Source organism: Nuphar pumila, chromosome 5, assembly GCF_984573655.1.
Source record: "Nuphar pumila chromosome 5, dmNupPumi1.hap1.1, whole genome shotgun sequence".
NCBI lineage: Eukaryota > Viridiplantae > Streptophyta > Magnoliopsida > Nymphaeales > Nymphaeaceae > Nuphar > Nuphar pumila.
Window position 1 is genome coordinate 38097255 of NC_143253.1, and position 59588 is coordinate 38156842.

Consider the following 59588-nt stretch of genomic DNA (forward strand, 5'->3'; position numbering starts at 1 on the left):
CCAATTTTAGCAATAGGTAGCAAGTAGGACGTTATGTTGGTAAAACACAACTTGGGCAGTCCATATGTGGTAACTTTTGTCTCAAATTTGTTACCCTTCCTTTTCATTCAGCCATATAAAGATGCAGCATGGCAATTTAGAGGCCAACCACTGAACGCCGGCCCCACCGAGGGCACAATTTTAAATTAAACCATATCAACATATATTAAGTTGACTAATTGGTCAATCCTCCATAATTTGAGAGTGGGCTGGGCTTAAGTATTGGGTCAATATGGAATGAGATAAGGGTCAAGTCAGGTTTTTGGCAAGTTAGAATTGGGTTTGGGCCTGTCATGCCCAAATGGTCACCCGGTTTGTGTTGGGCTATCCAGATGTCCACCTCTAGGAAAAATTTATTAGATTGGCCTTAGATTTGATCTTGACATGATTGTTAGAAAGACCAGGTCCGAGTATGTTGTTTGGCAGGCCAGATAAGGTCAGGCTTGACTATACACTAGATCCTTTTTGCCGAGTGGGTTTGTTGCAGATTCGGATGTAATGGGGTCACACGATTGAGTTCCAGAATTGGTTGTGAGGGAACCTCTGTGGTATCGGATCTACTGAAGATGGGTAAAATCCATTGAATTTCTAGTGAATAATATACAAAACAAGAGAGTATAATAGACTCGATTCATACCTAGATTTGTTTATATTTGCCTGTTTGGTTTTGACCCTAATCTGAAACCATATTTGTTTCAGATCCAACAATATGGTTCAAATCCAATCCCATCTGATTGAGACCTATGATCCAACAATAAGGTGCATTTTATTGCATGTTTCGCGTGTTGTGACAAACTGGACTCATGAAATGCACATCCGCCGCATCCGAGGAATGTTGTTTCAGTGTTTGACCCCCTTGGAACAGTGGGAACGGAACAACGTTCCCACCCTTAACAAAAAAAAAATGTCGCGGCAGTGTGTGCGGTGTATCCCCTGACTCCTTCCTCATTCCCCTCTCTCTCACCCCTATGCGGGGACAGTTGGGTGGTGACACCACGGCAATGACTCTCTCTCTCTCCCTTTTATTCTTTCTTTTCTCTCTCCCTCTTATTCTCCCCCCCCTCCCCTCTTATTCTTTTCTTCTCCCTCACAGTAGGGATTTTCTAATCAGGGTTTTCGTTTTTAATTAGGGATTTTCGTCGATTTTAAATTTATGGTTTGAAATAAAAATAAAAATAAAATAAAAATAAAAATAAAAATAAAAATAAAAATAAAAATAAAAATAAAAATAAAAATAAAAATTTAATTTTATTAAGGTTTGAATCATTTTTTTTAGTTAAATATTGTTATATTTGATTTTATTAGGGCTTTCTTATTTGATTAGGGTCTGAATTAGTGTTTTTTATATTTAATTTTATGATTTATTTATAATTTATTTGATTTTACAATTTATTTTGATTGCAATTTACTTATTTCAAAAAAAAAATATGATTCTCTATTTGAGTCAAAACAAATATTGGACGATGAACAATTGTTACATAATAAACAAAACATGAACAATCAATTAAACACACCATTAATACACGAACAACGAGACCACAACCATTGAGCTCACAACAAAAAATATGATCCACAAGAAAACATTAGCAAGAAAAAAGTATGCAATATTTTTGAGAATCTTGTTTTTTTGAGAAAATTTTGAGAAAATATGGTTATACATGAAAATATAAAATATGTAGATAAATAAATAAATAAATAATTAAATAATATAAAAGCAAACCACGAACTGAAAATATGAGAACTAATGTGTGGACCATAATTTTCATGATCTACATAGTTTTATAATAACCCACTCTTGAATCATCCAATTTTGATGTATAAACAAGATTTTAAGGCTTTAAAATCAAAGGCTCATAATCTTCATAAATATTAAACCATACAAAAATCACATTTTTTCATCAAAAGTATACTATCCAATGGTTGATTCATAGCAAATTCATCATGCCAAGCACATCCATACGGTTGGATTTAGAGAAAAGTATTGGAAATGCCCCATATTTTTAGTTCTCATATTCTAGCGACACCTATAAAGGCTATATAATTATGACGATAAGAACACAAGTTTCCCAAATATGCAACTATCGTGTTTTTTTGTGCAACATAAACCTTTTAAAAATATCGCTATAAGATCAGATATCTTCAAACCATCGGCGATATTTTTTAAGGCTACTATAGACCCAAAAAACTGGGTGCATACGAAGGCGGACCCTGTGACCATGAGCCAAGTAAAAACCGACCGAGGCTAAAGTCAAAATGGAGCGATCGATTATTGAAAAAAAACCAAAAAGCAAAATAAAGAAAGAAATAAAAAAAAGGAAGAAACTATGTTGGCCCTCCCTCTTCTTTCCCAACCTTGTAGAGATCATCCCTTCTTGTTCCCCACCTCTCGGAGGCACCTCCTTGATTTCCCAATAAATAAAACCCATCAAAACTATGTTTTGGAAGATTTCTGAACCTTCTCCGTAGAAAAAAAGGAGGAATTTCGAGGTATGCGTATTCATTATTCTCCCATCCCCTCTTGCATATTTTTCTTCTTCTGTTTTTTTAAATATTTTTTTGTTCTTTATATTTCTGATTCTTTTAGTTTGGATTCCTGGCGGCGTGTAGATACCGGAATTCTATTGATATACATCTACCTTTTTTGTTTGTCCTTTTTTTTTTCTGCTCTGGTGGGAGGGTTGAATTGGTGACGATGAATGGGCTTTTGAGATTGCTTTGCGACACTGGAGTTGACGATTTCTGAGGAGACATTGGGGCATCTTGGTTAGTTTTTTTGGCTTGTGGGTGTTTTTCCTTTCGAAAGATTACCCGAGTGGTTGGTTGGAAGTAAACGTATTTTTCTGAGACAAGAAAAGTTGGCGATGTTAGATATCAGTTGGACATGGTGAGCGATTGTTCTGAATCATGAATTGCAGTTTATGGGAGGAAACCAGCTAATTTGATGCTGGGTAACGCTGAGTTGGGTATTTTGTTTGGTGAATAATTAGTGGATTGAAAAACACTAGTTGATTTCGTATATAGGTAATTTCCTGTCTTAACCAAGAAACCGAGAAGAAGTCATATAAAGGGTTAACAGAGAAGGAAGTCCAAATTAATTATTTGGTTCGTTGCTCTATCGTCTGGATGGTTGGCTACATGAAACATGAGAAGCTTATGTGTGTGTGGCTAACGGAAAAGAGGGTTGGCAGAAAGGAGTTTTCAATAAGTTAACACTTGGTTGATTAGTTTATCTTCCAGATGTGAGCTCTCGAGAAGAGAAGATATAAGAACACCAAGCTATCAATTTTCAGTCATATGCTTAGTAAGTGTACATGGAGCTAAATACTTTTTAGAACACCATGAACAATTAGAGGCTACATGCAATAAAGGGTGAGATGGGTGTTAGGCCTACCAACAATGTAACCAAGTTCTTCTTTATTAGTGGTACTTATAGAATCCATTATTTATGTGCTACTTGCATGGTTGCTTGGAAACCTATAGTATCCAACTTGACTTTGAATCTTGCTTATTACCAAACTTTTCAAAGTGCTAACTTGACCTAGACCCAACCTGTACGAAACCCTATAAGGTATGGGTCTGATGATAAATAAGAAGGTTCGGTTAGAATCTGTGTCAAACTCAAAGGGTCTAATTAATATATGGAACTGGGTATGGTTTGTGAAATAATTTCATACCAGCTTGACCCGAGTTCTGACTAAGATTCACAAATTTTCAATGAAAGAAAGATAAAAAATATTATTTTACTGGGTATGGTCTGGGTTTGGTTCATGTAATCCTTATAGGATTCGAGTATAGTTTCTATTATGATAGGTCCAATTGGACTTAGGTTCGGACCTCCTACCAGTGTGAGAATTCTAGATGACGGTCATGGGAGACCGTGATGATACTAAAACTTCGTGTGCGATTGTGCCCCAGAACCCGATATGGTGGTTCACCTCTTGACCAAAGTTTTAGGGAGATTCAAACACTTTGCCTGGAGGTGTTGTTGTTGACTTAGGTGTAGTTATTGGTATACCAAGAAAGTGGCATTAGTGGATGTTGGTTTTCTTGATGTCTAGGCATTAGATGTTGATTTTTAATGTTCCGATTGATGGTGTTGATTCTTGATATCGGTTGAGGAACAAGTGTGGAACCCAGTAATAAAATACAAATTGTGTGTTAAGCTACGATTGACAACCTAACTTGAACTTTGAAAATTGTACCCGTTTTGAGTATCCGCGGATTTAAAAAATGTGAAAATTAAACTTATGTGCATTTAATAGGGACATGCATGCAAAAACAATTCTGATAAATAACTTAATAACTTATTCATGCATGTGCATTGAATCATGCATATTTTATTGTTCAACATTAGTTCATGCATCTATGCATATTTGGCTTTGCATGATATTTGGTTAAATGCTTGAATGATAAAATGATTGTGGTAAGTTGTTGCTTGTGACATTCCTTTGAAATTTATTCATGAATCTGTTTATGTTATTTCCTCTAAAGTTTGGATTTTTAGAGTAATTCGTACGAGAACTTCGGTTCTTACCCGTTTTTTTAAAACTGTTTTACAGGTACAAATGCTCAGTGATGTCTTGGACTGGCTAGCTGGAGACTGCGAGACTTGTGATTGGTGTCTCAATTCTGACAGGATGTTTCGATTTTGATGTTCTTAAACATTTTGACTTGATTAAATTAATAAAGTTTGATTTATCACTTCAGCTTGATTCAATGCATGAATTGGTTTATGGTTTCATATATTAAATCTGAGATGTGCTCCGGATCCTTGGGAGTGTTTTCTGCAAATGTTAAAAAAAAAAGTTTCACTATTTTTATGAGGGTCAGTTGGGGTCATTACACTTGTAGAGAGGTGTAAATAGGCCTTCTAAGGCCTATATATGGGCTATGCCATTCTCTTTGAAAAAGCAATCAAGAAATGATGAATTGAAGTCTTGAACCCTTCTCTCTCTCAAAATCTTCTCTCTCTCTCTTTCTTCTATCTTTAGTGACCCTAGTCACATTCTCTCTCTCTCTTTCTTTCTCCACCCCTCTTCTAGTTTTCTAAGGCAGTGTAGGACTGACCTCTCGGAGGTCATGAACTCCATTGGACCTTGGTTGCTGCCTATGCACCAAAGGTTGCTCGTGTGGCCTTATCCAAGCATGAATCAATTGCCAACCCTTCTGAACCGGCATCCAGTGGTATTGACCTCATCCATCCCTGCAAACCTGCTGTAGACATCTTCCCTCAAGGCCCCTTGACCCCAGTAAGTTAGCCTGTCCGTTAGCTTAGCCCAAACCCACGTTGGAACCCACTTGTCCCAAGTAGCTTACAAGCTTGGCCAGAATCTGCTTGTCGTTAAGAGCAGATTTCTGGCAGAATTGCTTTAGTCATAACTCCCAAACCATAGGGAATCTAGGGCTAAAATTTTAACCCTAGGCTCTCCCATGTGTCCTTTGCCTACCCTAAAAAAATCAGAGTTTCCGCCAACCCAGTTGTGTGATCCCGATTTTATACCCAAGCCTATCAGAGTCAAAATCAGAGTTACCGGGAGCTTCTTAGGTAGGTGGGAAGCTCGCTTCTCGAAAACTCGCTTCGGAAGCGCGATACTCCTCGCTTCCGAAACTTCATGGGAAGCTCGATTCCCCAAGCTTCTCATACACATGGTCTATGCATACTATATGTTTTTCTCACGTTTCTTTTCATCTTTTTCATGTATTTTCTCTCACGCTTTCACTCACTTTCCATGTACTTTCTTTAAATTGGTAACCATCATTGTTAGATTTTAACAAAAATTTAACTCTTTTACAGAAAAATTATGAAATATAAGAATGATCAATTTTATTTTAGTTTTTATTTGTTTCTTGTTTTATTCCATATTACTTTATTTTTTATTCATATTTCACTTTTAAATTGAAACTTCGCTTCCCGCTTCGTATAAATTTTAAAATGCCTCGCTTCCCGCTTCCGCTTCCCGTATCGTTTCCCGCTTCCGCTTCCCGTATCGTTTCCCGCTTCCGCTTCTTAGTTTGGCAACCTTGGTCAAAACTGAGTCCTGACCCTGAAAAACCCGTGTCTTGTTCTAGTTGTATCTCTCAGAATGCTAATCCTCTGACGCTAAAATTTTACTCGAACTGAGTCCTGACCCTGAAAAACCAGTGTCTTGTCCTAGCTGTATCTCTCAAAATGCTAATCCTTTGATGCTAAAATTTTACCTAAACTTAGTCCAAGGTGTCTGGAAACTTCCCCTAAAATTTGGGAATTTTCTGTGGCACCATTTGGGCGCAGTAAATTTTCCACCGAAGTCTGTCAGTCAGCTTGCACCCTGTTTACCTGGTTTGACTTGTTGACTTAGCCCTAGACCTAATCGAGCCTACCTCTGCCCAAAAGTTCCTATACTGGGCCTAAACCAGCTTGCTGTTCACCCAATAGGTCCATCTAAGTTGGTTGGATCGAGTTGGCTAGTTGGACAATTGCAATTCTTGAAACCTGACATGACTTCTTTAGGGGAATTTTGTTTATAATATGTATCAGTAACATCCTTTAAAAAGTTACTCTGCTTGTATTTTACATCCATTAACTTAAAGTGAAATATCTAATTTCCAACCCGTGTTTCTTCACTAGATGATTCAAAGCCAGTTTTAATTGCAAATTTGACTATTGAAGTGTTAAAAGATGAACTCCAGATTTACCTGCGCAAGGAGGAAAACAAATGATAGAGAAAAGGGGCTGCAGAAGGTCACGACTGTATTTGTTCATACGTGACTGATCTATTCAGTAATACGTATATGAAGTGATTACAAAAAATTAGGATACTAAAATACCCTTTAATGAACATTTAAAACTACAACATAACATGACTTCTATATGGAACGTAACACGGCTTCTATATGGATACAGGTCTGAATTGAATCCAGATCCGTAAACGACTTCTTTTTACCCTCCCTCAAGTTGTACATGAGCTTGGATCATGAACAACTTGCCTTTTAACATCCAAAACCTGCCTTTTGTTAATCCTTTTGTGAATATGTCTGCAACTTGCTCTTATGTTCGGACAAAATTGGGCTCAATCTCTTTTTCTTCGACCTTTTGCCTTACAAAATGTTGGTCTATCTCAATGTATTTTGCCCGACTATGATAAATAGGATTGAAGGACATATTGATAGCACTTTGGTTGCCACATAGTAAGAGTGATCGAGCAATTAATTCTCCTATCTCTGTGAGGAGATGTCTTATCCATGTAGCCTCTGCAGTCGCGACAACCATCGATCTGTATTCGGCCTCTGCACTCCAATCATCCGGACCCAATTTGACCGGGTTTGCTTTGACCCAAGTTTGAACCTAGAAACAAGCCAGATTTAGGTCTACTTCGTAACACTTGGCCTCCCAAGTGTTACAAATATGTGTCAGAGAGGGAGAGAGAAAGTAATGAAATAAAGAACTTTCCACACACCTCAAACAAGATGCAAATACAAACCCACACAAAGGGGCAAAAAGCACAATGGCCACTTAGGGGCTTAGAGAAGTAAACACAAACACAATAGCCACTTAGGGGCTTAGAGAATTACAACATAAAAAATAAGGTCTTTATTGAGAACTAAATGCACACAAAATGCATTAAATTACAAGGGGCTCAAGGTCCATATTTATAGACAAAAGGGAGTGAGAGGCTCCCAAGATATGACTGTTAGCGGCTCCGCAATGGCTAGAAATCTAACTGTTGGGAGCTCCTAACAGCTATAAATATGTTATATTGTCAAGGACAAAAATGCCTTTGACAAATATAACAATGTACAAAATTAAATAAAAAAGGCCCCCTAATGGGCGATACCTATTATAATGGTCAAATGACCAAAATACCCCTTGACTGTAATTACAAGACAAAAATATCCTAGACTGTAATACACACACACACACACACACATATATATATATATATAAATATAATAAGAACCCATATTCTAATGGTGGGGAGGGGAAGGGTGGGAGAAGGAGGATGTGGTAGAGGAGACAAAGAGGAGGAGGAAGGATGTAGTGGAAGAGGGGATGGGAGGAGAGAGAGAGAGAGAGAGAGAGAGAGAGAGAGAGAGAGAGAGAGTAGTTAGTGGTTCTGCTAGTGTTAGATGAGGTTTGATTCTGTACCTATTAAAAATGTATGAAAATAGAAAAACAAATGAATTATAACAAAATAAATGAACATCAAAGTAATTAAACTGTTTGCATATCTAAATAGTTGAATGAAAATACACCATGTTTTACAATGGTTTTTCAGAAAGATTTGTTCATGTTCTTTTGTTTTGCCATATCCATGTGATATAGGTCCGTAGTGCATGATTCAACACCAAATGAGGAAAAATAATTTTCTAAATAAATGTAAAATTGGTTCACCATTTATTTTTTCAAGGATTTGCTACTCAGAAGGCATCACTTTTGATTCTGCATAGGAAAAAACTTCAGCATTTCGAACATTTTCTTTTTATCTTCACTAGTTTGTTTCCTTATACTTTTGTACAGTGATTTTTATACATCTGGAACTAAGCACCATTGATGTAGATAATGTAGTTTAACTATGTTTACCCAGTTTGTTGGCAAGATCATGTTAAGGAATTGTTCTAAAAGAGAAGTTTTTTTTTTTATTATCTTTAATTGGTATAATCTGGGCGTGTTTACCTCCTCATTTCCCATGAGAATGTTCGCTAAAAAAAGCAACCTATCGACAATGCAATGATTGCTGTCTACTGATTGATTAAACCTGCTGTATGTGGGACAGGCCTGAAGAATATCCATTTATTTCATCTATTTCTGGTCCCACAGAATAAAAAGGAAATGGCAGGAGTTGGTAGTACACAACAGAACTTGAGAAAAGCTCTAGGAGCATTGAAGGATTCCACAAAGGTTGGATTGGCAAAAGTGAACAGTGATTACAAGGTACTCTTTTGTCTTCTACTGAGAGTTCAATTAGCCTTTTGTAAATTAAAGAACGTCTACTGATGCCATATTATGTTGAAATTAAATTGTATTTCAAGGAGCTGGATGTTGCAATTGTCAAGGCCACAAACCATGTGGAGCTCTTAGCCAAAGAAAAACATATCCGCAGTATGTTTTGACATTTATTTGGTTTTTGCTTTTCATGTTTCATGCTGCTTCAACTGCAGTTATTGGGCTCCATATTCCATAATTTGTTGATGTGCATTTGTTCTTTAATTGCTTTCATAGAATAAAGATGTACTCTTAATCGCAGCTTTTTGCTAAATGCAATTATTTGGGGCCCTTGGGCAGCTATTTTTGATGCTGTTTCTGCTGCAAGACCTCGGACTGATGTTGCATACTGCATACATTCTCTTGCTAGACGTCTGGCCAAGACACACAACTGGGCAGTATGTGTCAGTCACATTGCTTGCTTTTTTTATTCATTTTATCTTTCTCTCTTTTTCCTTCATTTGGCACTGTTTTTATTAGGGAAGTATGGGCTCTGAACCCTAGAGTACTTGGATAAGATGCCATGACCCTATCTGTTTTGTCATAGTGATCAAATCCTGTTTCTGAAGAGAGAACTAATATTTAATCTTCAACTACCGTGCTTGCCTGCATTTGAAATTCTGTATGCTAGTGTGATTTCCCTTGAGAGACCCAAAACAAACTTAAGGGATTCAACAGCTTAATTTTGTTCTGGTCCAAGTGGCAATCATCACTGTTTTTGAAGAGTCAAGTTTATGGAGAATATTTTGTTCCAAGTCAAAATGCCAAAGTTTGTGCTTGCTTACATATGAACTCTGTATAATAGTGCTTTATACGTTCTTCTCACTGATGTTTCCTGTAATGAAACAAGAGCCTTCAAAAGTTCACCAAGGATCCAAGTGGGCAAGTACAACAAGTGTCCACTAAGGACACACCAACAAAGCCCACAAAAGGGCATACATAAGAAGGCTCAAGAATGTAAAAATACTATTTTATTCAATCCATAAAATGCTAAAAAGCCTAGCAAAAATTCTAAAAAAATCATATCACATGAAACAATGATGAATTACACAAAATACAACAACAACAACAACAACAACAACAACACCTTCATCCCAAACAATTGGGGTCAGCGATATGAACCAAAAAGAAAATCATTTTGGGTCCTCCACATGAATCCTTCTCCTCCAATCATTTTTATCCAATGTCATGTCCTCGGTGAGGTTCAAAGCATTCATATCCTTTCTTATCATCTCCATCCAAGTCTTCTTAGGCCTACCCCGACCTCTTTTAGCTAATAGATTTTCCCATTTCTCCATCCTTCTAACCGGAGCATCATTAGGCCTTCGTCGAATATGCCCAAACCATCGTAAACGTTTCCACACATCCATCGAAACATACGCATCTCAGTTACACTCATTTTTTGAAAATGATGTCTCTTGGCAGCCCAACATTCCGTACCATATAGTAAAACGGGTCTAATTATCGTCCTATAAAACTTTCCCTTCAACCGCAATGGCATTCTACGATCGCACAACACTCCAGTTGTACTTTTCCATTTCATCCACCCAACCTTAATCCTATGATTTACATCTCCATCAATTTCTCCATTCTTTTGAATGATAGATCCCAAATATTTGAAGCAGTCATCCACCGTTATTTATTGCACAAAATACGACCATAAAATCACATATGAAGCATTTATGTCTCCATGAGCTGCTATGAATGATGCGTATATCTCATAAGAAAAATATAAATTGTGAAATAATAAACACTAAGCTAACAAGTCATAAGTTCCATGACAATGCATGTTTAATAAAAACAAAATCCCCAAGTGTTTCTCTGCTGATTCTTGTCATTAGATGCCTTCATATCCTCAACAAACGTTCCTCCACTGATGACTGTCGCTGTGGCTCCTAAGAAGGTGCGGCAGGTGCAAACGGAGACTGAGACTGGGAAAAAGACTGACGCTAATAAGACTGCTGCTGAGGCTGGACCTGGTGTGTGCGCGGTCCGGCTGGCTGCCTCCAAGAGAAATTCGGATGATTCTGCCACCCTAGATTGTATGTGGCGGAATAAGGATTATTTTGAGGGCGAGTATAACCCTCCGCTGCCTGCACTTGCTTTGTCACAAATTCGGGGTATTGAGATGCAGAAGGGCACTCAGTGACCTCATGAGATGGACTGTGACACAAAGCACACAATGATGATTGACACATCAAAGTCGTTGGAGCTAGTCCAACGACTCTATTTGTAGTCGTTAGACCAGCTCCAACGGCTATCGAACTAGTCAACAATGTGTTGATTAGTTTGAATCTAGTTCAAAATGAACTAGACAAAAAGAAAAATAAAAGAAAGGAAAAAAAAATATATAAATATACATTTATACTATATATACATATGTATATATGTATATAGCATATGTACATACATTGGTGTATATATATACACACTTTTAACAACTCCTACGAGTTGGAGAACTTGGACAAACTTAAGAGATTCAAAATCTACAAACAATGATGATCGGGCGTCTTTCGTTCTCTAACAATCGAGTTTTTTATCGATCGGGCTCTACATATTGCATTTTTATCATTCATTTAGTTAGTGACATATTTTGGCTTATGAATTTTCGATATTTAGGTGCATTTTTTAAAGCGCTAAAAATCAACAGCTCACAATACTTTGTATTGTAAAATTGTGAGCCATCAATTTTTCATGTTTCGAAACACATGTCTAGATGTAAAATCTGTTAAATTGTATATATACACATATTGTAGATACATATATATGTATTATGTACATATATACATGTGTACATATGTATTATATATATATTGTAATTATAGTTTTAGGTTAGTTTTTTTTTTCTTTCTTTTCTCTTATTGAACTAGTCAACTCAATGTTGAGTAGTCTATAGAGACATTGGAGCAGGTCCAACGACTATATTTAGAGCCGTTAGACGAGTTTCCATGATGTTTATAAATAAGGGTGAACACCCTCTCATAATGTAATGCTTCTTGCATATGTCAAACATCAATAAAATATTATTTTTATATTTTGTGAGCCACTTTTGTATGCCCCTTTGTGGGTTTTGTGAGTGAGCCATTTTGTGGTTCTTTGTGTGTTCACTTTGGTGATTTGGTGGACCTTGTTGTGGCTCTTTTGTGTGTCCACTTTGGTGATTTGGTGGACTTTGTTGAAGGCTCTCATTTCCTTTCATGGTATCTGAGCTTGGTGATTCTAAACTTCGTGTTGATGTTTGTGGGTTCGTGGTTGCGCACTTGAAGATTCAAATCCAAGACTTGGTGTGATTCATTGGTGGTGCTAGATCGGTGTTGCCTCTACAAATATTTTTTTTTGAGGATTGATTATGCTTGCTTCTTTTTGTTTTTCCTCTCTATATCTTTTATCTCTCTCTATTTCTTTCTTTCTCTCACCCTTATAAAATGGATGACAAATAAAATGTCACCATTATGCCCGTGGAACTTAATGATTCTAACTATATAATATGGTCTTCAATCACGAAGTACCATATTTGGGGGAAAGGGTTGTAGAGGCTAGTGGATTGGTCCGATCCAGAGCCTAAATTAGTTTACATTAAGGTAGAGAATGAAAAGGAAGTTCTTCTTTCGAAGGGTGAAAAATCTAAAGCCTTTGCTACTTATGAGAAAAAATGAAAGGAATAGAGGAGACATGTCAAGATCATGTATTGGCTCATTAGTAGTGTTGATATCAAGAAATGTTCAAGTCTTGCAAAATTTGAGCATGCAAATAAAACTTGAGAATACCTCAAGAAAATGTATTCCCTTAAGGATATTGCAGATGTATGCAATCTATAAGATAAAATTCGAACTATTACTCAAGGGAATAGGAGCATTAGAGAATTTTATAGTGAATTGTCCGATCTTAAGGAAGAGTTGACCCTTCTTGAGCCAAGATGACATTGCCTCGAGGATATAGAACTCTGTAAAAAAATAAATGGATGCGGAGCATTTCTATTAATTTATGAATGGTCTAAGACCAGAGTTCGAGTCCACAAAATAAGCCCTTCTTCATAGAGGAAAAGTTCTTTCTATTGAGGACACAATTGAGGGGTAAGCATGGAAATGACTCAGTACTAGCCGTATCTAGGCTGAAAAATTATGTTCGTACCTACAAACAACCTCACTATGGAAAGCAAAACAATGAGTATTATGGAAAACAAGATAGTGAGTATGAGAAAAAAAATTATTTGTCATTATTGCAATGAACTAGAACACATCAAAACATACTGTCCTAAGTTAAAAAGGACATAAGAGAAGAAGGTTGTAACACTTGAGATTTTTCATAGTTTTCTGACAAATAAAGATGAAATTTATGTCTCAAATTTAATTTGAATTTCACTTTGAGATATAATTTTAATTTGGATTTGAATATCAATTTGGTTTGAATTTTAATTTGGGTTTGGAATTCCAATTTGAATTTGGAAATGGGACCCATAGGGTGGGACACCCCTTTGGTGGGCCTTCTTGGATCTTGGAGTCCAATATGGGAAGGATGTAATGAAATATGCGGAAAAGAAATGTATGTCCTACAATGGACATTCACACATAGAAATCAAAGAACAAGTCCAAAAGAGGACATACACAAAAGCCAAAAATGGCTAGAAAGCATAAAATCTTATAAATGCACTAAAGGGCTTGTAGAAGCCACACATTACAAAGGGGGAGACCCCACTTATTTATAGGCAAGAGAGGAGTGAGGGAGAGTTAGAGAAAAGCAAGAGAGAGGGACCATTGGGAGTCTCAACAAGGAGTCGTTGGGCTCCCAACGGTCACAATTGTGACCGTTGGGGGCCCAACGACTCTTTGTTGGCCCCCCCAATGGCTGTGCATTAAATGCACAAAAAGAAAAATAAAAAAGACAAAAAAGAAATGGAAAAAATAGAAAAGGAAAAAGGAAAAAAGTAGGAAAAGAAAAAGACTAAAATGCCCCTATTGGGCGAGTTACAGAATTACCCCTTATCGGGCAGAATATATTTATATATATATATATAAATATATATTACATATATATTTTAACACCCTCCCTCAAGCTTTACGGGGATACAACGAAAAGCTTGTTGAGAAGAAACATGAAACGAGGAGCAACAAGAGCTTTGGTGAAGAAGTCTGCCAACTGGTACTCGGATGTGACATAGGGCAGTGTAATGGTTCCTTTTAGGTATTCATCTCGAACATAGTGGCAATCCATCTCAATATGTTTAGTACGCTCATGGAAGGTGTGGTTGCTTGCAATATAGATAGCACTCTTGTTATCGCAACACATCTTCGAAGGAATTGAGATGATGATGCCCATATCACAGAGGAGACTTCTAAGCCATACAAGCTCCATGGTTGTAGTGGCCATTGCACGATATTCCGCTTCAGTTGAGGACAATGATACTTTATGCTGCTTCTTGCATCTCCAAGAAATCATAGTCACCTAAGAAAACACAAAAACCAGTGGTTGAGACTCTATCATTGGGATTTCCTCCCCAATCAGCATCTGTATAAGCAATTAAATCAAGTGATGATGAAGAGGAAAGAAAAACTCCCTTAGTTATGGTGTTTTTAATATATCTGACAATCCTTAAGACTGCACTCATGTGCACAGTTGTAGGTGCATGTTGAAATTGACTGACAGAATGAACTGCATGAGCTATGTCTGGCCGAGTGATGGATAAGTATGTCAGAGACCCAACGAGTTGACGGTAGGGAGTAGGATTCTCGAGAAGTGTCCCATCTTCCAGCCTTAGCTTTGCATTGATAACCTCAGGGGTTTCTGTCTTTTTATCATCCGAAATTCCAGACTTGGCACAAATGTCAGCAGCAAGTTTCATCTGAGAGAGAATATACCCTCGGGGTGAATATGCAACTTCAATACCTAGAAAATATCTTAAGAAACCAAGGTCAGACATGTCAAAATTTTCTTTTAAAATTTTCTTAATATCATGGATTCCTTGCTCATCATTTCCAATGATGATCATATCATCAACATATAGTAGTAAAATAACTACAGAGGACCCTGCATTTTTCACAAATAACGCAGTGTCAGTATAACATGAACGGAAATTTAAGCTAGTCATTACATTGCTAAATCTGTCATGCCAAGCTTTTGGAGCTTGTTTTAACCCATATAGTGCCTTTTTTAGTTTAATGACTTTGTTTTCACCAATAGATACTCCTGGTGGAGGATCCATATAGACCTCTTCACTTAGTTCGCCATTAAGAAATGCGTTCTTAACATCAAATTGATAGATAGGCCATTTTTTAATGGATGCAACCGCAATAAGAGTCCTAACACTAGTCATTCTAGCTACGGGAGCAAAGGTTTCCTCATAGTCTATTCCGTACTCTTGAGCATATCCTTTAGCTACTAACCTAGCTTTATACCGTTCTAATGACCCATCACTTTTAGTTTTAATTTTGAAGACCCATCTACATCCGATAGACTTCTTTCCAGTGGGTAATGAAGTTATTTCCCAAGTTTTAGCCTTTTCAAGGGCACTAAGTTCTAGTTTCATGGCTTCAACCCATTGAGGAATGTTTTTGGCTTCATTATAGTGTGATGGTTCATGATAAGAGTGTAATGCAATTAGACATGCCCTATACTTAGGTGTTAGGGATTCATAGGAAACAAACCTATTAGGAGGATTGGAGATTCCACTAGATCTCCTTAAAGAGGTTTCTTCTATGTTGGAACTTTGAGAATATTTTTCTAAAGCACTTATGGGAATTTCTTGACCACGCCTAGTATAAGTTTGAATTGACCTATTTTCAACATCATTACTTCTATTTTCATCATTACTAAGAGGAGTATCCTCTAAATCATTAAGAACATCCTCTACGTGAGGAGTCACATCTTCTTGAGAGAGAAGATCAAATAAGAAAGCATATTCGCTTTCCTCAATATCTTTATTTTTCTCAAAACCATTCTCATTTTCTAAAAAAGTAACATCTTTGGATACATATAGTTTGTTGCTTTTGGGATCGAAGCACCTAAAACCTTTTTGATTTTCTCCGTATCCTAAGAACACACATTCGATAGCTTTGGGAGATAATTTATCTCTTTTATGTGTAAGGACAAAACACTTACACCCAAAAATTCTTAATCTATTAAAATCGGGTGTTCTTTCAAAAAGTTTTTCATATGGAGATATATTTTGAAGGGATGAGTATATCATTCTATTTATCAAATAAGTGGAGGTTAAGGCGGCTTCGGCCCAATAGCATTTTGGAATTTCTTTGGAAATGAGAAGAGTCCTAGTGGTTTCCAAAATGTGTCTATGCTTTCTTTCGGCTAGACCGTTTTGTTGGGGAGTCCTAGGACATGACCTTTGATGACAAATTTCATTGGTTTCCAAATATTCTTGAAATTCATTTGATAGATATTCTCCACCGGAATCGGATCAAAGAATGGAGATATTAGTTGAAAATTGATTTTTGACAATCATATGAAATTTTTTAAAAAAGTTAAAAACTTCGGATTTTAAATTGAGAAAATAGATCCACACATATCGAGTGAAATCATCAATGAAAGTAACATAATATGAGTATCCTCCTTTTGATATGACCGGAGAAGGACCCCAAACATCCGAATGAATTAATTCAAAGGGTCTTTTTGACACAAATGTTCTTTTTGGAAAGGGGGTGGATTTCATTTTTCCAAAAATACAACTCTTGCAAACAAAATGTTTCTCATTACAAAATTTCTTTCCAAAAGAAAAGGAGTACATTTTTGAGAAGCTTGGATGTCCAAGTCTTTGATGCCAAGTTTCTATATTTTTATCTTGGACATGATTACAAAAAGAGTTGGTGGGAAGTTTCAAATTGGTCATGTAGTAGAGATCTCCCCTCCTATGGCCTTGCCCAATCCGCTTCCCAGACTGGAGATCCTGTATAAAGCAATCCTTGGTTGAGAAGGAGATTTCACATCCATGATCACATATTTGAGAGACAGATAAAAGATTTAAATTAAGTTGAGGTACTACTCTTACATTTGGCAAAAAAAAATCTTTTGAAAAATCTAAGGTTCCAAAGCTTTTAACTTGTAAAGAGGTACCATCGGCGGTGGAGACAAAAGAATTTTTGGAGTTGCTATATACATTGGATAGTCCATTTTCAATAGGGGTCATATGAAAAGATGCTCCAGAGTCAAGAATCCAAGAAGGCGTACCTGAAGAAGAAGAAGAGGCAATGGCGGCTCCCGAAGTTGACGGCGATTTGAGTAGAATTTGAAGTGCTTCGGATAGTTGAGCAAGGGAGAAGGACTCTTTCCCTTTCATTGGCTCCTCCTTCTTTTGGGGAATTTCTTCAATAGTAGCAACTTTACCTTTTGGAGGCTCATTTATCTTTGGACAATTAGGTCTTATATGACCCGGTTCTTGACAATGATGGCAAATAGCTTTCCTATAATTGCCATTATAGTTATTTTGCCTCCCAAAGTGTGGAGGCTTATATGCTTTCATATGATTGCCGGGTCTAGACACGGCAAGAACTTCATCTGCTCCCTTAATCATGCCAAGACGAGTTTCTTCTTGGCATATTTCGGCTATAGCATCTTCCAATGGAAGCGGTTTTGATCTATGGAGAAGGGAGGACCTTACTTGTTCATATTCGGGCCTAAGCCCATGTAAAAATTGGAAAAAGTGTTCTTTCTCCATTTGTTCTCTTCTCATTTCAACATCTTCACTTGATACCCATTTGGGTTCAAGAAGGGATAACTCATCCCATAAAGGTCCAAGAGTGCTATAGTAATCTCTTACACTCATTTCACCTTGCTTAATGGTACAAATTTTTTCTTGGATAAAGAATTGACGAGCAAGGTCTTTTTGGGTATACATACCTTTCATAAAGAACCGTGCTTCATTTGCTAAGCGGAATTTGGCAATGTTGGCACAAATCTTTAGCTCCACGTTGTTCATGAACCATGCAAGAATTTTTGCATGCTTACTTTCCCAATCTTCTACCTTGGATTGGTGATCTTCAATAGCCTTTATGCGAGCACTTCCTTCTAGAGCCTTTTCTTGATCACCATCTATTTTTGTAAGTTGAAGTTGAGGTTCCTTAATGGTGCCCATCACATATCCCCAAAGCTTTTTACCTTTGAGGTTGTTTTCCATGGCGGCGGCCCACATCATGTAGTTCGTACCGTTAAGCTTGAAGGAGAGATCAATCTTTTGTTCTCCTTCCATTATATAATCAAGAATGGAGGACAAACAAAGAGAGAGAGAAAACTAGACAACTAGCTATATGAAACAAGAGCACAACCAAGGCTCTGATACCATGTAATGAAATATGCGGAAAAGAAATGTATGTCCTACAATGGACATTCACACATAGAAATCAAAGAACAAGTCCAAAAGAGGAAATACACAAAAGCCAAAAATGGCTAGAAAGCATAAAATCTTATAAATGCACTAAAGGGCTTGTAGAAGCCACACATTACAAAGGGGGAGACCCCACTTATTTATAGGCAAGAGAGGAGTGAGGGAGAGTTAGAGAAAAGCAAGAGAGAGGGACCATTGGGAGTCCCAACAAGGAGTCGTTGGGCTCCCAACGGTCACAATTGTGACCGTTGGGGGCCCAACGACTCTTTGTTGGGGCCCCAATGGCTGTGCATTAAATGCACAAAAAGAAAAATAAAAAAGACAAAAAAGAAATGGAAAAAATAGAAAAGGAAAAAGGAAAAAAGTAGGAAAAGAAAAAGACTAAAATGCCCCTATTGGGCGAGTTATAGAATTACCCCTTATCGGGCAGAATATATTTATATATATATATATAAATATATATTACATATATATTTTAACAAAGGACTCTATCAAGTCCAAGCCAATCCAAGGGCGGGAGCATCGCCACCTACTTTCTTAAATCCTGTACTTAGTTTAGTCAAGCTAATTAAATTAGTTTCTTTTTTCATTAAGAAACCTAGTTAGCTAATTTGCTAAATTGTTTCTTTATTTCATTAAGAATCCTAATTAGCTGGGATTCAGAAAATGACATTTAAATTAAATGAAATTCAAATTAGATAAGAATTATGTGGAGTTTCCATATTCAAATTGGAAACTCAAGAAGGAAGCTATTTAAGGAGGTCCTATCTCCCTCCTCCCGCATGCCCCATAGTCTCTTTCCTATTCACTCTCCCTCTTCTTTCCCTATTTCTCTCTCTTCCTCTTTCTTCTTCCTCCCTCACGTCCCTCTCTCTGGAGAGGAACTCCATTATTAAGAGATTGTACTTTTTGTGTATATATATATATATATATAGAGTGTTGTGAAAAGCGTTGAGGCATAGCGAGGCGCTCCACCAAAATCTGAGGCGAGGCGTAAAGCGTAAGCCTCAATTTTTTTTTTAAAAACTTAAAAAAACTATAAAAAATATCTGAAATTATAAATAAATAAAAAATGCTTTATTGATGAAGTAACAACCAATAAGAAATAAAAAATCTCAAATAAATCATAACCAAATCAATCACATTCATTATTTCCACCATATCAAAGACTAAGTAACCTGCAAAAAAATGTGATGTCACAAATTATATATCACTCCCAAATGTTGACCATGATGAGTTGTGGAGCCGGATTCAGAGTTTTTGCTCTTGCAGTAAGGGGGTCCAGGGGCTCCCCCCGGCGCGTGGTAGCGCTCCCCGAAAGTTTTTTTTTTCTTGGGCTTATGTTTGAGACCCGGTTTCTTATGGATCCGACCCAACTTGTTTAGGTTTAGGGTTGTCGCCCTGCCTTGTATAAATTCTTTCTTTTCTTTTTCTCTTGTAACAACCAAACAAAAGTTATTATGGAACTGTGTTGGAGCCACTACATCCAAAGAGTTATTTCCAATAAACGAACTGTGTTGAATACTTGTGGGTTCAGATTTCTCATACACAGATTGCACCACATGTTTTTGCTAGAGTGTACAGTACAATCGAGTGTAGTCAATATTTCCCCATTGCACACGGACGTACGCACATGCAAAGTTTATAACTTAATACAGAACTGCCAACAAACAACATGCTACACCAAAGCACATTTTACAAATGAAACATAATGTTGAAACACAGGTAAATCAGATTGCGGAGAAGCAAAGACTTGATTCAAAAATTATATGTGATTTAATCCCTCATTTCTTTGTTTCTGGTTTCTGTAACTCACAATTTCCACACTTGTTACAAATCACAGTCCAAATCAGAATGCAACCGCACAAGAACACACCAAATGCACGATTCCTAAAGAGAAATACAAGAAGAATTTCTTCCAGCCATAGACGCATCCATAGCAGTGCATCAACTAAACAAAAGTCACCTACATTTCCTTCGTACAGGAAATGCGATAAATCGAAAATAAAATAAAATCATGAACAACCTCAGGCATTCATGATGAATTAGGGTTTGTTTAAACTTTAAAGCCTAATTTTTGGTCAAATGAGGGCTTTGACTCTCATTTGACCAAAAGCCCCCGGCATACACGCTTCAGTTTGAGGCGTGCGCCTCAAGGCGCATGCCTCGAGGGTTTTGTGTTTTATATACACACCTCAAGGCATAAAGCCCCTCGCCTTGAGGGGAGGCGCGCTTTTTGCGCCTTGAGGAGCGTTTTTAATAACACTATATATATTGTTGTATGTAAATTGAAATACCCATTAGGGGTATTTCAGTCATTTTCATTGTAATAGGGTCAGCCCATTAGGGGCTGACTTTATATTTTTTATAGTCAATATGACTTGGGATAACCCAACTAGTCAGTCATATTTATGACCGTTGGGGGGCTAGCCCAACCTCTACTTGGGCCTGCCCCCCTTTGTCTTATTCTTTAGTCTTCTTCTTGTGTTTTTTCTTTTGTCTATATAAGGGGATCTTCCCCATTGTAATATGTATGATTTTCTAAGCATTTTGTTAATGTGAAACATATTATATTTTACTTATTGTTAGTGTGATTCTCCTTGTGAGATTGTGGGCCCTTGAGTGACCACTTTGCTTTTATGATCAATTGTAGCCTTAGTGGCACTCTATTGTGATTTTGTTGGTTCCGTTACACTCCATTGAAGTTGGTAGGGACTACATCTCCTTGGTGGTGCATATCGTAAGAAGAAGTCGTCGATGAATATGATTTCAGAAGAGTTTTTCGGTAGATTCAACGCTTTTGAGGTAGGTACACCGTAACTTTGTACTAGTGTATTGTGCTAAGATACAAGAGCATGCCGTGGGATGATCTTCAGATGCGTATCAACATACATGTCAGCCTAGATTCACATAGGCATAGATATGGTTATGAGTATGAAGGTTTTAAAAATCGAAAACCGGTTTTGAGAAAAATGTATTCTTTTTAGAAAAATGATTGATTTCTGATTATACATTGACTTTCTGTGGTTACAACATGATTAAATATTTGTATACATGAATTTGATGTGTTATTGATGGATCAAAATCGTTGAATGTATTTTCTTGATGTTTTTGGTTGAAATCATGAAGTTATTATTTGATTCTTGTAAAAAACTGTATTTGTTCAGTCACTGTATTTTGATTCGACTAGTGATAATGATGAATTCAGTTCTCTCAAATCATGAACTTATAAATCCTGAAAAATTGTGAGGATGTTCTAGACATATGAAAATAATCTTAGTCTAAATCTTAGACTCAGATGAGTCGTGGTTTGGGAGATATGCCCTCTACAAGTCGACAAAGGAATTCTATCCTGACAGGGAGTTTGTGGAGATAGTATATTTTTTGTAAAAATCATATTTCCCAGAATACTTAAGATTTGTGGATGAAATTTTAAGGTGTGTTAGTTTGGATATAAACGAAGACATTTAAAATCTTGGAGGTTGATTTCTCATTGTTTGGAAACGAAAATTCAAGGAAGTTGGTTCAGAATCTGTAATTTTCTAGAACATGTTCTATTAAATAACAAAAACAACAGATGTTATAAGATTTTTAGCTCTGTTGGAATCAAATTTCATTATGGGTTTGAATCAGACATATCAAGCCACCACAGTAAAAATCTCAGTATTTAATTCATTATGTATGATTTAGTTCGAGGCAAAAAATAACCGTTGTGAGAGTAGGCAACTTCTATACCTAAAAAATATGTTAGAAAACCTAAGTCTGACATATCAAATTTTTTTCGTTAATGTGAACTTAATACTCTTAATCCCTTTAGTATCATCACCTGTGATTAACATATCATCAACATATAATAATAAAATCTCAATTCCTGCATTAGATTTCTTGACAAACAAGGTAGTGTTAGTATAATATGAAGTAAAACCATTTTCTATCATTAAATTATTAAACCGATCGTACCAAACCTTGGGAGCTTGTTTCAAACCATAAAGAGCTTTCCGCAAATGAAGAACTTTACCTTTAGGAACATCCATACTTGGAGGAGCATCCATATAGACTTCTTCATTTAAGTTTCCATTTAAAAAGACATTTTTAACATCCATTTGATATATGTTCCATTTTTTAATAGAAGCAATTGTAATTAGACACCTAAGAGTGAGCTTACGTGCAATATGAGCAAAAGTTTAATCGTAGTCTATTCCATATTCTTGACTATATCCTTTGGCAAAAAAACAAACTTTATACCTTTTAAGAGACCCATCACTCTTAGTCTTGACTTTAAAAACCCACATATATCCTATTGTTTTCTTACCTCTAGGTAAATCTTGAATCTCCCAAGTTTTAACTTTTCTAAGAGCTTTAAGTTCATTATCCATTGCATCCATCTATTGTACAATTTTCTTAGCTTCGAAGTTATTAGGTTCCACATATGAATGAATGACACTAAGACATGCTCTATGTTTAGGTGAGAAAGATTCATAGGATATAAATATAGAAGGATTTCTTCTGGCTCTTTCTTCTAGCTCACTAGATTCACTATATTTCTCAATTGCACTTCTAAAAGTGTTTCTATCTCTATGGGTATAGGTAATAGGTTCACAAAATGTTCTCACTTCGGTATGTTCAAGAAATTGATAATGAGAGTTATTACTCTCTTGTATATTTTCATCATTACTAGGAGCATCATATATTTTTTCATCATTACTAGAAATATCATCATTTCTAGATAACAATTCAAACAAAAAAGAATAATTCATATTATCTCCATGAGGTTCATACTCTTCAAAACCACTAACATTTTCTAAAAAGGTTATATTTCTAGAAACATATAATTTATCAATTTTAATATCATAACATCTAAAACCTTTTTGTGTTTTGAAATATCCAAGAAATTCACAATGAATAGCTTTTGGTGAAAGTTTATCATTTTTGTTGGTAAAAAAAAACATTTGCATCAAAAAACTGTCGAGTTCTTTTTGATATATAATTTCAAAAGGTGAGATTTTATTCAATTTTTTTGAGAGAAAACGATTTATAAGATAAACAGATGCAAGAATAACTTCGACCCAAAATCTTTTAGATTTTTTTTGAGAAATAAGCAAGGTTCTAGTGGTTTCAACTATATGTCTGTTTTCTTTTGGTTAAGCCATTTTACTGAGGTGTTTTGGGGTACGAATTTTGATGAACAATTTCATTAATCTCAAGATAGTTTGTAAATTCATTTGAAAGATATTCACCTCCAGAGTCGGTTTTAAGAATCTTTAAGTTACCATTAAATTGATTTTTAATCATCATGTGATAGGTCTTGAATGACGCAAATACCACATGTTTATGCTTAAGAAAACATATCCAACAATATCTAGAGTACTCATCAACAAAAATGACATAATAAGATAATCCTCCTTTAGATATAATGGGTGCTGGTCCGCATACTTCCGAATGCACAAGTTCAAATGGTTTGGTTATGGACATAGATCTTTGTTTAAAAGGCAAGCTTCTCATTTTTTCAAGAATACAATCATTACAAGTGAAATCACTTTTACAAAGGTTTTTAACAAAATGTAAATAAAAGAGTTTGACAATATTGAGATGCCTAAGGCGTTTATGCCAAACATTTATATCTTTATGTTGGATAATATTACAAAAAGAGTGCTTTAGAATTTGAAGAAATTCTATGTAGTATAGATCTCCTTTCCGAGAGCCTTCCCCAATCAACTTCCCGGACCGACGATCGTGTATCCAACATTTATTTGATGACAACTTGACATCACACCCATGATCCGAGAGTTGAGAAACCGAAAGCAAATTTAAATTTAGTTTTTGTATAATTCTAATTTTGGGAATAAAAAAACCTTGATTTTCAAAATTTCCAATTCCTTTAATTTTAAGAGAAGCACTATCCGCAGTTGAAACAAAAGGTGATGTATTTTTTATTGTATTCGGAAAGAGCAAAAATATTTGGAGTCATATGGAAAGAGGCACCCAAATTTAAAAGCCAAAAAGTCTTATCGGGAGGAGAAAATGTTGACATGACGGCTCTAGCAATGGATCATTTGAGGAGAGGTTGCAGAGCCTCCATAATTTGACTTAATGATAATGCTCCATTGTTGGAAGTAGATGAACCCTCCTTATATGGTTGAAATGTGGTGGACATGGCCACCTTCTGCTTCCACTTTGGACAAAATGGTTTAATGTGTCTCGGTTCTTTCCAAAAGTAACAAATAATTTTACCATATTCTCTTCCTTGGTATCTTCCATTTTGGCCATCATTTTGACCACCTTCTTCTCTTACTCCTTGATTTTGAAACTTATTGAAGTAAGGAGTTTTGTAAGTTTTCAAATCATTTCCCGGTCTAGAAATAGCATAATCTCCTTCATTCTCATCCTTAGTTGAATACATGGCCAAAACATTTTTGATTGGATTTGTTCATTCCCAATCGAGTTTCTTCTCCACTTAGCTTAGTAAGAACATCTTTTAGTGGTAGAGAAGTGAAAGAAGATAGAAAAGAGGATCTTGCTTGCTCCAATTCGAGTCTAAGCCTATTCAAAAAATTGAAGAAGTGATCTTCATTTAATTGCTTGTGCCTTAGCTTAATGGCTTCTCCGCTCTATTTTGGTTCAAGGAGAGCGAGTTCATCATAAATGGATGATAATTCAGCAAAGTATTCTCTAATAGACGTTTTCCCTTATTAAAGAGTCAATGCCTTTTTTTGAAGATAATATTTGTGGGACAAATCTCTCGAGGTATACATCCTCTCAAGATATTCTCAAACTTGAGACGTCTTTTTAAATTTCAAAATATTGGCATTAATCCTAGTCTTAACCGTAGAAAAAAATCCATGAGAAGATTTTGTAGTTTTTCATTTTCCATTCTTCATGTTTTTTGTTATATTCTTCAAAAGCCTTCACTCTTTCCTCTCCATCAAGGACTTTTCTTTCCCCTTTCTCAACAGTAGTAATTTTTGGTTCGGGTTTCAGAATCGTATCTTTGATGTAACCCCAAAGCCCTTTTTCCTTAATGTGAGCTTCAATATTACCAGCCCAAACATGATAGTTTGTCCCATTGAGTTTTCTACCATTGAAAGGCTTTTACGAAGAAAAAAATATTCACAATTAGAACACTTACCGCAACGGGTCTTCTTTAAGCTATTTCTTAGTATGTCAAATGTGAAGTAAATTGCAAGACTTTTCACGCCAAAATACAAGAATGAAGAATTGACATGATTTTTGAGGCAACCTCCTTGATGATGCACATGTGTTATTCTTCTAGAAACTTGGCTCTGATACCATGTGAAAATATCTTCAAGAACAAGGCTACGTGCACAAAAGGCATTAGATTTTCAATAGATAATATGTGCACAAAGGCACAAAATGAACACTCACAAAAGAGTACAAATGCACAAAGACATGAAAAATAAAGAACGAATTTATTGAATAAGTGAGAGAGCCTTTACAAAAAGGATAAATTTACAAGGGGGGTAACCTCATATATATACAAGTGAGAAGACCCAAGGCCCCTCAATGCCTAAAAGACACAAAAGAATAAAAAATAAAAAAGAAAAATAAAAAGAATACAAAAAGAATAAAAAACATATTAAAAAATGAATATGCGTGAAATGGTGAAAAGACTATTTTACCCCTAGTGGGTATTACAAGAAATAAATAAATAAATGTATATATATATAAAAGAGATATATATGTATATGTATCTCTCTCTCTCTCTATATATATGAATTACAATTTAAAAGAACAATCTCATGATGATGAGATTTGAAATCAGCAATCCTATAAGGATCAAAATTGTATACAATATTCTAGGTGCAGTAATTCTCCATGTGCACTTGAAAGATATTCTGATACTGAAAACTAGATGAAAATACAAACTAAGTTATCTAGAGTCTCAAAACCCCTTGAAAAATTTGTGTCTTATGACTCTTTCACCTAAGTACCAAGCCTACATTGCATTAATAAATTTCTATATAGAACCCTCGATCTATGCTCTAGTAGGAGAACACTTTGAATGGGTAGAAGCCATGAGGGTAGAGTTAAAAACTTTAGAAAGAGCCAATACGTGGACTATTCAAGACATTCTTCAAGGAAAGAAATCTATAGGTTGAGTGTATAAGGTAAAAACCAAAAGTGATGAAACTCTTGAAAGGTACAAAGTCAAGTTAGTCACTAAGGGATATTCTCAAGAATATGGTATATATTATGAAGAAACCTTTGCTCCAGTTACTAGGATGATCACAGTTAGGACCTTAGTAACCCTTGCCACTGTGAGAAGATGACATATCTATCAGATGGACGTTAAAAATGCATTTCTTAATGAGAATTTGGTTAAAGAAGTTTATATAGAAGCATTCCGTGGTGTAACTATTCTTAGAAGAACTCTTCGTTTGGATAAAGCTCTTTATAGTTTTAAACAAGCGTCAAAGGCTTGGTATGATAGGTTTAGTCAAGTTATGTTTGATATTGGATTTCAATATTGTCTGATTGACACAACTTTGTTTGTTAAGATTTCTAATACAAGTATTATTCTTCGTCTCCTCTATAAGGACGACATGATCATCATTGGAGGGGACAAACATGGAGTTGAAAATATTAAGAAACTTCTCAAGAAACATTTTGAAATGACTGATTTGGATTTTTTAAAATATTCTCTTGGAATTGAAGTTGCTTATTCTTTTAGAGGTTATATATTGACTCGATCTAAATTTACTCTATATATTATTGCCAGGTCTGGAATCTCACATGATAAGAAGGCTGACACTCTTGAGGTTGTCAATGCTAAGATGAGAATTGATGATGGAGAACCACTTGAAAATCTAATGTCGTACAGACTCTTAAGATTAATGTAATATATGTATATATATTGCAATAATATATATATATATATATATATATATATGGGAGAAGTCAAACTAGCTTTGACTTACTCTCAACGGCTAGAACTCTAGCCGTTGGGAGCTAGTCAAACTAGTTTGACTTGCTCCCAATGGCTAGAATTCTAACCGTTGGGAGCTCTCTCTCCCATTTGAGGCCTTTCCCCCTCTTTTCTCTTTCTCTTTTCTTCTCTATAAATATGGGAGGGTGTGTGCTTTTTTGTAAAGTGAGAGAGTGATGGGTAGTACTAGGGTTTTGTATTGTTTTTCGTTGAGTGCATTGTAGTGAAGCTTGAATGTAATTTTATTTTTGTATTTATTTTAATGTCTATTATTAATAAAATTATCCTTTTACATTTTTATATGTGTCTTTTAATTCTTAAGTTTTGTATAATGTTTTGAGTCTTGGAGATCATCTTGGAGTGCATTGGAATACTCACCATTTCGTGACACAAACAACTTATCAGGGCACTTTCTTATCTTTCAATTAAGAAACCTGATATAGTTCATGTAATTCACGTAACCAGCCAATTTCAACATGCTTCCACTTTTGTTCAAATGAAAGCAGTTTTGCGTATTATTAGATATATTAAGACTTCTATTTATCGAGACATTTTCTTATCTGCTTCTTTCTCATTAAATTTAACTGCTTATACTAATGCTGACTGAGGAGATAATTTTAATAACCGACACTCAACCACAAGTTTTTGTGTTTTCTTAGGTGAATTGTTGATCTTATGGTGGTGTAAGAAGCAACAAAAGGTCTCTCTCTCTTTAACTGAAGCAGAATACCGAGACACGACTACAACCACTATGTAGGTGGTCTGGCTCAAAAGATTGTTAGCTGATATGAGAGTTCAGATTAAAGGAGCATCACAAATTTATTGTAACAACAAAAGTTCTATCTACATTACCAACAACCGAACCTTTTACATGCATACAAACATATTGAGATGGATTGTCACTATGTACAAGAGGAGTATCTACGTGGCACTATCGATCTTCCCTTTGTTACCTCAGAATACCAGTTGACAGATTTCTTCACCAAACCTCACGCTACTCTTATATTTCACTTTCTCTTAAGCAAACTTTTGCTTATCCAGTCGTAAGTTTGAGGGGGAGTGTTAAATTGTATATATATATATATATTGTAACTATAGTTTTAGGTTGGTTTCTTTTTTCTTTCTTTTTTAATTTTTATTGAACTAGTCAACTCAATGTTGACTAGTCAATATAGAAGTTGGAGCAATTCTAGTGGCTCTGTTTAGAGCCGTTGGACCAGCGCCAACATCTCTATGGAGTTCCCATGATGTATATAAATAGGGGTGAACCCCTTCTCATAATGTAATGCTTCTTGCATATGTTAAACATCAATAAAATATTATTTTTATATTTTGTGAGCCTCTTTTGTATGCCCCTTTGTGGATTTTGTGAGTGAGCTCTTTTATGGCTCTTTGTGTGTCCACTTTGGTAATTTAGTGAACTTTGTTGTGGCTCTTTTGTGTGTTGGTGGACTTTGTTGGAGGCTCTTATTTCCTTTCAAAATCTTCATGGTGTAAAGCATGTCTTATTAAATACATTATAAAGAACAAATATATAAGGTTCGATCGATGAAATACCCGATAGTCATTGGTTATGGATGTTGCACCTTCCTTTGGTTGCACACCTTGCAATTGTGCATGTGTATATATGCTTATGTACGTATGGTCACTAGAATATGAGTACCGTGTGGACCGTGATTTTCATGGATTTTTTGTTCTTTAAATCTAACCATAAGGATGTGATCTACATGGGTGGTTTTATAAGGACCAACTCTTGAATCATCTGATTATGATGCATAAATAAGTTTTTTTAAGGCTTTAAAATCAACGGCTCATAATCTTTGTAAATATTAAGGCATCTAAAAATCGTATTGTTCCATCGAAAATACACGATCCAACAGTTGATTCTTAGCAAATTCACCATGCCGAACACATCTCCATGGTTGGATTTGCAAAAAAAGTGTTGGAAATACCCATCTCACACAGTAATTCTCATATTCTAGTGACTCTCTCTCTCTCTTCACACTTTCTCTTTCTTGTTCCTCTTCTGTCTTCTCCTTCTTCTTTCTCCCTTTGTTGCTAGCCCGCCATCTGCAAGAGAGGTTGTTGGGGGTTGGAAGGGGAGGTCAGAGGTATTGCTGGGTCAGGCCAGGCGGGTGCCATTTTGGTCCGGCATCTTTGACCTTGTTCAAAGTGAAAAAAGGAAAAGGGTAAATGGGTCTTTTTGGTTGCATTTGCATTAGGCTGGACCTTACTGGAACCAACTTGTACCCATGTCGAGCCATGTTGACATGGGTATGGCTGCTCCTCCCATATACACATATTTCATAGTTATACCTATCCTTTTAAGTTTTCTACATTTTTTAAGCTAATGTGTTTGGAAGAGCTCCTCTAGCATTTGTTTCATTCTTTTTGTTTTGGTTGAGAATTAAATTGGAAGACTTCATCCACATAAATTTACCAAGCTCTCACCTTTTTGAAAAATTTCTTGTTATTTTCAAGGATAAACTAGGCCTTCTTTTGGTGGGAAAACTAAAAGTCATTAATGGGTGAAATGATGCATGGTGGTCCTATGTCTAAAATACCAAAAGCATTTTAAGAAAAACAATCCTTAAAAGTAATAATAATTCTCCAAAAATGCTACATCTTAGGGGTAGTTAGGTAATTTAAGCTAGACAGCTGCTCCTAACATTAGAAGATTTCAAACTTACATATTAATTCACACACTAATTCATATTTTAAAATGTCACTCATGTTCACTTACACTGGCTTAAAATACACAGATCAAATGAAGCTAGTGTGGGATCATTGTGGCAAAATATATCCGACATGCATCTGCCTCGAAAGAAAAGAACATAAGGAAAGAAAAAGTTTGGTTCTTGTAGACACTCTCATTAATAATTCGTATCTATGCCATATATCAACAAATCATGGTTTCAAGGGTTATCCATCACAAAAAGACCTTTCGTCATGGTAGTAACACTGGTGTTTTTGTTATGATGGGATTGTGTAGGTGGTGGTGGTGGTGATATTCACCAGCTAATCATTAAAGGAAAGAGGGTAACATAAAATGAAACAAAAAAGGTTAAAGAAAAATGAGGAAAAACTTCCCAATACAAAAAAATGGTTTTCTTTTACAAGTTTCGTTGATTATTCTAAGAAAAGGTTTCTTCTATTAGTTTACAAAACATGTCTGGAATCTAGATCTAACATTTTGTTAGAAACATCCATGCGAAGTTGAAGCACCTAGGCTATCTCAATGGAGTCATATGGGTTAAGTCTGTCTGTTTGTTCAAGTATATGCATTCTCAAATATATTTCCACCAATCAGTATACTTTGTGCTACCCCTTTAAATACACAACTAAACAAAAAGCTAAGATAATTCCTGCTCGTCTTTGTGATACATCTAGGGGGTTGTGTTTGACACGTGTCTGACCTTGTGTTGGTGATCATATAAATCAATCATATTAAGAATCTGTAACTTTGATGGTGGTTCAAAGAAAATTTCACAATGTACTGTAAACGCTTTAAAGAAATGCCTGACTATTATATAATGTATCAAACTAAAGAAAGCTTCATTCAACAACTGTTTGTGTCCATTCTGTTCTTATAGTTTGACATGTCATTGATGTTACTTATAGTGAATAAGGAAATTTTGTTTGTAAAAAATGCTTCTGTTCAACTTATCCAGTGCAGTTTGAAGTGCCATCTATCAAGCCTTGTAGTGCATGCAAATGTTGCACCTAGGCTGTTTGTTTTCTACTATCACAATGATTATTTTTGCCTCAAATGTAATTGTTTGTTACATTTTCTGATAGACTAATCAAATTTCCAAGTTTGTTATCTTTCTATTCCATACTGAACTTTTTTCCCCTTATTTAACTGCTTATCTTTCCCTTCAAGTTATTTGCATTCATTTGAAAGAAAAATATGAAGTTCTGTGTTTTTGACATGCCCATTTTAGGTTGCACTGAAAACTTTGATCGTCATCCACCGTGCAATAAGAGAGGTTGATCCCACGTTTCGTGAAGAACTCATCAACTATAGTAGGAGCAGGGCTCATATTCTAAACTTGTCTCATTTTAAAGATGACTCAAGCCCGAGTGGTAATTCTTTTTCAATTTTCACTCGTTTTTGCAGTCTCTCATCTTGTGGAAGTGAATTTTTTATAATCTTATTTGTTTATTTTGACTTGTTGTGTGCTTGTTGGTATCTAGCATGGGACTATTCTTCATGGGTTCGTACCTATGCTCTGTATCTAGAAGAACGATTGGAATGCCTCTGCATATTGAAGTATGATATTGAGACAGAACGATCGGTGAGCTGTTTGTATTTTGTTTCTTCCACATATTCATGCTTTTATCAGTTTGTCTTCTTTGCCTATGTTTATAATGTAAATTGGTTGTTCTTGGGCAATATTTATTAGCTGGGGCAGTGCAGCTCTATATCATGGTGTTGTACCTACTAATTTTCTGCTTTGTTTTTTAAATGTATTGTTATATATCAGGCATTAAAGATACAGAAAAGACACATAATCAAAAGTAAGAATCAGTTTTTGCGTGAATGGATTGCTAAATACTATTATCACCAAATCCCTTGATTGAGTTATGATATGAAATGCAAGAGAAGAAATTCCTTTTGATTGAGATGAAATGCAATAGAAGAAATTCCTTTTTTGATCTACTAAAGTCAAAACTTAGCAATATCTGAGAAATAATAAAAGGAAATATCTCAAGAATATTGAAAATTTTAAAAGTTGATCTTTAAACTTACTTTCCTTCATTAAGGTTCCAAATCAATTCGCTATGCTAGATGCCACCTAGGCAGCAGGCGTTTGAAAGCCTAGTGGATGTCTAATTGTCAATGAAGGACCCAGATATGTACTTTTCTATCTAAAAATAATAAAGTATACAATATACTCAAATGAAGAAAGGGAAGAAGAAGCAGAAGAAGAGAAATGGCATGAAGGTACATCAGAGAGTTGATAGCAGTCAGGTGCTCTGGCTCTACCATGCCTAAAAGATAAACATCAATATTTTTTGATGGGCTGTAAACATCAATGCTGTAAATAAATGCCAAAATAGTGCTTCAAATTTTTATGGTTACATTGTTGAGAGCATTGGTAAACATCATTGTTGTAAACAACATATCTATAAAAAATTGAAGCACAATTTTAACATATATAACACATTAAGTTTATAATTCATGTTAATGCAAAGTCAAAGTGATACTTGCATAACATCTAACATAAAAATGTATCAAGTTCCTAGTTTGTCTAAATATACAAGAGGTGGTATGCTTCCAATATTTTCTTCAGTAGATATCTAAGATGTCACAAGACTTCATGTCTTATGCTTGAACCTTCTCCAACTTCATGTTTACAATGTGCATTTTCTAGTGACAATAGTTGATATTCCTCACTTGTTAAAATATATATATATATATATATATATATATATATATATATATATATATATATATATATTTTAACAAGTGAGGATTCATGTGGAAGACCCATAATGATTTTCTTTGTTGGTTCATATCGCCGACCCCAATTGTTTTGGGATGAAGGCGTAGTAGTTGTTGTTTGTTGTTGATACCCGACCAAGGGTATTTCTGTAATTCTGCCCAATAGGGGCATTTCAGTCTTTTTTTCATGCTTTCTCTTTTTCTTTTTTTCTTTTCTTTTTCCTTTTTTAATTTTATTGTACATGCATTAAATGCATGTTGCATTGGGGGTCCCAACCAAGAGTCGTTGGACCCCCAACGGTCACAAATGTGATCGTTGGGGGCCCAACTGTTAAAATATGTATATATAAATATATATATATATACATATACTTATATATATATATATAAGTATATATATACATATATTTATAATTCAAATACCCGAAAGGGGTATTTGTGTAATTCCCATGTATTTTTTTACTTTTTCTTTTTTCTTTTCTTTTACTTTTCCTTTTTTCTTTTTATTGTAAGAGGACCACTAGGGGCCCCACCTTCTAGTCGTTGGGGCCCCAATGGTCATAAATATGATTGTTGGGGCTCCCAACGACTAGAAGGGAACCCCTATATGGTCCCTTCCTCTACCTTTTCTCCTCTATAAAAAGAGGGCACTTCTTCTTGCATTATAATGGGTTTTTCACCCTTTTCTTTCTTTCTTCAATAATATTCAACTTATGACTTTTAGTCATTTTTCCCTTTAGTGGGTTTTGTATACACTTTTAGTGTTTGTGTTCTTAGCTCTTGGCATCACTCTTCTAAAAGAGTGGTTTGCTTTATTGGTGCTTGGTATCAAAGCAAGGTTGGTGATCAGGCTTCTCTTCTTTTTGGTGTCTTGGGATGTGTACCTCTCAAGCTTTTGAAGAAAGGAAGGCTATTCGGTACCTATGGAGCACGAATCTAAAGTAGAGCTCCCTTTTAAGCTCAATGGATCCAATTACCTTATCTGGGCCTCCGCTATGGAAAATCATCTAAGTGGTAAGAAACTTTGTGGTTTTGTTATGAGAACTACTCCCGAACCCTCTCTTGTTCTCACTAAGATTGAAAGTGGGATTAAAAAAGCTTTAGATGGCGATGAGCGCATCAAAGCTATCAATGACCATCAATCCAAAGTTGAGAATTGGGAAAGTAACCATGCCAAAATCTTGGCATGGTTTATGAACAATGTTGACCTAAAAAATTGTGCCAACATTGCTAAGTTTAGAAGAGCCAATGAGGCATCGTTCTTTCTTAAGAGTATGTATACCCAAAAGGATCTAGCTAGACAATGTTTTTGTCAAGAAAAAATTCGTTCTACTAGACAAGCGGATATGAGTGTCCGTGATTACTTTAGTTCTTTAACTCCTCTTTGGGATGAGCTTGTTCTTCTTGAGCCCAAATGGGTGGCTCCATAAGATATTGAGTTAAGAAGAGAACAAATTGAAAAGGAGCATGTCTTCCAATTCCTCCATGGTCTTCGGCCGGAATTTGAACAAGTTAGGGCATCCCTTCTCCATAGAAGTAAAGCCTTACTCATTGAAGACGCTCTTGGCGAAGTATGCCAAGAAGAAACTCGTCTTGGCATAAGTATTAAGAGATGAAATTTTGGTCGTTACTAGGCCCGGATCAAATGTAAAAGCATATAGACCTCCCCACTTTAACAAAAATAATGGATATAGAAAGGGAGTGATTTGTCACTATTGTAATGAACCGGGACATATCAAGCCGGTTTGCCCAAAGCTTAAAGGAAAAGTGGCCGTGGTTGGAGAAAATTCTCCAAAAAAAGGAAGAAGAAAGTGTCAAAGAAAGAGATATAAAAAAAACTCTTAACCATATCTCCGAAGTTCTCCAACATCTTCTCAAGACTTCATCTTCAACATCAGGAGCCGCCATGGCCTATTCTTCATCACCTTCATGTATGTGGATACTAGACTCCGGTGCTTCTTTTCATATGACATCTCATAAAAACTCTCTTTCTAATGTTTTTTCCGAATCCATATCTTCTTATGTTTCAACGGCTGATCGGACATCTTTAAAAATTGAAAGTATTGGAACACTTGATTTTAAAACTTATCAAAACTTTTTTGTTCCTAAAGTAAGAGTCGTTCCAAAAATTAATCTAAATCTTTTTTCCGTTTCCCAAATCACCGATCATGAATGCCAAGTCTATTTCACACCTAAAGATTGCACCGTGCAGGATGTCCAGTCAGGGAGGCTGATTGGGCAAGGCCATAGAAGGGGTGATCTTTATTTTATAGACTTTTTGACTCTTCCATCGAAGTCATTTTGTAATCTTATAAAGGATAAAAGTATTGGAGTTTGGCATGAGAGATTTGGTTATCCAAATTTTGTAAAGATGTCTCTTTTTTCTTTTTTGAATAATACTTGTAAAGTCAAACACATGACTTGTAAAGATTGCATTTTTGGGAAATCTAAAGCTATTCCATTTCCTCAAAGAAATTATGTCACCACTCGGCCTTTTGAACTTGTTCATTCCAATGTATGAGGACCTTCTCTTATTTTATCCAAAGGAGGCTTTTCATTCTATGTGGTCTTTATTGATGATTTCACTCGATTTACTTCTTAAGTCGCAAATTCGAAGTTTTCTCCTTTTTTAAAGAATTTCATGCAATGGTTAAAAACCAATTTTTAGGAAACCTATCCATTCTTAGATCTGATTCGGGAGGTGAATATATGTCTAATGAATTTCAAATCTACTTGAAAGAAAATGGTATTTGTCATCAACGTTCTTGTTCAAACACTTCGCAACAAAATGGTCTTGCGGAAAGAAAGCATATACACATAATAGAAACGACAAAAACTTTATTAATTTCAAAGAACATTCCAAAATCCTTTTGGGCCGAAGCGGTTCTAACCTCAACATATCTTATCAATAGAACCCCTTCCTCTTCTTTGAAAAATCTTTCTCCATTTGAAAAACTTTACAATATGTCTCCCGATTATAAAAGACTAAGAATTTTCGGGTGTAAATGCTTTGTTCTAACTCACAAAAATGATAAACTTTCTTCAAGGGCAATTGAATGTATTTTCTTATGATATGACGAAAAACAAAAAGGCTATCGATGTTTTGACTTATTCAAAAACAAACTTTATATCTCAAAAGATGTCACGTTCTTAGAAGAAGAAAATTGTTTTTCGCATAAACTAAATGAAAATATTGATTACTCCTTTTTATTTGACTTGTTACCTCAAGAAAAGGTTATAGATGATCATGTTGAATCTAGTGAAACTCTCGTAGAGGATCATTTTGAACCTCCAAATGATGGGCAACATGACCAACATGAAAATTTAGAAGAAAATATACCAAGTCAAACACAAGTTTACTCTAGAATGAATGAAAGTAATCCTCCTTGTGCCCTTGAAAAATTCTCTCAAAACGAGTCAATTGAAGAATCCTCTCAAAGAAGATCAAATCGTATTTCTAAAATACCAAATAGATTTGTATCTTATGATTCTTTTTCTTCAAATTTTCGAGCATGTTTGCTAGCCCTTCACTCATTCCATGAATCATCTCATTATAATGATGCTAAACAATATGCTCATTGGAATGAAGCAATGAAACTTGAACTTAAACCACTTAAAAAAGGCATAAACTTGAGAAATTATTGATCCTCCTAATGGCAAGAAACCCATTGGAATTTGCAAATTTATTTGTTTTTAACCTTTAAATGCGAGTGAAATTTGAGTTAAAATCAGGTTAAAATCAAGCAAAATTCGGGAGCAAAATAGATCTAAGGCCATAATGAGATCCGTTTCAAAACGTAGATCTCGTAGGAGATCTGTTTTATCGAATTCAAATATCGGTTTGTTCAAAAAATGCATTTTTCTAAATTGACCGACCTCTATTTTTGGGTCTTTTTCGATTTGGATCAAACTCGACCCGCTTTGTTGGACCGATGTTAATATGGATCTGGATCCCATCAAGGATCCATATTGACTAGTACCCAATCTGGGTTGAGATCTAATTCGAATTGGATATGAGTTCGAATCATGGGTCCAACCCGAACCCATAATCTATCCACTCTTTTTTAAAACTAAAATGAATTTAAACTTTAAAAACAAATATATGACTAGTACCTCGGGTAGAACTCTATGTAATGAAGTGCCGAATAAGAGGAGCGATATCTCCAAGGGCAAACAAGAGAGCACCCAATACGCAAATAGCCACTAATGGTCAAGATTACAACAAAACCACAAAAGTGGCAAAAACACTCAAAAGAAGAGGAAAAAATATATTCCACTCAAGAAGGCTTCAAGGAAGCATACATTACAATGGGGGAAACCCCTTTATTTATAGGCACAAGGAGAGGATCCTTGGAAGGGCTCCTAAGGGACGTTGGAGGCTCCAACGTCCCTTAAGGGGTCTATTCCAAGGTAAAAAGAAAAAAGAAAAGGAAAAGGGAAAAAGGGAAAAAGGAAAAAGGGAAAAAGGGAAAAAGGGAAAAAGGGAAAAAGGAAAATGTATAAATATACATGTGGCGTGAAATAGTAAAATGACTATTTTACCCCTAGTGGGTATTACAAAGGGAATACATGAATACATATATTTATATATGTAGATAGACACATAGACATATATACGTAAAGTATATATGTGTATGTGTCATAATCTATATATATAAATATATATATAGCATATTTTAACACTCTACCCCACTTAATGTTTCTAGAAGGGGGCGCCCCCCTTAGTGTAGAATATTCTACAGGATATAGTTTAAACAAAAAAAATGATAATAATAATAAAGCTAGAGTTTGGTTAAAGGTATTATTCTACTTGGATAGAACTCTACCCCTAATCCTCTAGAAGGGGGCGTCACCCCCTCTAGAGACCCTCTCAAATTATAAAAAGGTAAGAGAGTCTCTCTCTCTAGAAACTGTCCCCTAGAGAGAGTGAGAAAGAGAGAGAGAGGAAAGTGAGAAAAAAAACAGAGAAAGAAGAGTGAAAAAGACGTGAGTTGAGGGAGAGAAAAGAAAAGAGAGAAAGAGAAGAAGAAAAAAACATATCCTCGTTCTTTGTCTAGATTTATTTTTACTAATCTTCAAATCAAGGTACGAGTTTCTCTCTTTTTTCGATAAAATAAGGGTTTAACATGTCTTAAATCACATGGGTTTAAGGGCAAATCATGTTTGAAAATTTCTGCATGCATATTTCATGTATTTTTGGTATTTTTGATGCTTAAATCCATGATTTCGCGTCCATGAACATGTCTGAAAATTTCTACATGCATATTTCATGTATTTTTAATGTTCTTGATGCTTAAATCCATGAATTCGCATCTATGAATATGTCTGAAATTTTTTTCATGCATATTCCATGTATTTTTAATGTTCTTGATGTTTAAATCCATGATTTCGCATCCATGAACATGTTTAAAAATTTCTGCATGGATTTTCCATGTATTTTTGATGTTCTTAATGCTTAAATCTATAATTTCACATCCACGAATATGTCTATAAATTTCTGCATGCCTATTCCATATATTTTTTGATGTTCTCGATGTTTAAATCCATGATTTCGCATCCATGAACATGTCTGAAAATTTTGCATGTATATTCCATGTATTTTTGACGTTCTTGATGCTTAAATCCGTGTTTTTGCATCTCTAATTATGTCTGCTAATTTCCAGCATGTATGTGGTTTATAGTCACAATATTTGGATATTTAAAAGCATATTTTTTCTGCATCTATAACCCTGCCTGCGTTTTTGGGCTGATTATGTGGTTCACATATGTGTTGTGACAGCAACATGCTGCCAACATGTTGCTGATCATACAGGTGATGTGTTATTGCACACGCTTATACTGTTCACACTCGTAATATGACAGCATACATGTTGCTGTTCATATGGGTGTAATAACAGCAACATGCTGCCAGCATGTTGCTGGTCGTGTACAAATGCTGTTTATGTATGTAACAGCAGACACATGTGGCTGTTCGCATATATGTCATGACAGCAAACATGTTTTCAGCATGTTGCAGTCCACGCGTGTATAATGACAGCAACATGCTACCAGCATATTGCTGGTCATGTACTAGCTCTGTCACGCTTTTACCCACTTGATTGGAGTTGGTCACGCATGTACTAGTGCTGCCAGCTTGTTGCTGGTCATGTAGTCCATATATATACATATATATATATTGGCTGATATATATATATATATATATATATATATATATATATATATATATATATATATACTTATATATGCGTATACCTATATATAGTGCTGTAGTTAATACATGTAGAAATCTTTTTGATGTATGATTCTTTATCCAATGAAGTGGTTATGCATGTTATGTCTGACTTTCCGTTTTAGTTGAGTCATGCATAAATTCAGTCACGTGAATTATTATGTTGCAAATCTAATTTCTATTGAAAACTGTAGAATCTGATCGGTTTTGTATATTCATCTAAATCTGAGATGAATAGATGCTGAAACTGGTTGATTCTAAAAGTTGGGTTTTTTGCTAATGTGATGAATTCGTAAGATTGCATTCATTCATTTGCCCAAAAATATGCAGTGATGATTGTGCATTGTGAACATAAATTTTTATATTTGTGTGAGGTTTATGTTCCCTAAAGTTTTGCAATGACATGAATTTTATTATGAGATTGATTAGTGGTTGTGTGTAAACCACTGATGCGCCAATGTAAGTCGGGAGCATGTGTTGCTCATGTGTTATTGAAACTGTTTATGCATTGCAAAATGATTTATGAAAATATTGGTTTTTTCGAAATTAATTACAGTGTTGAATTGTTAGGGCAAGGGTCCAAATTTGTTATTGCATACTGATTTGCAACTAGTCAGAGAAATGGTTTCTGGCTGACTAGGTAGACTGCGACAAATTGCGCCTAGTAAACTACCTAGTTACAGTGTTGAACTACATGGTTAACAAGTTCAAATTACGTAGCATAGCTTTTGTCACCACTGTTAGTAACCAAGCAATTCTACAAGTAAACAATGCATGTAATAGTTTGTATTTTGAGGATACAAGGCATGTTTTCAAATTTGTAATGTCTGCAAACCAAATACCTGTACATTGGTAATCTCTCTCTCTCTCTCTCTCTCTACATGATCACAAGTTCTTTACTTGGGAAAATTTAGGAATGTGATTGTTTTCATTTTTGAGAAAATCTGATTAATTTCTAGAAATAAAAGTAAAACTGAAAAATTTATATGTTTTTTAAAAGCTGAATTTCTCAAAAAAAAAAACTGTGATAACATTATATTAAATTCATGTTGCTATTATTTTATGTATCATAATATTTTTGTGTTTTTTATTTTTCAATGAGAAGCCTTCAGCACTGCAATAAATTGAAAAATCGGTTTAACTTGTGTATTTAGAATATGTATATTTCCCTGCCTTTGAGAACGTCACATCATACTTGTATTTGTGATATAAATTTCACAAATTTGTGTCATTCATAACATGGATTTCCAGCAGAATCTTTTGCTTTTATGAACTTGGTTGAGTTAACCTAGCCTCATTTGCATTCTTTTTAAGTCAAACGGGGCTAACTTTGAATGGGGATTTCCCGTCTTGATTTTGTGAAATATGCAGACCGTGTTACATATGTTTCTGCTACTTGCCATCCGGATATCCTGATCTAGATATTGCTATCATTCTCATTAAAAACAAGTACTTGCACACACATGGTCAGAATACTGGGATTCCATCGTCCAAGAAGACTTTCAAAGACATGGTCATATTGGTTAGAAAAGTCACCTAATTGCCTATGTTTAGTTTGGCAAAGCTGGGTCTTTAGGTGGTTCCTTAATAAGCAAAGTCTTGGTTTTACAATTCTTGCTTGAATATAGTACTAGAGGAATTTCTGATTTTAGAAAGGATGGGGTAAAGCTGAAATAACTTGTTTAGGACAATGCAAAGTTGAAACATTATCCTCCAATGCCATAACTTAGTCCAAAATGATCTGAGGGAACCCATCGAAATGAGTTGTGCAGCTGTAGCAAGTAAGCTGTTTATTTGACCATTGTGTACTTCCTATGAGTTAAAGCTTTGATTTGCGTCTGATTCACATTTTCTTAAGTATTTGGCACTAAAGTACCTTGTTAGTATGTTGGCAACATTAACAGAATTCTCGGCAAAAAATGATGCTTGCAGAGGACTAGAGAATTGGGGACTATTCACTTGCTTGAGCAACTGCCAGCGCTGCAGCAGCTTCTTTTCCGCCTTGTAGCTTGTCAGGTAATTTTCTGTGGCTGTCTTGGTGTTCTCTGTTAGTAGCATGTGCACTAGTTGATGAATTGCCAAGTTCTTCATAGAGATTAAATCAGGTTTACTTAAATAGAGCTAAAATTTTGCTTTTGCAGCCAGAGGGTGCCTCTTCATATAATCATGTTATCCAGTATGCACTTGCCTTGGTTAGTAAGACATGCTGCTGTGAGAATTATACAATATTTCGTCTTTGTTTCTTCTGACCTTATTTGTGCAGGTCGCAGGTGAAAGTATTAAGCTTTATAATGCTATCAACGATGGGACTCTCAATTTGGTTGATCAGGTGCCTTCTGCGTTTAAAAATTTTCCAGTTAAAAAGCATTTTTGTGGTGAATAATGGTTGCCTGCTATGGTGGTAGTTCTTTGAAATGCAGCGTCATGATGCTGTTCGGGCACTTGAAATCTATCAGAAGGCAGGGAATCAGGTATGTGTATATTTATTCCTCTTGTAAAAATAGGTAATTACCAGATCTATCATGACTCTTTCTTTCATTCTTTATTTGCTTCGTCTACATATGCACAACATTTTTATTCTATCTGGTTCAGGCAGAAGGGTTGTCTGAGTTTTATGAAGTTTGCAAGGGACTAGATCTAGGACGTGGGCAGAAGTTTCCAAAAATTGAACAGGTTTGAAGTTAATCAACTTTAACCATGTAGTAGGCTTGTTTCTCGTGCTCTTTGTGCTGATGTTTTCTGATTATCATTCTAATCTTTGTGTTTTTCTCCTGATGCTTTGATTATTCTATTTTTATAGCCGCCTTCATCATTTATCACAGCCATGGAAGAGTATGTTAAGGAAGCACCACTATCATTAGTAGTTCATAAAGACATGGTATGGATATTTTCTTTGCTTTTTGATAGAATATCCTTGGAAACTTGTTTTGGATAGCTTTTGTTAGTCATACTGCTACTTAGACAAGTGACAATTTGGATCACCCTTTCTGCAGAGGTGGCTTTCTGTTTAGTTATTTTCATAGAGAATGTGTCCCTCTGGTTAGTTGATCAATTACAAGCATTTGAAAAATCAAAGATACACAGGAATATCCTATTGACCCTCATAGTATGTCTTACTATCGCAAAGAAAGATAATACAACAAATAAACATACATAACCTAAAGAAAGAGTTCAGATGGTATGTGAACAATGGGATATGATTGGAAGTTTGGAAGTAAAGCATCTGTCACATGGGTACGGGTATGGAGGGTACGACACAACAATTCCAAAAAATGTGGGTACGGGAACATGGCGATATATATATATATATATATATATATATATACACACAAAAAAAAAAAAAAATAAATTCAAAAAATCAAAATCCATTTTTCCAACAAGACAACAGCATAAATTAATTTAACATTTAGTCTGAATAACTAATAACTAATAATCTATATTATGTCTGAAAATAGATAATCTATATTCAGTCTGAATATCTAATAATATATCTAATAGTTTACTATTCTTAGTAATTCTGAAAATGCCTAAGTAATCTATATTCAGTCTGAAAATATCCAAATATATATGCTATAGTGAACATAAACTGATAATATAAATTGAATACAAACTGAAAATATATACTAGATACAAAATGAAAATATAAACTGAATATATGTAAATTCTAAACTGAAAATATAAACTAAATGTATGAAAATTAAACTGAAAAACACCCTAGAAAAAAACTGAAAAAACCCCTATAGCAGTAGCCGAGAGATGCTCCTACCTCTTCGCTGTCCGCCGGAGGTTGCTTGAGTGTTGCGAGCTGAGCTCCTTCAGTCGCTGGAGTGTCAATAGAGCGAGAGAGAGAGAGAGATGAAGAATCAAGAGAGAGACAAAGAGGGAATCGAGAGAGGGAGAGAGATGAGAGAGGCAAAATAGAGAGAGAGAGGTCGAGAGCAAAGGAAGCGAGAGGCAAATCGAGAGCGAGAGCAGGGAGAGAGAGGGTCTAGGGCATCGGGAGAGTAGAGAGTAGAGAGAGAGAGAGAGAGAGAGAGAGAGAGAGAGAGAGAGAGAGAGAGAGAGAGAGAGAGAGAGAGAGAGAGAGGGTTATCAGGTGGGGCGGGACAAAAATGCCCCTGGCCCTTTGACCTTGGTCAAACCAAGGTTTTAACGCAGACCTGACCCAGCACAGTGTGGGACACGACATGCAGCGTACCCTCCCCTGTGTCGACATGGGTACGACGACCTCCCAAACGTGTCTATGTGACATAGTAAAACATGGTAAAAGGATTTGCCTCCTTTACACGCAGGACTTTTTGATATGGAGGATGCTGATGGGAGGTGAAACCTGTGTGAGAAACAGTAAATTGATGTCTAATTTCAGTTTTTTTGCATCCTGGGTTCATTGTTACTACCTTTTTTACAAAGTTCAGCATGGTAGATTTGAAGTATAATGACAGGCTTGAGTCAGGGCTCTTGTTGGGCCTTTAAGACATGCTTGGCCCTTGTTTGAATATCCTACTTGACTGGGATTCAACTTGACTTTGTCCTTATTTAAATATTTGATCATATCATACTGTACTTGCGGGAACACAGACTTGACTGAATTAGTACAAGCACACACCAAATTGAAAGTGTAATAAATAAGCAGATTTTGGCATTGCACAGGTGTATTTGAGTTCATAACTTCATGTGTTCTGGGGTTATCTCCTCGGCAATATTTCATCCTTATAGTCTCCTATATTAGATTTTGATATTTCTGCAGCCTGGCATAATTTTTCCAAATGTGACCTCTGGTATAATTTGTGTGCTGTTATTATTGATAAGCAGAATTTGCTAAGTCACACTCGTATTTATTGGCTACTTTTTGCTGATAGTTAAGCTCACAGTCATGGACTGTAAGGTAGGGTATTGTGTCTGCAGCATGCGAGCCATGGCAATCAATGTAGGCAGCATGTAGTTGAGCTGTCATATAGAGAATTATTGTGCTAGCCTCACAAACAAATGGTGTTGCACATGAGGATTATGCATCCACGGATATGCCCTTGGGGTTCTTCAGTTATCAAAAGAGAGGTTCCTACTGTAATAAAATAGGTACAAGAATACCAAGAATACAAACCCACAAAGGCAGTAATAAAAAAGTATTAATTTTATTAGTGATAATAATTCCCACAAAATGCATAACAAAACAAAGTGGGAAGTGCCCCATTTATATAAGAGAGAGAGCTGCTTACCACTTTTCTAGCTAACCACCAGCTAACCGGGTTTCTGAAGGTTTTTTTTCATGTTTCCTTAAATCTCAATGTAAATATGTGTTCGACATGGTCAACTTACTAGCGAACGACACTTGGATCATGTTTTTTGATTAAAAGCATGATTTTTTAAGTGTTTAATATTTATGAAAATCTTAGACCGCCATTTTAAAACCTTATAAAAACCTACCTGATAAGTGTATCAGAATCAGATGATCCAAGAGTCATTTCCTATAAAATCAATCATGTAGAACATGTCTCTACAATCAGATTTAAGGAAAACACTATGTAACACAGACTCTTCTAACAGAGAGCACTGCACCTGCATCTCACCCGCACCCAGGCGGGTGCGACACTTGGACACAACTTCCTTTGTGTTAGGTGAAGTCAGCCACATTGAGGTCCATTTCTATCCAAAAGTAGATTCAACCCTAATCAAGTCTCTCTCTCTCTCTCTCTATATATATATATATATACACACACATACGTAGTGTTAACTTAAAACTGTTAAAAATTATATATATATCCTCCCCGCACCCCCGTACCTAAGTTTTTTTAAAGTGCCGCATCGCCGCATCCACACCCGCACCTATGTGACATAGGGAAAACATGAAAAAAAACCTTCAAAAGCCTGGTTAGCTGGAAAAGTGGTTAGCAGCTACCACCTTCTCTCTCTCTCTCTTGATATATATATTGGATACCAAAACGAAGAAGTCCATATGGTAAATCATGTCCTACGCACCAAGGAATGTCGGGACACGTGACACTCCATGTCATTTGTTTTGAAAACTTGCACTTGAAAGCCAGGCTTGAAAGCCAGGTGTTGGAGGCATGTCCGTGTCTGTCCAGCCATGTTAGACACATGCACTCCATGCCTCCTGAACTGTCTAGGTAACAGCATGTTTGTATTCTCTCTCTCTCTCTCTCTCACACACACACACACATCTTCATACCGTGTTTGTCTATTTTATCTACATTGTAGTTTAGCGTGGTAATTGTGGCCTTTTCTATCCTGAAAAATTGATCCAGACCTAGATAGCTGACATCAGATTCTCTTCAAGTATCTAAAAGTAGGAGGGACCATTTTATCTAGGCTTAGAGTTATTTAGATGTTAAAGAGTTTTGATGTAGTTATGATATCGCTAGCAGTAAAACAGTATTGACAAAGAGGTTAAGTATCGCTAGCAGTAAAACAGTATTGACAAATTTGTTTATTAGTGATCTAGCTGGAGAAATCATCTAAGTTAGGTGCTCTTATTGTGGTAAAATGGTTGATAAGTTAGACCTGTCCTTCCTACCTTATCGGTACTAATAACCAATCACAGAAATAGATACTCTAGAAAATCTACTATTTAATTGGACCACAGTAGGCTAATACTGAACTCAGTCCATCTATCTGGGGCAGATGTACCACAATTGAGGGCGATGTACATGTTTCAGTAGACTGGGTTATCTAAGATATGCTATGATGGTCAAATCACAAAGAGCTGATTGTGGCAAAGCACAAGTAGATACAGAGTCTTATCCTAAAGTGCCCTTGTCTGTGAATATTTAATGGAAAAATGACAACCTCCAAAGATGCAGCAGCTAATTCACAAAAGAGCAATTTCTAGGTGTAACTTGATAACGTGACACGATGTCTAATGAGAATATAAAAAGATACTTCTAGTTAACATCATAAGATGCTATAAAAAGACAATATTCATGAGTAGATATAAAGATCCTTGGGGTCAACTGAATAAAAGAAAAGCAATAGATATTACAATACACACATGCCTCCATACATCTATATACACTTACAGATAGTCTTAGGGCAGATCAGAAAGTCATTATGTGAATGTTTCACATAGATTACTTCAAATGACAGCATGTAACTTCTAGAATATGATGCACAAATTGTTTTTACTTTTTTGAGAAATATTCTGTTGGGCCTAGAGACTTATTTTCTTGCTTATATTTTTCTTTATGTTCAATTCTTTCATTAGGATGGTAGTGCCAAACCTACAATTCCGAAGGTTGCCATGGAAGCTTCCAAAGTTGCCATGCAATTGGAGTATAAGAAACCTATAGACATAGAAGAGATGCCAGAACCACACCCACAACCTCCGGAGCCTGTCATGACTGAACCTCCAAAAACTGAAGCTTCTTCTCCATTTGTCGACCTCTTGGTACGCTTACTATGACATTTCAAATTTGTTAACATTCCGGTCACGGTAATATTCATGCTCTCTGATATCCACATGCTGATATTTACCAGGGGATAAATGAAACAAGCCAGGGTGCATCAGAACTCGATGAGAGAAATGCCTTCGCACTTGCCATTGTTCCATCTGGTGGATTTTCTCATCAAATTTTATCAAAGATTGCCTAGTATGTGCTCATTTGATTGGCTATTGACTTGTTGCTTATCTGACCAGAAAATTTGTCAAACAGTCAAGCTGTTCCTGATCTAAATAGTGGTGCTGGTGGATGGGAGCTTGCACTTGTTAGTGCTTCAAGTTCTAGTGGAAGTGCTGCAACAAACGGGAAGTTGGTAAGTTTAAGACATTCCTCTAGGTGCTTGGTGTTCTTACTTTTTTGTTCATTTGTGGTTAACTTCAGAGCTTGATATCTATTAAAAGGATGTCATCAGATATAAATATACTTATGGTTATTCTATTTTAACTTTCTCAGGCTGGAGGATTGGACAAACTTACATTAGACAGCTTATATGATGATGCAATGTCAAGAAGGACAAACCAAAACGGTAGCTACCATATGGGACAGGTGGCACCAAATCCCTTTGAATGTGCCCCATCAACATATGATCCATTTCATGCCTCTACCAAGATTGCTCCTCCAGCGGTTGTACAGATGGCAGCTTTGGCTTACCAGCAACAGGTGTTCATGGCACAACAGCAGCAACCACAGCTGAACATGATGGGTCAGCAGCATGCTAACAATCCGTTTGGCAACCCATATGTTGAAACGGATGCTATTTCCTATCAATCTCATAATCCTTGCACTGGGTTTCTTTGAAGCAAGCTTTTTCCCATTGGTAAAGTCATGGACGGAAGGGAGATGTAAGGTGGGAATTTAGGTGGATGCTTGTAGTGATGCAACATGGTATATGAATTAGTATATCATGCTCTTCTTTTGCAATATACTACACTAGGCAATCATATAGGTAATTCATTCGTTTGCAATGACGTTTGGTTGGGTAACGAGATGAGGACTACTGTAAATACAAGTATGCAGGTTTTATTCAGTTTGTCTAGACACGCGTTAGGGAACAATTAAAATCTCCTTTTTGAGTGAATATTCAATAAGGCCGCATTTCATTCATCTGATGTATAACAGCATTATGGTGATTATTGGCGGATTGCAAGCAGTTCTTTCTTATAGTAAGATGGTGACTGAACGAAGTCTTAAAAGTTAATTTTACATTATTGTGCTCCCGCTTGTACAAAAACCATTCTATAATTATTTGGTCATCGCTTCATTAAAAACACCATTTTGTTCTTTTTGTATTTTTTTGGTTCACACCCTATGGATATGCTGTATATGGTTTATTTAATAGAACACAGATTTTAGATTATAAGAATGTGACCTACAAACTATTACGTGGATACAATTGCAGAAACAGGACACGATGCAGATATATTTGATACATGACAGTTCTCAAAAATTACCACAGGAGCATTCGCGCGCGCACACACACACACACACACACATATATATATATATTATATATGGAAAAAAGCTTTTGTACGCTTGAGTACCAAGATGATACCTCTGTCCTTATCTGTCCACATTCCATAATCAGATTGGCTACAACTGTTAGGGTCACACCCGCCAGATTTGATGGTGCCCTTCATGGTTTCTGTCCAATCTGATTCAGAAATATTCAGAAATAGTGCGAGTCGAGTGACTTGTTCCATGTCAAAGTGGGTTTAAAATTGTCCCAATTATTATAGGGAATGTCTGTGATAATACCAAATATAGATATAGGACATCACCCTTTGAAATGGTATTAATTTTTGCGGGAACCAATTTGTGGATCAAAATAGCGGGAGCTGGCTTTTGGATCATGTTTTTTTGATGAAAAAATGCAATTTTATAACCCAGACAAGTATTGCGGCAGTTGATTTTTTAATCCTTATAAAAATCTACCTACATTTTATCGGAAAATCTAAGAGCTTATTCTCACTAACCTAAACATGTAGATCACATCTGTAAGGTTAGTTTCTTAAAAAAAATAAAAAATAAATCTCTCTCTCTCTCTCTCTCTATATATATATATATATATATATATATGGGAAAACATGTGATGATTTTGTACCATTAGGTGATATACTCTTGTTTGAATAGATCTAGCCACCATATGATAGCTTTATTATGTCTAATACACCATAATATTCTATTTTTGAGACAATAGAAATCTATGGCCCACAATTGATGAAAATAAGGATTATTTAAAAATGATATAAAACATCATATTCAAGTAAACTTTTAACACATGAAAATAATAAATAAAGCTTACTAAGCATGATCTAATGGTTAGAATTCGCTTTTGGACCTTAGATCTATGTAATTCAAGTGTGTACCACCATAAGCTATGGTCGTGCAATAATACAATAAAAAAACCTTATACATAATACAAAAATTGATTGTAATGTCCTTATAAAATTGTGCAATCTCTGAAATGCCACACTTTGCCAAAATCCCCTCCATACTCAAAAATTTGATTTTTGACTTTTTACCCTTTGCACAAGCAAACCTGCTTGATGTTTGACCGATAGATATGTACGTTGTACGAAGCTCACATCTCAATAACGTGGAGATTCACATGAACATTTTGCAAACTTCATGAAATTTTCATGAGAGAATTTGCAAACCTGGCTATGTTGAATCCCAACAAAAGAGATTCATATATCAAATGTGTGGATCTTCTGAGGTTCACAAGCCTTATGTGAACCTTCTAGAATTTAAAAGTTCTACATCAACAGGTTCGTTCTATACATTTACGGCAGTCCTGATATTCGTGTAGACGTCATGCGAACCTCCTTTAACAAAAAACCCGCTTAAAGTCAAGACATCCATCCATAAATGATTATATGATATTCTTAAGTATTTGTTGTAAATGTTCCTAAGCTTTGCATGTTTACTGGCTGATTGCAAGTTCACATCACATATTTGTGAATGTCACAACCTTCATGCAGATACCATGTGAAACTCACATAAAGTCTGCGCCTACATCCACAAATGTAATAAATATCGCAAATACTGTATACGAATCTTCTATTAATGCAATATCATTTTGCAAATATTTTTACCTTTAAATGCTTTTTTAGTCATATATAAAGTCATTGGTTGATCATGGTTTCATTTTTTGTTTGTTTCTCATTAGAACCTTAACCTTTTTTTTAGAAACCTAACCATTTTTCCTCTCTCCTTGCGGCGATTCATGTGCCATTCATCTTACAACATTCCAACGAGGTTGATCTTTCTCGTCTTTCGGTCCACAAAAAATTAGGACAAAAGTGAGTTCCATATTTTTTCTTGCATTCTTAAGTTTTTTTTGTAGATATATTATATAAATTTGTTGGCCTTGTAGTATCCGTGTTTGGTTTTTGTCGTTGATGATTTATGCTGGTTGCTTGTGTTTTATTTAATATTTGGCACCAGATTGTATGTTTAGAGTTGATGATGTTTAAGATTTTTTGTAGCTATATATTTATTGGCCTTATAGTATTTATGTTTGGTTGTTGTTGTTGATGATTTATGTATATTTGCTTGGCTTTTATTTAATATTTGATTGTTTTGTTTTGGGGTAATGAGATTAAGGTTTACTGTGCACAAGCATTCGATTGAGACAATGCAGTTATGTTAAAGTAACCGATTTTCAATGTAAGACAACAACCAGAGTTGGTGTAGGCAGTTGTGTTAATTGAATATAAGAAGGTTATATTGATAATTTTTTCTTATATATTGTTTTATTTAATGTATATTATCTTGTGTAATTGGTGTGGGCAATTAATGATGACCTCAGAAAGGGTTACAGTACACTACTATCTCTATAATGGTATAAAAAATAGTAGCTTTAAAAAAATTATAGTTTTGATGTATTGTAAAATCGGATATGCCGCTTCCAGTATGGATATTCTGTAGACATAGAAAGCGATAAATGATTGGTACTTATTTTGGATGATGATGATGTAGACTCTATGTTATATAGTAATGATGTTTACTTAATAGTTTCATTATACAACATGACAAAGTTAAACAAAAAATAATTGAAACTGATTTTTAAAAAGTGTAGTAGATTTATCTCGGGCAATATCTATTGAAGGCAATCATGCGGTAAACATTTAACTGTCTCAAATAGTTGGCAATATTAATAATCGTAACATTCAAACATAGGGTATGCAATTGCCCAAACCAATTAGGGATATGAATGTCATATGTGCAAGCAATGAATAACTTGTACCAACAATTAATGTTGTACATGATATAGAGCTACAACAACAAACTAGTGTTATTGATGTTCACTGCAATAATGTGGATAACATTAAACCTTTAAGGGAGATGACATAACTAGGTATAATTTGTTGGACCGTGTAATTTATGCTTGAGATGTAGGTGTTATGATGAATGTGTTATTTATACGATTAATTATGAAATTTGCAAGAATGATGCACACATCAAGCAAATGAAGAGATAAATATGATGCCTTGTAATTTAGTTTGTGCATTCAAACAACCAATTAGTGGTAACAATGATCATATAGACAATAGAAAATTAAATGATGATGATAATAACTATACCATGTTGGATGAAAGTGACTCTGAAATGATAAGAGAAGACAAAAGACAATTAATGTCGAATGTAAATGATGCACAAATGACAAATTGAAAAGTCTAGTACTTGGTATGTTGTATAAGCTACATAAACATTTATTAGGTAGCAAATTTATGTTTTTTCCTTTCTTTCTACTAATGAGACATGGTTGAATAAGTTCTTGTTCAATGAATTCTTATACAGTAAAGAACAATTAAAAATTATTAAAGCAGAAGGAATTAAAATGATTAACAAGTTGCATAACGAAAAGCTCAACGACCAAAAATCTTTTCAGTGGCTAACAACAAACTCAAATGACAAAGACATTATTGTTGGCCTAAGGTTTAATAATCTAAAGCATTGTCATGAAATTTGAGAGACCATAGTGATCAGGTAGAACTCTAAAAAAAAATTCTTGAAGAACTATAATAATATAGTGATCATTCTATGCACAAGAACCCATAGACTATGATTGATTTTTCCTGAAAGACCCATTGCATAAAGATGTGCAGAGAAATGTTCTTTCAAGTAAAGACATACGAAAGAGATCGTATATATGGTGGTTCATTGAGCAACCTTCGAGTGGAAAAAGTCCCATCCGTATGGATTATAGGTGTTATTCATAAATGTTTGCATGATAACCCGAAAATAACTCTAAGAGAAATCATTAATGATATTAGTCGCAAAAAGGTATGGAGCTTAGTTATAAACAAGCATGGCGTGGATGTGAACAGGCAAAAAAGTGCTATTTGATACATATAAAAAGTCTTTCAAGATGCTTCTTGTCTATTTGGATCATTTGATAAAGATAAACACATGAACTCTAGGGGTCATTGAGACTGATAGGAAAAATTGATTTAAGTACATTTTTTTATCCTTTTGTCCATGCATTGATGAATTTTTAAAAAGGTATCCTCTAGTTCTTATAGTAGATAACATATTTATAAAAGGAAAATGCATGAGTATATTGTTGTTTACGCTAAGTATTTATTCTTCTGGTAAGATATTTCTTGTAGCATTTGTAGTTATCAATAAGAGATCCAAAAAGTCATGAGCACAATTTCTGGAGTGTCTGAAGCAAGAGCTCATATACTACGCTGAGTTTAAAGAGAGAAGACAATTGATAGTTATATTAGATTGGCACCTAGGGTTCTTGTATGTTGTCCTCCACACATGACGTGATTATAATGTTGGATATTATATAAAGCACTTAACAAAGAACTTTGCTAGAAAATTTGTGCACCACTTAGTGCACTTTAGTGGAACGCATTTTGAGCAACCACAAAACAATAATATACATATTTTCTTGAAGAAATTTAGGAGCAAGATAAAGCTGCATATGATTATATTGTCACTGATGTGAAACCAATGTTTTGGGCAACATCTAATATAGCAAAGAGCTTCAATTCGTGGATTATCACCATACGTGACAAGCTCCTAGTGTATTTGCTTAAGAAACTTCATATCATATTGATAACACTATTTGAGAAAAGAAAGAATATCAAACAAAAAATGTCAGATGTTCTATGTTTTTTGGTAAAAGCAAATGTAGAGGCACTAAAAAATAGCACAACTATGTATGGTTGTCATACGTTATCACCGATGTCGATATGAGGCCCATGATCGATCTCACGGTTGAAATGTTGATCTAGATAAGGGAGAATGCTCTTGTAACCTTTGGCAGATGAGTGAGATTTCATGTGAACATGCAATTGCATGTATTCTGTATGACAACAAGCTATCAGAAGATTACTGTAACAAATACTTCAAAGTTGATTCATATATAACTACATATAATACATTCTCATTTTTTCCAATGGTGGATAATATCCCACACAACCCTCCAACCACTCTTATTACCAAAGGTGATGTGTAAACTAGGGCAACCTAAGTTAAAGAGATGTATAACAATACCAAAGGACATTGTGCCATACAAGTATAATATAGGTGATGAGATTGACCACAACATGTGGAAGCATGCATAATAGTATGTTTGAGTACTTCTTGTTGTTAAATGTGTGTGTGTTTGTGTATGTACGTGTATTTGTTAAGAATTGTTGAATGAATTGTTTCTATGTATTTAATAAGAGTTTTTGTAAGACCCATGAAATTTTAAGAAGTTACAATTTTATAAATAAGCATTTTACCTATGCAAGTACAATAGCATGCGTTAAATATTTAATTTGCATGAATTGCTATGATTTAAAATAGAGATTTTTAGATTATAGCAAAATTTTGAGAATTTTTAAGTATAAACGAATATTTATTATGGACTTAGAGTCCAAATGGGTTTGGACCCAATTTAGTTGTGATGTTTAATTTTTTACCTGTTTGTATTTTTTAGAATTTTATTTTTTATTTTATTCTTAACTGACTATTTTTCTCTTTTTCTTTAATTTCTTTTTATTTTATTTTCTTGGTGTAGCATGATTTGGATGGGAACTGACCTATTTGGGTTGGGACCTGATCCAGACCATATATGGCTTGGGTGCACAAAGGAAAAAAAGGGAAATAGTGGACCCCACACTAAAGCACCTGACTCCTCCCTCTTCTGTCTCATTTTGTTCCAGCTGGCACCCTCATTTTCCTTTGTATTTTAGTTAAGTGTATTTAGTTCTTAGTGGGGCCCACTAAGGGGTGTGAGCAATCAAATCTCAAATCAATTCAAAAACCGCCCCCTGTGCCCTAATTAGGTTTAGTTAACTTAATTTAGTTTTAAATTGTTTTAAGTTAGTTAGTTTAGTTTTAATTCAAGTTAATTTAGTATAGTCTACCTTAAGTACCTTAGGTTAGTTTACTTTTATTGTTTAAGTTATATGAGTTATTTGCTTAAGTATAAGTGTTAGTCTATGCTTAGCTTAGTTAGTAGTCATGTAATCTTCATGTATTTACTTAAGTTAATCTAGTTTCACATATTATAGTTGTGTTTTGATTTTATGCCGTTTATATTCCTTTCATGCTTAGTTCATTAGGGTTTAATTTTTGATTAGTTAATGTGTTTATTCAATTGAGTAATTTAGTTTATTTAGAATTTATTGATAAATGCTTAGATTTGTTAGTGTAATGGTAGTTGGTTAGTTAAGTAGTTGTTGTTACTTTATTTCTTCATTAGTTTATTTAATTCTTTGCTTTAGATTAGGTTTGAATTTGTGCATTTTCTGTTCTTTTTAGCAGTAATTAAGTTTTTATTAATTAGTTCTTTTGTTTTTTATGTTTTTAGTTAATTAATTAGTCAAGCAAAGCCAAAGTAGTAAACTCTACATAATTTGAATTTTTAGTCAACTTAAGGTCATTTCATGTATGATTTCACTGAGTTTTGATCTAAAATTTTTACACAGATTTCATCAGCATGTCTACTGTGTCTTTGCCAATTTTTAGAATTTTTTATGGTTATTTGGTCAGGTAATTAATTAGATTTTGGAAACTGGTTCTGCAGAGATTACTGTTTTGATTCATTGTTGTCAAAGGGGCAATTTCCTAAATTGAAAAATCATTTTCTGAGGAGTTCGAAAGAATTTTTTAACTCTATAAATTGGGTCTGGTCTCTGAGTATTTCCAAAATATCTCTGTAAAATTTCATGGCTATCTAACCCCGTTTACATTTTCAAAATCTCGATCGCCCAGAATATGTCCTGAATTGTCCTGCTTGACTAGTAGTTAGGGTAGTTTAATAATTTCATTTAGAATTAGGTGTTAATTTTAATTCTATTATTTTTCTGAGTATTTTTAGATTAGAATAGGTTTTGTTATTTTGTTAGAAGTTGGTAATTTAATTAGATTAGTTTAGTTAATTCTTTAGTCAATTGCTTAATTGTTTGATTCATTAGCTTTTGTAGAATTGTTGTAATTTCTTCCATGTTAGCATTAGTTTAATTGCATTTTATTGAGTGCATTTCTACTGCTTTGTTAGTTAGATCTTTAATTGTTAGTTATTTCATTAAATTAATTATTATTTGATTTAATCCTTGCTTTAGTATTAAGTAGATTAGATACTAACCTTGTTATTTGAGTCTACATAGTTTAAGTTATTTTATAGGTTTGAATGAAAAAGGAGGAGGGTGGATAGTGAAGCTTGATTCTTTGGCTTCTTCAGCTGACATTGGAGACCCAGAGTTTAGATTAGGATTTTATTATTTAACATTTGTGAACTTGTAGTCATTGTAATTCTTTCATTTTTGAGATATTAATAAAGTGAATAATTAAAATAAATTATATGTTGCCTTATTCTATTCTCTGAGTTTGATACCACTAGTGTAAGCTGGTTTATTTTTATTATTTGGTATACAGTTTACACAAGAGTTTTATTGAAAAATATTATTTTAAAATTGTTTTTATAAAAGATACACCAAATAGCATTGGGATATGGTTCACACATCCTCTTAAACCCAAATCCAAGATCCACACGTGAATACTTTTAAAAAAATATTTTTTGAAAATGGCACATGCACTTTTTCACAAATTTAGAAGGTTTTGGGTACTATTTTGGAAATAGTGAAAATAGGGACCTATTTTATAATTTTCATAAATTATTTTTATAAAAGGGAAACATCCAACCATTATTCATTGTCTTCCCCTAGGGTTTCATGCCACTCTCTCTCCCAAACCCTTTCTTTCCTTTTGCTTTTTTATCGCTTTTTCTTCCCCATTGTTGTTCCTCGTCTGCAATTTCTGATTTTCTTTCCCTCCAATATTTTTGTGTTTCTTTTCGTTGTTTTGGTTTCATTTTTATTGCAGGTACACACAGCTAGAGGCTTTTCTTTGGATTTAGTTTGCAGTCTACCATCATTGAAGATTGGCTGTGTTCTCTCTTTTCTCCACCATCAATCTCCCTCTTCGTCAACTCGGTCTCCAACGTGTTGCTGACAAAAATGAAGTCCAACAACAAAAAGGATGTTTGTGGCATGAAAACCAAGGTGTAAGTTCGCTCTCCTCTACCCCCACATTCATCGGGCAGTCCATGAGGTGTGCCTTCCTCCTCCTCTACCTTTCAGTCTTTAAACCCTTATTTTTTTTTAAAGAACTTAATCTTGGCTCCTTTTCTTTTTCATTTTGTTTTAGGTTTTTGATATTAGGTGTTATTTAGTGTCTAGAATACGTTTATATGGTCTGATCATTTTCTTGGTGGTGTTTCATTTGAGTCTTGTTTCGTCTAGGTCCAAGAACTTAACTGAAAAGGCCTGTTGAGAAAGTTCTGGTTTGCAAAAACTGTATGTATGAATTCGTAGCATAGTATATTTATATTTTTGCTTTGATTTGATTAAGTTTAGAGTAGATTTAGATAAGATTTGAGTTTTTTGGTTTTTAGATTTAAGTTTTTCTAAAAATAAATTAGGCAAAAATTAGGGTTTTTCGATTTTTAGTATTTTTCTTCATATTTTTGCTATTTTCTTGAAATTGTTAGGTATAGTTTAGTCTCTTTTTGTGATTCACATGATTTTTTATTAGTTTAGGTTCAGATCTAGGGTAGATTTAGTATAGATTAAGTTTTTAATTTTTAATATTGATTAGATTTAATTTATTTATATTTCTAAAACAACCCATTTAGGATTTTTGCAATCTTTTTAATTTTTGTAAGTAGATCTGAATATTTACTGTTTATTTTCAATATTAAATTAGTTTAGTTATTGTTTAATTCATGTTCTTGATTTTGTTTAATTGCTTAAGTTCATTTTTATTCAATTATTTGTTTAAATTAGAAATTGGTAGATTAAATATATTAGAATAATTAATTCTTTTGATTCAGCTAAATAGATTAGGTTTAATTTATGTATTTATCAGAAGTTAATGTTACTTTTAGTTACAAAAAAAATAATTTCAGCAATTAGTTTATAAAATAGATGTGTTAATTCAATTATCATTTTTAGTTAAATAGTTTTTAATTTAGTCGATTTAGCTAAAGAATAATTCTTTTAGTTAGAATTTTTTAATTCATGTTAATTAAATTCTTTTACAATAATTAGATTAATATTGTTTTAATTTAATGCCAGTAGATTAGATTAGTTAAATTCATAATTAGTTAGATTAAACATAGATTAGCCGATTTACTCTATTACTTAAATTATCGTTGTCTCTTATATAGCATCATTTTTATTTTGGTTCAATCATATTTTGCTGCAAATTATTTTTTGGTTTAATTCAATTAGTCAAACTTAATTTTGTTTAATCCACGTCAGTAGTTAGTTTACATTTTATCTTGCAAATAGGTTAGCTAGTTTGTTAAAACATCAACTGATTTCTTGCTTTCTTTATAATTTATTGATTTAATAGACTAGATAAATAGTTTAGGTTAGTTTGTTTTTTATGTTTGTTATTTAGTTAGCTAGGTTAATTAGTTTAAGTTTTGAATTTTGTATGTTAGTCGGTTAGCATTCTTTTATTGAATCTCTTGATTAGTTTGTTATATGTTAGTGTTTGTTAGCTGAAATTGTTGAATTCTTTAAATTTAATTAGATAGTTTCTTGTTTACTTGTTTCTTAAATAGTTAGTTAGCTTCTTATTAAGTATAGTTAGTTTTAATCTTGAATTTGATTAATATTGTTTTATTGCTTTTATTGATTAAGGTAGTTAGTTAGACCTTTTATTAGTTAGTTTTATTTCTTGCATATTCGGTGAGTTGTAGTTCTTATTTATTGTTAGTTAGAGTAGTTAATTAATTAGTTATTAATTACATCAATTAGTTCTTTCATATTATCAATCGTTGATTAATTTAATTACATTTAGTTAATTCAAATAGTTAGTTTTAAGATTAGAATAATTGATTCTTGTTTTAGTTAATGATTGCCCTCTTTATTTTCTAGTTTAGTTTAGTTGGTTAATCTTGATAGTTCCCTAAATTTTGTCCATTTTTATTTTAGTTCCTTCAAGTATTCGGTTAGTCTCTATATTTTCTTTATTTGATATTTCTTTGCTTATTGTTTAGAATAGGGTAGGTCCCTTCTTATTATATATATATATATATTGCAGGTTCCTACTGTGCCAACATAAGGAGGAGGGTGGGCTGAGGTGGATGTAAAAAAATATGGTCATCAAGCTCCCTGGATTTTATCTGAGGGCCCGAGCATATTAGAATTTTTACTGTTTTTGTTCCCTTTTGTTTTTTAGTTATCTTGTAATCAAAAGATAGTGTAATTTTCTTTTCTCGGTTATTAATAAAGTTAAGTTCAGTGAGTTATTTTTGCCTAAGTTTCATTCCCTGTAGAGACGATCCGGCTTACTACTCTACAACGAATGCATGGACTGGATTTAAATTATTATTTGGTGCACAATTCTTGGTTTTAAAAATATTGTTTTCAAAATCGTCACCATAAAGCATGGTTATCGAAAAAGATTTCATTTATTCATTCTTTTAAACAGAAACATGTGCATATGCATAAATACAAAATTTTACTTATTACCATACATCCATTCATACATGACAATATCATCATCATCAATATAATCATGAGGGTTTCACACAATCTCAGTAGGGAATTCATTAACATAAACCTTTTACACAAATTCGAACTCTTCGGTCCTTTGTTTGCGCATAGCCCCCTTTTGAGCAAACGTATTTTTTTTAGCACGCATACATGCCTTATCATAGGCACTTCATACCCTGCATAAAATCAAATATTCACATGCATACATATTTTGTATATTGACTGAAATAAATGAATTTATGAAATACACAAACAACTACATAAGCATCGGGGTTCGGTCCTTAGACCGGTTCCGATTTTGCGAAACCCTCAATTTTGTCTGACTGTTATAAAATTAATAGAAAATTTTACAGTCGATAAACAATGCTAAAAATTTTACAGATTTTAGGAAATTTCATTAACAGCAAACCACTTGTCAAAACTCCTCTAGACGTGAGAGTTATAAGTGTTTTACTGGCCGAGTGTCTAGCCGAAAAGCAGAAATATCGAGTCTATGCATTCAGGTTGGACCGAACTGAGTCACTCGAATCCGTACACCCATATTTTTCTTTATAATTTATTCCAAAAAAATAAATAAAAATACAGTCATTCATTCTTCATAATCTACCACTGACAAATCTATTTTTTCTCAGCCCTTTTGGCCAGAAAAATAGACCCGTCTCACACATGCCATATTTTCTCAGAAATTAATTCGGTAAAATACACAAATAAATGACTAAATCATGGAGTTTGCACAAAAAAAAAATACAAAAATCACAAAATATCCACATGCATATATTCTATCAACTACAATAAAAAAATTATATGGTCTTGCTTACGAAATTCATTCTTTTCCCTATATTACCAATTTTTTTTTCTGAAAAAAAACTGATTTGACTAAAATTGCAATATCTCAAAAGTTCCACCATGGAAATCCGTAAAATTTTTACAGGATGTCTACAATATCATATACTACTGACCAAAATCAAAATTTTTATGAAAATATTATCCTAATTTACGTATTATAAAAATTTAAAGTTTTATTTTCTGAGAAAATGAATTTGGGGAAAAACACTTTTTTAAGATGGTTTTCTCTCAGAAAACCATTCTTTTTCCATCTTTCGATAGCCCTAAGCCAAACCCACATATGAAAGGGTTTGTTTGGTGTCTATACTTATGAAAAATCA

The 59588-nt window shown here is 34.6% G+C and overlaps 1 protein-coding gene across 6 annotated transcripts; it reads left to right on the forward strand.

Moving 5' to 3' along the window:
* Window positions 1-2371: 2371 nt before the first annotated feature.
* On the forward strand, window positions 2372-47673 carry LOC149837388 (putative clathrin assembly protein At5g35200). Of its 6 annotated transcripts, none has more exons than XR_016431905.1 (16): window positions 2372-2526; window positions 8793-8950; window positions 9049-9118; window positions 9302-9399; window positions 31218-31359; window positions 31471-31571; window positions 40884-40967; window positions 41093-41143; window positions 41215-41280; window positions 41357-41422; window positions 41544-41624; window positions 41752-41829; window positions 46171-46353; window positions 46443-46518; window positions 46619-46718; window positions 46859-46929. XR_016431905.1 is itself a non-coding variant. In XM_090006010.1 (16 exons), exons 2-16 carry the CDS (start codon window positions 8849-8851, stop codon window positions 47201-47203), a joined length of 1659 nt encoding a protein of 552 aa, XP_089862136.1. In that variant the 5' UTR covers window positions 2372-2526; window positions 8793-8848; the 3' UTR covers window positions 47204-47673. The 6 variants fall into 6 exon arrangements, 5 of the variants coding, with proteins under 5 accessions (XP_089862136.1, XP_089862140.1, XP_089862139.1 ...); XM_090006010.1 differs by having other exon boundaries at window positions 46603-46718; window positions 46859-47673; XM_090006014.1 differs by having other exon boundaries at window positions 8837-8950; window positions 46603-46718; window positions 46859-47673.
* Window positions 47674-59588: the final 11915 nt, after the last annotated feature.

What these genes read in the sequence shown, in the direction of transcription:
- LOC149837388 (XM_090006010.1), top strand. Translation starts at nt 8,849, where the DNA reads ATGGCAGGAGTTGGTAGTACACAACAGAACTTGAGAAAAGCTCTAGGA. An exon ending in CCAAGACACACAACTGGGCA is followed by an intron (nt 9,400 to 31,217) that starts GTATGTGTCAGT and finishes TGCCCATTTTAG; the next exon opens with GTTGCACTGAAAACTTTGAT. An exon ending in TAGTAGTTCATAAAGACATG is followed by an intron (nt 41,830 to 46,170) that starts GTATGGATATTT and finishes TTCTTTCATTAG; the next exon opens with GATGGTAGTGCCAAACCTAC.